This window comes from Oncorhynchus kisutch, linkage group LG6, assembly GCF_002021735.2.
Source record: "Oncorhynchus kisutch isolate 150728-3 linkage group LG6, Okis_V2, whole genome shotgun sequence".
Lineage (NCBI taxonomy): Eukaryota > Metazoa > Chordata > Actinopteri > Salmoniformes > Salmonidae > Oncorhynchus > Oncorhynchus kisutch.
In genome coordinates, this window is record NC_034179.2 from 58,677,095 (window position 1) to 58,740,337 (window position 63,243).

Sequence of the window (63,243 nt, forward strand, 5' to 3'; positions counted from 1 at the left end):
AGAGGTGGATCAGAGAATCACCAGCAGCGAGAGCGACATCATTGATCATTGATATACAGAGAAGAGAGTCGGCCCGAGAATTGTACCCTGTGGCACCCCCATAGAGACTGCCAGAGGTTCGGACAACAGGCCCTCCAATTTGACACACTGAACTCTGTCTGAGAAGTAGTTGGTGAACCAGGCGAGGCAGTCATTTGAGAAACCAAGGCTGTTGAGTCTGCCAATAAGAATGTGGTGATTTACTTAACCGAAAGCTTTGGCCAGGTCGATGAATACAGCTGCCACAGTAATGTCTCTTATCGATGGCGGTTATGATATTGTTTAGGACCTTGAGCGTGGCTGAGGTGCACCCATGACCAGCTCTTAAACCAGATTGTATAGCTAAGAAGGTAAGGTGGGTTTCAAAATGGTCGGCGATCTGTTTATTAACTTGGCTTTCGAAGATCTTAGAAAGGCAGGGTAGATATAGGTCTGTGGCAGTTTGGGTCTGGAGTGTCTCCCCCTTTGAAGAAGGGGATAACCGTGGCAGCTTTCCATCTTCGGGGATTTCAGATGATACGAAAGAGAGGTTGAACAGACTAGTAATAGGGGTTGCAAAAATTTAGGCAGATAATTTCTACCTGGTAGCAGGGACCGAGAGACTGAAAAACAGCTTCAATCTCAAGGCCATCAGACTGTTAAACAGCCACCACTAACATTGAGTGGCTGCTGCCAACATACTGACTCAACTCCAGCCACTTTAATAATGGAAATTGATTGGAATTGATGTAAAATGTATCACTAGCCACTTTAAATAATGTTTTACATACCCTACATTACTCATCTCATATGTATATGTATATACTGTACTCTATCATCTACTGCATCTTGCCATCTTTTTTTCAGAACTAGAAGCACAAGCATCTCGCTACACTCGCATTAAAATCTGCTAACCATGTGTATGTGACAAATAAAATTTGATTTGGTAGGTTCATTGATCATTTGTGTGAGATTGAGGGAAATCAATCTTAGATTGTAGGATGGCCGGGGTGTTAAGCGTGTCCCAGTTTAGGTCACTAACAGCAGTAGCTCAGAAGATAGACTGGGGGGCAATCAATTCACATTTGGTGTCCAGGGCCCAGCTGGGGCAGAAGGTGATCTATAGCAAGTAGCAACGGTGAGACTTGATTCTGAAAGGTGGGTTTTAAAAACAGTAGAAGTTCAAATTGTTTTGGGCACAGACCTCGTAAAAAACAGAACTCTGCAGGCTATCTGCAGTAAATTGCAACTCCGCCCCCTTTGGCAGTTCTATCTTGTCGGAAAATGTTATAGTTAGGATGGAAATTCAGGGATCTTGGTGGTCTTCCTAAGCCAGGATTTCAGACACGGCTAGGACATCCAGGTTGGCAGAGTGAATAAAACAAACTTAGGGAGGAGGCTTCTAATGTTAACATGAATGATACCCAAGGCTTTTACGGTTACAAGAAGTCATCAAAAAGAGAACGCCTGGGGAATGGGAGTGGAGCTAGGCGGCTGCAGGGCCTTAGTTTTAACCTCTACATCACCAGAGGAACAGAGGAAGGAGTAGGATAAGGGCACCGGCTAAAGTCTATAAGAACAGGTCGTCTAGTGTGTTCGGAACAGAGAGGAAAAGGAGCAGGTTTCTGGGCACGGCTAGAATAGATTCAAGGCATAATGTACAGACAAGGTATGTAGGATGTGATACAGTGGAGGTAAACCTAGGCATTGAGTGACGATGAGAGAGGTATTGTCTCTAGAAACATAATTAAACCAGGTGCGGTCACTGCATGTGTGGGAGGTGGAACTAAAGGGTTAGCTAAGGCATAATTGAGTAGGTGTCACGCCTTGACCATAGAGAGCCTTTGTATTCTCTCTTTTGGGTTTGGTCAGGGTGTGACTAGGGGGGGGGGGGGGGGTGTTCCTATCTAGGTTGATATTTTCTATGCTGGCCTGGTATGGTTTCAATCTGAGACAGTTGTTTATCATCGTCTCTGATTGGGGATCATATTTAGGCAGCCATTTCCCCATTGTGCTTTGTGGGATCTTGTTTGTGTAGTTGCATGTTATCACTCCATGACTTCACGTTTCGTTTGTTCGGTATTGTTTTGGTGAGTTTCATTAATTAAACATGTGGAACTCTACGCACGCTACAACAACGATCGTGACCAGTAGGGCTGGAGCTACAGTGAACTAAGATGGCTTTACAGAGCCATCTTCGACGAGAGCCCAAGCACTTCACCAGTGTTTCCCAGACCTTTGCGCATCTCCAGTCAGAACAGAACCGGCACAAACAAAAACCAAATTCCTTCTTTTTTTTCTTACTAATAATAACTTTGGACATGTGCGTGTCCTATCAAAGTGCCTCACTATAGTTTCTGTATATCGTGTTGTCCGTTTTTCCACTGGAGCACTTCATGCGTATGGAACATAATGATACTGTTTTATTCACATATTTTCAAGTTTTGTGACAAATCATGCATTACAATTCTTGCATAGATTGTAATGGACACATATGATATGTGTAAAATACTTTTTGGAAGGTTGTACTGGTTATGCTGAGCTAATGCTAAGCTAAATACGACCTGTTTGTTTGCGCCATGTTTGTTGACAACATACAATATAAATCTTTTAAGGCTAGACGTCCCACTAGCAAGACACCTGCCGACAACATCTGGTGAAATTGAGGGCGCAATTCAAATAAATAATCGGAATATTAAACATTTATGAACATACACGTATCTTATATCGGTTAAAAGCTTAAATTCTTGTAATCTCTAACTGCATTGTCAGATTTACAATAGCTTTACAGCGAGAGCATACCATGCGATTGTTTGAGGGACGGCGCCCCACAACGTATTTTTCAACCAGCACAGGCTTCATCAAATCAAATTGATTTATATAGCCTTATTACATCAGCTGATATCTCAAAGTGTTGTACAGAAACCCGGCCTAAAACCCCAAACAGCAAGCAATTATAGTTTATTTACATTTTAGGGTACCTGAGGATTGGATAGAAACAGTAGAAGCACGGTGGCTAGGAAAAACTCCCTAGAAAGGCCAAAACCTAGGAAAACCTAGAAGGAACCAGGCTATGAGGGGTGGCCAGTCCTCTTCTGGCTGTGCCGGGTGGAGATTATAACAGAACATGGCCAGATGTTCTAATGTTCATAAATGACCAGCATGGTCAAATAATAATAATCACAGTAGTTGTCGAGGGTGCAGCAAGTCAGCACCTCAGGAGTAGATGTCAGTTGGCTTTTCATTGCCGATCATTCAGAGTATTTCTACCGCTCCTGCTGTCTCTAGAGAGTTGAAAACAGCAGGTCTGGTACAGGTAGCACATCCGGTGAACAGGTCCGGGTTCCATAGCAGCAGGCAGAAACAGTTGAAACTGGAGCAGCAGCACGGCCAGGTGGACTGGGGACAGCAAGGAGTCATCATGCCAGGTAGTCCTGAGGCATGGTCCTAGGGCTCAGGTCTCCGAGAGAGAAAGAAACATAGAGAGAGATGAGAGAGCATACTTAAATTCCCACAGGACACTGGATAAGACAGGAGAAGTAAGGAGCCTATTATATTATCAAAACGTGGTTAACCTTTCTAGCGCAGGCGGAACCCCTCGACAGCATTCAGCTGACAAGCCAGCGTGCAAAATTCCAAATATTTTTTAGAAATATGTAACTTTCACACATGAAAACTTCTTATGGCTGGGGGGGGGCGGTAATTGAGAGAGCTTGGATGAATAGGTTCCCAAAGTATACGGCCTGCTCCTCAGTCTCAGTTGCTAATAAATGCATATTATAGTAGTATTGGATATAAATCACTCTGAAGTTTCTGAAACTGTTTGAATGATGTCTGTGAGTATAACAGAACTCATATGGCAGGCAAAAACCTGAGGAGAAATCAAACCAGGAAGTGAGAAATCTGAGGCTGGTATGTACTCACAGTTCCCATTGAAATCCGCTTGAGATATTAATGATGTTGCACTTCCTAGGGCTTCCACTAGATGTCAACCGTCTATAGAAATTTGAATAAGGCTTCTACTCTGTTGTGGGACTGAATGACAGCAGAATGAATCAGGTGTCTGGCAGTCAGCCATTTCTGGTCACGCGCATTGCACATGATGCGACCTGCGTTCCATGGCTCCTGAAGACACAAAGGAATACTCTGGTTGGAACTGTATTGAAGATTAATGTTAGAAACATCCTAATGATTGTGTACTTAGTTTGAAATGTTTCTTCGACTGTAATATAACTTTTTGAAATTTTTGTTCGACGTAACGCTGACCAGAACGAGTGTTGGATATGTATACCAATGTGCTAATTGGACATAAATAACGGACATTATCGAACAAATCAAGCATTTATTGTGGACCTGAGATTCCTTGGAGTGCATTCTGATGAAGATCAAGGTAAGGGAATATTTAGCATGTAATTTATGTTGACTACAACATGGCGGCCATTTTGACTTGATTGTTCTGAGCGCCGTCTCAGATTATTGCATGGTTTGCTTTTTCAGTAAAGTTTTTTTAAATCTGACACAGCGGTTGCATTAAGGACAGGTATATATCTATAATTCCATGTGTATAACTTGTATTATCATCTACATTTATGAGTATTTCAGTTGAATCGATGTGGCTATGCAAATCACTGGATGTTTTTGCAACTAGTGAATGTAACGCGCCAATGTAAACTCAGATTTTGTAATATAAATACGAAGATGCAACCTCCTTCCCTCAGTAAGAGCATTGAAGATGGGTCGTGGCTGGGTCTTCCAGCATGACAATGACCCGAAACACACAGCCAGGGCAACAAAGGAGTGGCTTCGTAAGAAGCATCTCAAGGTCCTGGAGTGGCCAAGCCAGTCTCCAGACCTGAACCCAATAGAAAATCTTTGGAGGGAGCTGAAAGTTCGTATTGCCCAGCAACAGCCTCGAAACTTGTAGGATCTGGAGAAGGTCTGGTAATGGAGGAGTGGGCCAAAATCCCTGCAGCAGTGTGTGCAAAACTGGTCAAGAACTACAGGAAACGTATGATCTCTGTAATTGCAAACAAAAGGTTTTTATACCAAATATTAAGTTCGGAAGTTTACATACACTTAGGTTACAGTCATTAAAACTTGTTTTTCAACCACTCCACAAGTTTCTTGTTAACAAACTAGTTATGGCAAGTCGGTTAGGACATCTACTTTGTGCATGACAAGTCATTTTTCCAACAATTGTTTACAGACAGATTATTTCAATTATAATTCACTGTATCACAATTCCAGAGGGTCAGAAGTTTACATACACTAAGTTGACTGTGCCTTTAACAGCTTGGAAAATTCCAGTTAATGATGTCATGGCTTTAGAAGCTTCTGATAGGCTAATTGACATCATTTGAGTCAATTGAAGGTGTACCTTTGGATGTATTTCAAGGCATACCTTCAAAACTCAGTGCATCTTTGCGTGACATCATGGGAAAATCGAAAGAAATCAGCCAAGACCTCAGAAAATAAATTGTAGACCTCCACAAGTCTGATTCATCCTTGGGAGTGATTTCCAAACGCCTGAAGGTACCACGTTCATCTGTACACACAATAGTACGCAAGTATAAACACCATGGGACCACGCAGCCATCATACCACTCAGGAAGGAGATGCGTTCTGTCTCCTAGAGATGAACGTTCTTTGGTGCGAAAAGTGCAAATCAATCCTAGAACAACAGCAATGGACCTTGAAGATTGCTGGAGGAGACAGGTACAAAAGTATCTATATCCACAGTAAAACGAGTCCTATATCGAAAAAACCTGAAAAGATCCAAAACACCATAAAAAAGCCAGTATGCAACTGCACATGGGGACAAATATTGTACTATTTGGAGAAATGTCCTCTCCTCTGATGAAACAAAAATAGAACTGTTAGGCCATAATGACCATCGTTATGTTTGGAGGGAAAAGGGGGGGCTTGCAAGCCAGAGCACCATCCCAACTGTGAAAAACAGGGGTGGCAGCATCATGTTGTGGGGGGCTTTGCTGCAAGAGAGACTGGTGCACTTCACAAAATAGTTGGCATCATGAGGACCTTACAGATAATTGTACATGTGGGGTACAGAGAGAGATGGTGTTAACATGATTTTTAAATGACTTTGTGTGTTTAAGCACATTTTTACTCCAACTTATTTAGGCTTGCCATAAGTGGTTTACTACTTGAGTCAAGACAATTTAGCGTTTATTTAATTTATTTGTAAACATTCCTAAAACCATAATTCAGTTTGACATGAAGTATTGTGTGTCGTTAAACAATCTCAATTGAATTTTAAATTCAAGCTGTAACAACAAAATGTGGATAAAGTCAAAGGGAATACTCTCTGAAGGCTCTGTATCTACTTGAGTACAGGCTCCCTTAACTCTGGATGTCGTCAGACAAGCATTGTCTGGATATCTTACAAGTGTAGAGGGACTGGAAATTTAAACCATAATTATCCCACCCTCTACAGGTGACTTAACTTGATTGCATCACCTGTAAATGTATGTCATCAATGTCAAATAATTTGCATACAGGGGAGGGGACAGGATATCTGGACAAAATGCAGACAGATGAGACAATTTACGACCAGCTCAATCAGAATGTGGATAAGACAAGGACGCATGTTTGCCCAGATATAAACAGGGCTCTTGCGTAACTGTTTCAAATACCAGTGTACGCCTGTCCACGGCAGAAATAGAAGCACTACTGTAAGTCACTTTAGGTAAAACACCTGCCAAATAGCTATTAGGATCTCAACTCTAAAAGTCTTAGCCGTTGGGTGTTTGTCACAACAAAATGCCACATCAAGTTGAAGGAGCGTGCAATTGGCATGCTGACTGCAAGAATGTCCACCAGATAATGTTAACTTCTCTACCATAAGCCACCTCCAACTTCATTTTAGAGATTTCAACTGGCCTCACTACCCCAGACTACGTGTAACCGTACCAGCCCAGGATCTCCACGTCCAGCTTCTTCACTTGCGGGATCTTCTAAGACCAGCCACCAGGACAACTGATGAAACTGTGGGTTTGCACAACTGAAGAATTTCTGCACAAAACGGTCAGAAACAATCGCAGGAAGCTCATCTGGGTGCTCGTCGTTCTCACCAGGGTCTTGACCGGACTGCAGTTCGGTGTCGTAACTGACTTCAGTGGGCAAATGTTCACCATCGATGGCCACAAGCACATTGGAAAAGTGTGCTCTTCATGGATGAATCCGTTTCAACTCTTACTGGGCAGATGGCTATATGCGGATGAGCGGTTTGCTCATGTCAACATTGGTGGGGTATGGCAAAAGCTACGGACAACGAACACAATTGCATTATCAATGGCAATTTGAAAGCACAGGGATACCGTGACGAGATCCTGAGGCCCATTGTCGTGCCGTTCATCCGCTGCCATCACCTCATGTTCCGCAAGGATCTGCACACAATTCCTAGAAGCTNCTCTACCTATCTACCTCTCTACCCCACTAAACTCTCTACATCACTCACTCTCTACATCACTCACTCTCCTACCTCTATACCCCACTCACTCTCTACCTATCTACCCCACTAACTCACAACCCCACTAACTCACTCACTCTACACCTCACTAACTCTCTACCTCACTCACTCTCTACCCCACTACCTCTCTCCCCGTCTACCCCACTCACTCTCTAACAATCTACCCCACTAACTCACTCACTCTACACCTCACTAACTCTCTACCCCACTCACTCTCTATCCCACTCACTCTCTACCGTTCTACCCTACGAACTCACTACCTATCTACCCCACTACCTCCCTACACGACTCAGTCTCTACCTCTTTACCCCACTAACTCACTACCTCTCTACCCCACTACCTCTCTACCCCACTCAGTCTCTACCTCTCTACCCCACTAACTCACTACCCCACTAACTCACTCACTCTACACCTCACTAACTCTCTACCTCACTAACTCTCTACCCCACTACCTCTCTCCCCCTCTACCCCACTAACTCTCTACCCCACTCACTCTCTACCATCTACCTCTCTACTCTCTACCTCACCTCACTCACTCTCTACCCCACTAACTCTCTACCTCTCTACCCCACCTCCAGTCTCTACCTCTCTACCGTTCTACCCTACGAACTCACTACCTCTCTACCTCTACCCCACTCACCTCTCTACAAGACTCAGTCTCTACCTCTCTACCCCACTCACTCTCTACCTCCTATCACCTCACTAACTCACTACCTCTCACCCCTTCTACCTCGTACACAACTCTACCTCACTACCCTACTAACTCTCTACCCCACTCAGTCTTTACCTCTCTACACCACTCAGTTCTCTACCCCTCTACCCAACTAACTCCATTACCCAACTACTCTCTACCTCCCTAACATCTCTAACCCTATACCTCACTAACTCTCCACCCCACTCACTCTCTACCTATCTACCCCACTAACTCTCTACCTCACTCACTCTCTACCTCTCTACCCCACTCACTCTCTACCTCTCTACCCACCTCTAACTCTCTACCTCTCTACCCCACTAACTCTCTACCTCTCTACCCCACTACCTATCTACCTCTCTACCCCACTACCTATCTACCTCTCTACCCACTAACTCTCTACCTCTCTACCCCACTACCTCACTACCCCACTCAGTCTATACCTCTCTACCTCTGTACCTCTCAACCTCTCTACCCCACTAACTCTCTACCTCTCTACCCCACTAACTCTCTACCCCACTAACTCTCTACCTCTCTACCCACTAACTCTCTACCTCTCTACCCCACTACCCCACTCAGTCTATACCTCTCTACCTCTGTACCTCTCAACCTCTCTACCTCTCTACCCCACTACCTCTCTACCCCACTACCTCTCTACCCCACTACCTCTCTACCCCACTACCTCTCTACCCCACTACCTCTCTACCCCACTACCTCTCTCCTCTCTACCCCACTACCTTTTCTACCTCACTACCTGTCTACCCCACTAACTCTCTACCCCACTCACTCTCTACCTCTCGACCCCACTAACTCACTCTCTACCTCACTCACTCTCTACTCCACTAACTCTCTACCTCTCTAGCTCTCTACATCTCTAACCCTCTAACTCTCTACCCCACTAACTCTCTACCTCTCTACCCCACTCACTCACTACCCCACTAACTCTCTACCTCTCTACTCCACTCACTCGCTCACTCACTCTCTACCCCACTAACTCTCTACCTCACTCAATCTCTACCTCTCTACCCCACTCACTCTCTACCTCTCTACCCAACTAACTCTCTACCTCTCTACCCCACTACCTCTCTAACTCACTACCTCTCTAACTCACTACCTCTCAACCCTTCTACCTCTGTACACAACTCTACCTCACTAGTGCTCTACCCTACTAACTCTCTACCTCACTAGCTCTCTACCCCACTACCTCTCTACCTCTGTACACAACTCTACCTCAATACCCCACTACCTCTCAACCTTTCTACCTATGTACACAACTCTACCTCTCTACCCTACTAACTCTCTACCCCCACTAACTCTACCCCACTCAGTCTCTACCTCTCTACACACACTCACTCTCTACCTCTATACTCTCTACCCCACTAACTAACTCACTCTCTACCTCTCTACCCCCACTCACTCTCTACCCCACTACCTCTCTACCTCACTACCTCTCCACCCCACTCACTCTCTACCCCCACTAACTCTCTACCTCTCTACCCCACTCACTCTCTACCCCACTCACTCTCTACCTATCTACCCCACTAACTCACGACCCCACTAACTCACTCACTCTACACCTCACTAACTCACTACCTCTCAACCCTTCTACCTCTGTACACAACTCTACCTCACTACCCTACTAACTCTCTACCTCACTAACTCTCTACACCACTAACTCACTCACTCACTCTCTACCTCTCTACCCCACTCACTCTCTACCTCACTACCCCCACTAACTCTCTACATCTCTACCTCTCCACCCCACTCACTCTCTACCCCACTAACTTCTCTACCTCTCTACATCACTCACTCTCTAACCCACTCACTCTCTACCGTTCTACCCTACGAACTCACTACCTCTCTACCCCACTACCTCTCTACACGACTCAGTCTCTACCTCTCTACCCCACTAACTCTCTACCCCACTAACTCTCTACCGCTCTACCCCACTAACTCTCTACCCCACTCACTCTCTACCGCTCTACCCCACTCACTCTCTACCTATCTACCCCACTAACTCACGACCCCACTAACTCACTCTACACCTCACTACCTCACTAACTCACTACCTCTCAACCCTTCTACCTCTGTACACAACTCTACCTCACTACCCTACTAACGCTCTACCTCACTAACTCTCTACCTCACTAACTCTCTACCTCACTAACTCTCTACACCACTCAGTCTCTACCTCTCTACCCCACTAACTCACTCACTCTCTACCTCCCTACATCTCTACCTCTCTACATCTCTACCTATCCACCCCACTCACTCTCTACCTATCTACCTCTCTACCCCACTAACTCTCTACATCACTCACTCTCTACCCTCTCTACCCCACTCACTCTCTACCTATCTACCCCCACTAATTCACAACCCCACTAACTCACTCACTCTACACCTCACTAACTCTCTACCTCACTCACTCCTCTACCTCACTCACTCTCTACCTCACCCACTCTCCTACCTCACTCACTCTCTACCTCACTCACTCTCTACCTCACTCACTCTCTTACCCCACTACCTCTCTCCCCGTCTACCCACTCACTCTAACAATCTACCCCACTAACTCACTCACTCTACACCTCACTAACTCTCTACCCCACTCACTCTCTATCCCACTCACTCTCTACCGTTCTACCCTACGAACTCCACTTACCCTCTCTACCCCACTACCCCCCTACACGACTCAGTCTCTACCTCTTTACCCCACTAACTCACTACCTCTCTACCCCACTCAGTCTCTACCTCTCTACCCCACTAACTCACTACCCCACTAACTCACTCACTCTACACCTCACTAACTCTCTACCTCACTAACTCTCTACCCCACTACCCTACTACCTCTCTCCCCCTCTACCCCACTAACTCTCTACCCCACTCACTCTCTACCTATCTACCTCTCTTACCTCTCTACCTCACTCACTCTCTACCCCACTCACTCTCTACCTCTCTACCCCACTCAGTCTCTACCTCTCTACCGTTCTACCCTACGAACTCACTACCTCTCTACCCCACTACCTCTCTACCCCACTAACTCTCCACCCCACTAACTCTCTACCTCTACCCCACTAACTCTCTACCTCTCTACCCACTACCTCTCTACACGACTCAGTCTCTACCTATCTACCTCACTAACTCACTACCTCTCAACCCTTCTACCTCTGTACACAACTCTACCTCACTACCCTACTAACTCTCTACCTCACTAACTCTCTACACCACTCAGTCTTTACCTCTCTACACCACTCAGTCTCTACCCCTCTACCCAACTAACTCATTACCCCACTAACTCTCTACATCTCTAACCCTCTACCTCACTAACTCTCCACCCCACTCACTCTCTACCTATCTACCCCACTAACTCTCTAACTCACTCACTCTCTACCTCTCTACCCCACTCACTCTCTACCTCTCTACCCCACTAACTCAGTACTCCACTAACTCTACACCTCACTAACCCTCTACCCCACTCACTCTCTACCCCACTCACTCTCTACCTATCTACCTCTCTACCCCACTCACTCTCTACCTATCTACCTCTCTACCCCACTCACTCTCTACCTCTCTACCCCACTCACTCTCTACCTCTCTACCTCTCTACCCCACTCACTCTCTACCCCACTCACTCTCTAATTATCTACCTCTCTACCCCACTCACTCTCTACCTCTCTACCGTTCTACCCTACGAACTCACTACCTCTCTACCCCACTACCTCTCTACACGACTCAGTCTCTACCTATTTACCCCACTAACTCACTACCTCTCTACCCCACTAACTCACTACCCCACTAACTCACTCACTCTACACCTCACTAACTCTCTACCTCACTAACTCTACCCCACTCACTCTCTACCGCTCTACCCCACTACCTCTCTCCCCCTCTACCCCACTAACTCTCTACCTCTCTACCCCACTCCGTTCTCTACCTCTCTACCGTTCTACCCTACGAACTCACTACCTCTCCACCGCACTAACTCTCCACCCCACTAACTCTCTACCTCTACCCCACTAACTCTCTACCTCTCTACCCACTAACTCTCTACCTCTACCCCACTAACTCTCTACCTCTACCCACTAACTCTCTACCCCACTAACTCTCTACCCCACTAACTCTCTACCCCACTAACTCTCTACCCCACTAACTCTCTACCCCACTAACTCTCTACCTCTCTACCCACAACTCTCTACCTCTACCCCACTAACTCTCTACCTCTCTACCCACTAACTCTCCTACCTCTCTACCCCACTAACTCTCCACCTCTCTACCCCACTAACTCTCTACCTCTCTACCCCACTAACTCTCTACCTCTAACTCTCTACCTCTCTACCCCACTAACTCTCTACCTCTCTACCCCACTAACTCTCTACCTCTCTACCCACTAACTCTCTACCTCTCTACCCCACTAACTCTCTACCTCTCTACCCACTAACTCTCTACCTCTCTACCCCACTAACTCTCTACCTCTCTACCCACATACTCTCTACCTCTCTACCCCACTAACTCTCTACCTCTCTACCCCACTAACTCTCTACCTCTCTACCCCACTAACTCTCTACCTCTCTACCCCACTAACTCTCTACCTCTCTACCCCACTAACTCTCTACCTCTCTACCCCACTAACTCTCTACCTCTCTACCCCACTAACTCTCTACCTCTCTACCCCACTAACTCTCTACCTCTCTACCCCACTAACTCTCCACCTCTCTACCCCACTAACTCTCTACCTCTCTACCCCACTAACTCTCTACCTCTCTACCCCACTAACTCTCTACCCACTAACTCTCTACCTCACTAACTCTCTACCTCTCTACCTCACTACCTTTCTACCCCACTAACTCTCTACCTCTCTACCCCACTACCTCCATACCTCTCTACCCCACTACCTCCATACCTCTCTACCCCACTACCTCCATACCTCTCTACCCCACTAACTCTCAACCCTCTCTACCCCACTACTTCTCTACCCTCTCTACCCCACTACTCATCTACCCCACAAACTCTCTACCTCTCTACCCCACTACCTCTCTCCTTCTCAGGATCTGGATCTTCTGCTGACCCAGGTGTGTGGCGTTATAGAGGCATCGCATGAAGGCGTGTGCCCTTTGCTTGGAAAAGTACACCTTCTCCACCCGTGCTCACCTGGTCGTTGGCCAGATCCTGGACAGCCTGACTGTCTGCATCACGAGCACTCTGTGACAAACAAAACACACACATGCTCTAAAAGCATGTTCTATCGCTGTTCTCGGGTACACTAGGGGTGTGTGTGTGTGTGGCACAAAGTGGTCCTGACAGGGGTTAAAGTTCTCCGTTACTGTGATGCATTTACGTCATTGTGGATAGGTTGTTTTAGAGGTCGTGTAGAGGTCATTCAGATCTGAAATAAAACAACTCTGGGGGGTGGGAGGGGGCTGGTGTCACGTTCTGACCTTAGTTTCTTTGTTTTTGTCTTTGTTTTAGTTTTAGTATGGTCAGGGCGTGAGTTGGGGTGGGCAGTCTATGTTTGTTTTTCTATGTTTTTGAGTTCGGCCTAGTATGGTTCTCAATCAGAGGCAGCTGTCAATTGTTGTCCCTGATTGAGAATCATACTTAGGTAGCCTGGGTTTCACTTTTGGTTTGCGGGTGTTTGTTTCCGTGTGAGTGTTTGGGCCACACGGCACTGTTTCGGTTTGTATATTTCACGTTTATTATTTTGTTCCATTGTTCAGTTGTGTTTTTGAATAAATCAATATGGACACTTACCACGCTGCGTTTTGGTCCGATCCTTACTCCTCTTCAGACGAAGAGGAGGAAATCCGTTACAGCTGGTTTGGAGATGATATAGCCTAATACAGACGGAAGCAGTTTTGACCTTTGTTAAGCTTTTCACATGTGAGTTCCAAATATCTATAACTGTCGCCCCAGTGTGAGTTTAATTTATGCACGTGATGTCAGAATGCACTCACAGGACAATGCTGCCCTCAAACACATCCTGCTAATTATCTATAGGCTTTACTATGTTTTATTTTGAACAGTTTTATGTTCCACCTCATCACTTCACAAAGACCACCATTTCATTGTTGCAGACAATTTATGTTCGAGGCTTTAAAAAAAAATATATATATATATATATATTTCACCTTTATTTAATAATTAACTAGGTAGGCTAGTTGAGAACAAGTTCTCATTTACAACTGAGACCTGGCCAAGATAAAGCAAAGCAGTGCGACACAAACAACAACACAGAGTTACACATGGAATAAACAAACATACAATCAATAATACAACTTTTTTTTTAAAGTCTATATACAGTTTGTGTAAATGAGGTAAGATAAGGGAGGCAATAAATAGGCCATAGTGGCGAAATAATTACAATATAGCAATTAAACACTAGAGTGATAGATGTGCAGAAGATGAGTGTGCAAGTGGAGATACTGGGGTGCGAAGGAGCAAAATAAATAAATGGATGGGATGAAGTAGTTGGAAGAGCAATTTACAGATGGGCTATGTACAGGTGCAGTGATCTGTGAGCTGCTCTGCCAGCTGGTGCTTAAAGTTAGTGAGGGAGATATGAGTCTCCAGCTTCAGAGATTTTTTCCAGTTCGTTCCAATCATTGGCAGCAGAGAACTGGGAGGAAAGGTGGCCAAAGGAAGAATTAGCTTTAGGGGTGAAATATAGCTGCTGGAGCGCGTGCTACGGGTGGGTGTCGCAATGGTGACCAGTGTGCTGAGATAAGGTGGGGCTTTACCTAGCAGACTTATAGATGACCTGGAGCCAGTGGGTTTGGCAATGAATATGAAACGAGGGCCAGCCAACGAGAGCATACAGGTCGCAGTGGTGGGTAGTATATGGGGCTTTGGTGACAAAACTGATAGACTGCATTCAATCTGCTGACTAGTGTTGGAGGCTATTTTGTGAATGACATCCCCGAAGTCAAGGATCGGTAGGATAGTCAGTTTTACGAGGGTATGTAAGGAGGCTTTGTTGCGAAATAGGAAGCCGATTCTAGATGTATTTTTGGATTGAAGATGCTTAAACAATATCATAACCGGAAGAAGAGTTTAGTCTAACCAGACACCTAGGTATTTATAGATGTCCACATATTCTAAGTCAGAACCGTCCAGAGTAGTGATGCTTGGCAGGCGGGCAGGTGTGGGCAGCGATCGGTTGAAGGGCATGCATTTAGTTTTACTTGCATTCAAGAGCAGTTGGAAGCCACAGAAGGAGAGTTATATGGCATTGAAGCTCGTCTGGAGGTTAGTTAACACAGTGTCCAAGGAGGGGCCAGAAGTATACAGAATGGTGTCATCTGCATAGAGGTGGATCAGAGAATCACCAGCAGCGAGAGCGACATCATTGATCATTGATATACAGAGAAGAGAGTCGGCCCGAGAATTGTACCCTGTGGCACCCCCATAGAGACTGCCAGAGGTTCGGACAACAGGCCCTCCAATTTGACACACTGAACTCTGTCTGAGAAGTAGTTGGTGAACCAGGCGAGGCAGTCATTTGAGAAACCAAGGCTGTTGAGTCTGCCAATAAGAATGTGGTGATTTACTTAACCGAAAGCTTTGGCCAGGTCGATGAATACAGCTGCACAGTAATGTCTCTTATCGATGGCGGTTATGATATTGTTTAGGACCTTGAGCGTGGCTGAGGTGCACCCATGACCAGCTCTTAAACCAGATTGTATAGCTAAGAAGGTAAGGTGGGTTTCAAAATGGTCGGCGATCTGTTTATTAACTTGGCTTTCGAAGATCTTAGAAAGGCAGGGTAGATATAGGTCTGTGGCAGTTTGGGTCTGGAGTGTCTCCCCCTTTGAAGAAGGGGATAACCGTGGCAGCTTTCCAATCTTCGGGGATTTCAGATGATACGAAAGAGAGGTTGAACAGACTAGTAATAGGGGTTGCAAAAATTTAGGCAGATAATTTCTACCTGGTAGCAGGGACCGAGAGACTGAAAAACAGCTTCAATCTCAAGGCCATCAGACTGTTAAACAGCCACCACTAACATTGAGTGGCTGCTGCCAACATACTGACTCAACTCCAGCCACTTTAATAATGGAAATTGATTGGAATTGATGTAAAATGTATCACTAGCCACTTTAAATAATGTTTACATACCCTACATTACTCATCTCATATGTATATGTATATACTGTACTCTATCATCTACTGCATCTTGCCATCTTTTTTTCAGAACTAGAAGCACAAGCATCTCGCTACACTCGCATTAAAATCTGCTAACCATGTGTATGTGACAAATAAAATTTGATTTGGTAGGTTCATTGATCATTTGTGTGAGATTGAGGGAATCAATCTTAGATTGTAGGATGGCCGGGGTGTTAAGCGTGTCCCAGTTTAGGTCACCTAACAGCAGTAGCTCAGAAGATAGATGGGGGGCAATCAATTCACATTTGGTGTCCAGGGCCCAGCTGGGGGCAGAAGGTGATCTATAGCAAGTAGCAACGGTGAGACTTGATTCTGGAAAGGTGGGTTTTAAACAGTAGAAGTTCAAATTGTTTGGGCACAGACCTCGATAGTAAAACAGAACTCTGCAGGCTATCTGCAGTAAATTGCAACTCCGCCCCCTTTGGCAGTTCTATCTTGTCGGAAAATGTTATAGTTAGGGATGGAAATTTCAGGGATCTTGGTGGTCTTCCTAAGCCAGGATTCAGACACGGCTAGGACATCCAGGTTGGCAGAGTGAATAAAACAAACTTAGGGAGGAGGCTTCTAATGTTAACATGAATGATACCAAGGCTTTTACGGTTACAGAAGTCATCAAAAGAGAACGCCTGGGGAATGGGAGTGGAGCTAGGGGCTGCAGGGCCTTAGTTTAACCTCTACATCACCAGAGGAACAGAGGAGGAGTAGGATAAGGGCACGGCTAAAGTCTATAAGAACAGGTCGTCTAGTGTGTTCGGAACAGAGAGTAAAAGGAGCAGGTTTCTGGGCACGGTAGAATAGATTCAAGGCATAATGTACAGACAAAGGTATGGTAGGATGTGAATACAGTGGAGGTAAACCTAGGCATTGAGTGACGATGAGAGAGGTATTGTCTCTAGAAACATAATTTAAACCAGGTGCGGTCACTGCATGTGTGGGAGGTGGAACTAAAGGGTTAGCTAAGGCATATTGAGTAGGTGTCACGCCTTGACCATAGAGAGCCTTGTTATTCTCTCTTTTGGTTTGGTCAGGGTGTGACTAGGGGGGGGGGGGGGGTGTTCCTATCTAGGTTGATATTTTCTATGCTGGCCTGGTATGGTTTCCAATCTGAGACAGTTGTTTATCATCGTCTCTGATTGGGGATCATATTTAGGCAGCCATTTCCCCATTGTGCTTTGTGGGATCTTGTTTGTGTAGTTGCATGTTATCACTCCATGACTTCACGTTTCGTTTGTTTCTGTATTGTTTTGGTGAGTTTCATTAATTAAACATGTGGAACTCTACGCACGCTACAACAACGATCGTGACAGTAGGGCTGGAGGCTACAGTGAAATAAGATGGCTTTACAGAGCCATCTTCGACGAGAGCCCAAGCACTTCCCCAGTGTTTCCCCAGACCTTTGCGCATCTCCAGTCAGAACAGAACCTGCACAAACAAAAACCAAATTTCCTTTCTTTTTTTTCTTACTAATAATAACTTTGGACATGTGCGTGTTCCTATCAAAGTGCCTCACTATAGTTTCTGTATATCGTGTTGTCGTTTCCACTGGAGCACTTCATGCGTATGGAACATAATGTATACTGTTTTATTCACATATTTTCAAGTTTTGGTGACAAATCATGCATTACAATTCTTGCATAGATTGTAATGGACACATATGATATGTGTAAAATACTTTTTGGAAGGTTGTACTGGTTATGCTGAGCTAATGCTAAGCTAAATACGACCTGTTTGTTTGCGCCATGTTTGTTGACAACATACAATATAAATCTTCTTAAGGCTAGACGTCCCACTAGCAAGACACCTGCCGACAACATCTGGTGAAATTGAGGGCGCAATTCAAATAAATAATCGGAATATTAAACATTTATGAACATACACGTATCTTATATCGGTTAAAAGCTTAAATTCTTGTTAATCTAACTGCATTGTCAGATTTACAATAAGCTTTACAGCGAGAGCATACCATGCGATTGTTTGAGGACGGCGCCCCACAACGTATTTTTCAACCAGCACAGGCTTCATCAAATCAAATTGATTTATATAGCCCTTATTACATCAGCTGATATCTCAAAGTGTTGTACAGAAACCCGGCCTAAAACCCCAAACAGCAAGCAATTATAGTTTATTTACATTTTAGGGTACCTGAGGATTGGATAGAAACAGTAGAAGCACGGTGGCTAGGAAAAACTCCCTAGAAAGGCCAAAACCTAGGAAGAAACCTAGAGAGGAACCAGGCTATGAGGGGTGGCCAGTCCTCTTCTGGCTGTGCCGGGTGGAGATTATAACAGAACATGGCCAAGATGTTCTAATGTTCATAAATGACCAGCATGGTCAAATAATAATAATCACAGTAGTTGTCGAGGGTGCAGCAAGTCAGCACCTCAGGAGTAGATGTCAGTTGGCTTTTCATTGCCGATCATTCAGAGTATTTCTACCGCTCCTGCTGTCTCTAGAGAGTTGAAAACAGCAGGTCTGGTACAGGTAGCACATCCGGTGAACAGGTCCGGGTTCCATAGCAGCAGGCAGAACAGTTGAAACTGGAGCAGCAGCACGGCCAGGTGGACTGGGGACAGCAAGGAGTCATCATGCCAGGTAGTCCTGAGGCATGGTCCTAGGGCTCAGGTTCTCCGAGAGAGAAAGAAACATAGAGAGAGATGAGAGAGCATACTTAAATTCCCACAGGACACTGGATAAGACAGGAGAAGTAAGGAGCCTATTATATTATCAAAACGTGGTTAACCTTTCTAGCGCAGGCGGAACCCCTCGACAGCATTCAGCTGACAAGCCAGCGTGCAAAATTCCAAAATATTTTTTAGAAATATGTAACTTTCACACATGAAAACTTCTTATGGCTGGGGGGGCGGTAATTGAGAAGCTTGGATGAATAAGGTTCCCAAAGTATACGGCCTGCTCCTCAGTCTCAGTTGCTAATAAATGCATATTATTAGTAGTATTGGATATAAATCACTCTGAAGTTTCTGAAACTGTTTGAATGATGTCTGTGAGTATAACAGAACTCATATGGCAGGCAAAAACCTGAGGAGAAATCAAACCAGGAAGTGAGAAATCTGAGGCTGGTATGTACTCACAGTTCCCATTGAAATCCGCTTGAGATATTAATGATGTTGCACTTCCTAGGGCTTCCACTAGATGTCAACCGTCTATAGAAATTTGAATAAGGCTTCTACTCTGTTGTGGGACTGAATGACAGCAGAATGAATCAGGTGTCTGGCAGTCAGCCATTTTCTGGTCACGCGCATTGCACATGATTGCGACCTGCGTTCCATGGCTCCTGAAGACACAAAGGAATACTCTGGTTGGAACTGTATTGAAGATTAATGTTAGAAACATCCTAATGATTGTGTACTTAGTTTGAAATGTTTCTTCGACCTGTAATATAACTTTTTGAAATTTTTGTTCGACGTAACGCTGACCAGAACGAGTGTTTGGATATGTATACCAAATGTGCTAATTGGACATAAATAACGGACATTATCGAACAAATCAAGCATTTATTGTGGACCTGAGATTCCTTGGAGTGCATTCTGATGAAGATCAAAGGTAAGGGAATATTTAGCATGTAATTTATGTTGACTACAACATGGCGGCCATTTTGACTTGATTGTTCTGAGCGCCGTCTCAGATTATTGCATGGTTTGCTTTTTCAGTAAAGTTTTTTTTAAATCTGACACAGCGGTTGCATTAAGGACAGGTATATCTATAATTCCATGTGTATAACTTGTATTATCATCTACATTTATGAGTATTTCAGTTGAATCGATGTGGCTATGCAAAATCACTGGATGTTTTTGCAACTAGTGAATGTAACGCGCCAATGTAAACTCAGATTTTGTAATATAAATACGAAAGATGCAACCTCCTTCCCTCAGTAAGAGCATTGAAGATGGGTCGTGGCTGGGTCTTCCAGCATGACAATGACCCGAAACACACAGCCAGGGCAACAAAGGAGTGGCTTCGTAAGAAGCATCTCAAGGTCCTGGAGTGGCCAAGCCAGTCTCCAGACCTGAACCCAATAGAAAATCTTTGGAGGGAGCTGAAAGTTCGTATTGCCCAGCAACAGCCTCGAAACTTGTAGGATCTGGAGAAGGTCTGGTAATGGAGGAGTGGGCCAAAATCCCTGCAGCAGTGTGTGCAAAACTGGTCAAGAACTACAGGAAACGTATGATCTCTGTAATTGCAAACAAAAGGTTTTTATACCAAATATTAAGTTCGGAAGTTTACATACACTTAGGTTACAGTCATTAAAACTTGTTTTTCAACCACTCCACAAGTTTCTTGTTAACAAACTAGTTATGGCAAGTCGGTTAGGACATCTACTTTGTGCATGACAAGTCATTTTTCCAACAATTGTTTACAGACAGATTATTTCAATTATAATTCACTGTATCACAATTCCAGAGGGTCAGAAGTTTACATACACTAAGTTGACTGTGCCTTTAAACAGCTTGGAAAATTCCAGTTAATGATGTCATGGCTTTAGAAGCTTCTGATAGGCTAATTGACATCATTTGAGTCAATTGAAGGTGTACCTTTGGATGTATTTCAAGGCATACCTTCAAAACTCAGTGCATCTTTGCGTGACATCATGGGAAAATCGAAAGAAATCAGCCAAGACCTCAGAAAATAAATTGTAGACCTCCACAAGTCTGATTCATCCTTGGGAGTGATTTCCAAACGCCTGAAGGTACCACGTTCATCTGTACAAACAATAGTACGCAAGTATAAACACCATGGGACCACGCAGCCATCATACCACTCAGGAAGGAGATGCGTTCTGTCTCCTAGAGATGAACGTTCTTTGGTGCGAAAAGTGCAAATCAATCCTAGAACAACAGCAATGGACCTTGAAGATTGCTGGAGGAGACAGGTACAAAAGTATCTATATCCACAGTAAAACGAGTCCTATATCGAAAAAACCTGAAAAGATCCAAAACCACCATAAAAAAGCCAGTATGCAACTGCACATGGGGACAAATATTGTACTATTTGGAGAAATGTCCTCTCCTCTGATGAAACAAAAATAGAACTGTTAGGCCATAATGACCATCGTTATGTTTGGAGGGAAAAGGGGGAGGCTTGCAAGCCAGAGCACCATCCCAACTGTGAAAAACAGGGGTGGCAGCATCATGTTGTGGGGGTGCTTTGCTGCAAGAGAGACTGGTGCACTTCACAAAATAGTTGGCATCATGAGGACCTTACAGATAATTGTACATGTGGGGTACAGAGACGAGATGGTGTTTAACATGATTTTTAAATGACTTTGTGTGTTTAAGCACATTTTTACTCCAACTTATTTAGGCTTGCCATAAGTGGTTTACTACTTGAGTCAAGACAATTTAGCGTTTTATTTAATTTATTTGTAAACATTCCTAAAACCATAATTTCAGTTTGACATGAAGTATTGTGTGTCGTTAAACAATCTCAATTGAATTTTAAATTCAAGCTGTAACAACAAAATGTGGATAAAGTCAAAGGGAATACTCTCTGAAGGCTCTGTATCTACTTGAGTACAGGCTCCCTTAACTCTGGATGTCGTCAGACAAGCATTGTCTGGATATCTTACAAGTGTAGAGGGACCTGGAAATTTAAACCATAATTATCCCACCCTCTACAGGTGACTTAACTTGATTGCATCACCTGTAAATGTATGTCATCAATGTCAAATAATTTGCATACAGGGGAGGGGACAGGATATCTGGACAAAATGCAGACAGATGAGACAATTTACGACCAGCTCAATCAGAATGTGGATAAGACCAAGGACGCATGTTTGCCCAGATATAAACAGGGCTCTTGCGTAACTGTTTCAAATACCAGTGTACGCCTGTCCACGGCAGAAATAGAAGCACTACTGTAAGTCACTTTAGGTAAAACACCTGCCAAATAGCTATTAGGATCTCAACTCTAAAAGTCTTAGCCGTTGGGTGTTTGTCACAACAAAATGCCACAGATCAAGTTGAAGGAGCGTGCAATTGGCATGCTGACTGCAAGAATGTCCACCAGATAATGTTAACTTCTCTACCATAAGCCACCTCCAACTTCATTTTAGAGAATTTCAACTGGCCTCACTACCCCAGACTACGTGTAACCGTACCAGCCCAGGATCTCCACGTCCAGCTTCTTCACTTGCGGGATCTTCTAAGACCAGCCACCAGGACAACTGATGAAACTGTGGGTTTGCACAACTGAAGAATTTCTGCACAAACGGTCAGAAACAATCGCAGGGAAGCTCATCTGGGTGCTCGTCGTTCTCACCAGGGTCTTGACCGGACTGCAGTTCGGTGTCGTAACTGACTTCAGTGGGCAAATGTTCACCATCGATGGCCACAAGCACATTGGAAAAGTGTGCTCTTCATGGATGAATCCGTTTCAACTCTACTGGGCAGATGGCTATATGCGGATGAGCGGTTTGCTCATGTCAACATTGTGGGGTTATGGCAAAAGCTACGGACAACGAACACAATTGCATTATCAATGGCAATTTGAAAGCACAGGGATACCGTGACGAGATCCTGAGGCCCATTGTCGTGCCGTTCATCCGCTGCCATCACCTCATGTTCCGCAAGGATCTGCACACAATTCCTAGAAGCTGAAAATGTCCCAGTTCTTCTATGGCCTGCATACTCGCCAGACGTCACCCATTGAGCAGGTTTAGGATGCTCTGAATCGATGTGTACGACAGCATGTTCCAGTTTCCGCCAATACCCAGCAACTTCGCACAGCCATTGAAGAAAAGTCGGACAACGCTGCACAATCAACTCTATACGAAAGATGTTGCGCTGCATGAGGCAAATGGTGGTCACACCAGATACTGACTGGTTTTCTGATCCACGTTTATTTTTGTGATAAACAGGAATCAAAGTCCCACGAAAAATCTGCAGATTATTTATTACTTACAGAAACATGGAACAAAACAAAAAATGTGATTTCTGTTCGTGTACATGGATTCGTTAATGTGAATAGTCACCAACCTTAAACTGCGAGTGAGAAGTTTGTTTGTGTGTGGTTTTAATGGTATAGACAAGTGGTCTGAGACACTTCTAGCATTTGCTACCTTTGAAAACAGTAAACTGGTTCGATGAGACAACTTAACAAAATAGACCAGCAAATTAACATTTGCAGTGCTTGTGACATCTTCTTTCATGCCCCCCCTCCCTCCCGCTCTCTCGCTCAAAAGAACAGTCCTCTCATCCTCCGGCCGATGCCCTGTCTGTCGTACAAGACGTTGAACTTGTTGATGAACTGGTTCATGCTGTTGCAGGTCTTGGTGATGGTACCTAGGTAAGCCATGAGGCCCACGTCATTGCATTGCTGAGGATAGAAGGAAGGAGATTCATATGCTTTCACAGTACTGTGCCAATCAACCCATCTAAGCTTAAATTAGTAAACACCCTTGAGTGATTTAATGTTGGAATTCAGCAAAAAATGTATGTTCATTATCCTTCCAACTAGGCAGACTACCACATAACTGAGTGGGGACAACTTACATCGTAGAAGTCGGTCTTGAATTTGATGGTGCTGAGAACAGGCAGTCTGTGGCACAAAGCATTGGCTTCTCTGAGGATCTCGTGGTTTAATGGCACCTCTCCTGGGTCGTACCAAATCAGAAGGGGAGAGTGTGTAACAAAAGAGAGCATGAGGGAAGAAATAAACACATAAGAAAGTTGTTTGGATATACAGTGCATTCGGAAAGTATTCAGAGTCCTTGATTCCCCCACATTTTATTACACTAGCCTTATTCTAATACGGATTAAATAAAACATTATTCAAACTACACCCAATATCCCATAATAACAAAGCAAATTTGAAGAAAAATAATATATATATTATCACATTTACATAAGTATTCAGACACTTTGCTCTAATTTGTTGAAGCACTTTTGGCAGCGATTACAGCCTCGAGTCTTCTTGGGTATCATGCTACAAGCTTGGTACACCTGTATTTGGAGAGTTTCTCCCATTCTTCTCTGCAGATCCTCTCAAGCTCTGTCAGGTTGGATGGGAAGCGTCGCTGCACAGCTATTTTCAGGTCTCTCCAGAGATGTTCGATCAGGTTCAAGTCCGGGCTTTGGCTGGGCCACACAAGGACATTCAGAGACTTGTCCCGAAGCCACTGCTGCACTGTCTTGGCTGTATGCTTAGGGTCGTTGTCTTGTTGGAAGGTGAACCTTCACCCCAGTCTGGGGTCCTTAGTGCTCTGAGGCAGGTTTTCATCAAGGATCTCTGTACTTTCCTCCGTTCATCTATGCCTCAATACTGACTAGTCTCCTAGTCCCAGCCACTGAAAAACATCAACACAGGGGATGATGCTGCCACCACCATGCTTCACCGTAGGGATGGTGCCAGGTTTCCTCCAGACGTGACGGTTGACATTCATGCCGAAGAGTTCAATCTTGGTTTCATCAGACCAGAGAATCTTGTTTCTCATCATCCGAGAGTCTTCACATTGTCTGAGAGTCCTTTAGGTGCCTTTTGGTAAACTCCAAGCAGGCTGTCATGTGCCTTTTACTGAGGAGTCGCTTCCGTATGGCCACTACCATAAAGACCTGATTGGTAGAGTACTGCAGAGATGGGAGAACCTTCCAGAAGGACATCCATTTCAACAGAGGAACTCTGGGACACTGTCAGAGTGACAATAGACTTCTTGGTCACCTCCCTGACCAAGGCCCTTCTCCCCTGATGGCTCAGTTTGGCTGGGCATCCAACTCTAGGATGATCTGTGTGGTTCCAAACTTCTTCCATTTAATAATGATGGAGGCCAATGTGTTCTTGGGGACCTCCAATGCTGCAGACATTTTTTAGTACCGTTTCCCCAGGTCTGTGCCTCAACACAATCCTGTCTTATGTAAATATGGTCTTTTTTTCTATTTAATTCATTTGCTAAAAATTCTAAACCTGTTTTCGCTTTGTCCTTATGGGGTATTCTGTGTCGATTGCTGAGGATGTTTTGTTAGAATAAGGCTGTAGGCGTCACAAAATGTGGAAAAGGGTCTGAATTAGAGGTCGACCGATTAATCGGAAAGTTCTCATAATCGGAAATCGGTATTTTTGGGCGCCGATGTGCCGAATGTTTATTTTTATATACCTTTATTTAACTAGGCAAGTCAGTTAATTAAGAACACATTCTTATTTTCAATGACGGCCTAGGAACGGTGGGTTAACTGCCTTGTTCAGGGACAGAAAGACAGATTTTTACCTTGTCAGCTCGGGGGATCCAATCTTGCAACCTTACAGTTAACGAGTCCAACGCAATTAACGACCTGCCGCCTCTCTCGTTGCGCTCCACAAGGAGCCTGCCTGTTACGCGAATGCAGTAAGCCAAGGTAAGTTGCTAGCTAGCATTAAACTTATCTTATAAAAAACAATCAATCATAATCACTAGTTAACTACACATGGTTGATGATATTACTAGATATTATCTAGCGTGTCCTGCGTTGCATATAATCTGACTGAGCATACAAGCATACAAGTATCTGACTGAGCGGTGGTAGGCAGAAGCAGGCGCGTAAACATTCATTCAAACAGCACTTTCGTGCGTTTTGCCAGCAGATCTTCGCTGTGCTTCAAGCATTGCACTGTTTATGACTATGACTTCAACTCCCGAGATGAGGTTGGTGTAACCGAAGTGAAATGGCTAGCTAGTTAGCGCACGCTAATTGCGTTTCAAACGTCACTCGCTCTGAACCTTCTAGTAGTTGTTCCCCTTGCTCTGCATGGGTAACGCTGCTTTAGGGGGGCTGTTGTCGTTGTGTTCCTGGTTCGAGCCCAAGGGAGGAGCGAGGAGAGGGACGGAAGCTATACTGTTACACTGGCAATACTAAAGTGCCAATAAGAACATCCAATAGTGAAAGGTTAATGAAATACAAATGGTATAGAGGAAAATAGTCCTATAATTCCTACAACCTAAAACTTCTTACCTGGGAATATTGAAGACTCATGTTAAAAGGAACCAGCTTTCATATGTTCTCATGTTCTGAGCAAGGAACTTAAACATTTTCTTACAAAGCACATATTGCACTTTTACTTTCTTCTCCAACAATTTGTTTTTGCATTATTTAAAACAAATTGAACATGTTTCATTATGGATTTTATTGATGTATTATATTAAGTTAAAATAGGTGTTCATTCAAGTATTGTTGTAATTGTCATTATTACAAATAAATACATAAAAAAAAAATAATATTAATCGGTATCGGCTTATTTGGTCTTCCAATAATCGGTAAGTGCGTTGAAAAAACATAATCGGTCGACCTCTAGTCTGAATAGTTTCCCAAAGGCACTGTAGATTGTTGAGAGATCAAGGGCTGGAAATGACTCCAATGTAATAAAAGCATATTGTTTCCAGACTCACTTTAACAGTCATTCTTTCGGCCTTTTCATCACACAGACAGCGGTTCTCTCACCTGCTTCCACAGCTTTGACGTATTCCAGGATGACTTTCACCCTGCTGTGGAGCATCTTAATTGCACTGTGTTGGGCTATGAGATGTTCTGCCACTGAACAGAAGAGACACATAACAGGGAGAGTGGTTGAGAGTGCATTTGTAAACCTTTGGCTGTATCAGACGTACCAGGCAGATCATTTGCTGGGGAGGCGTTTTAAAATGGTGGGCCTTGTAAAATTGGGGGTATGGGCAGCCGTTACTATAGTTACCTGTTGAATTCTCCCCTGTGCCAGTGGCTGTCATGCGAGCCACGTGGTCCACTCCGATTCGCTCCGCCTCTTCTGTGGCCAGAGTGTACCCCAGCTCAGCAAACAACATGGTCGCCTGCGATTGGGCAATAGGGGACAGCCAAGCTTACAACTGAGCCACTCGTACTAATCACAGTGATGTGTGTGGTAGGAGAGCTTGAGTTACCTCTCCGTTGATGATGTCGATGACAGACTCGTACACGTTGACAGGGAGCTGGGAGAGACAGGACATATGTTAGAATTACCATATGTACTGTATAGCCAAGGAACGGTCTTGCATAAAAAGCAAGTAACGTTCATTTAAAGGTGGAATCCGTATCAGCACCGTCCTTATTGGTTTTGTGGACAGTGGTAAAAAAAAAAAGACAGTACATATTCTGCTGTTCTATGCAATGTTTTCCGAGGGGGGAAAAAACAGCGTTTGTTGTTTGAAAAAACGTTTTTGTTGTTGTAATATCCCAAAATGGAAAGTTTCACAAGTAAGGATTCCACCTTTAAGAATGTTTTCTACATGAGAGTCTAAGCCAGTGGCGGTGGGGTTTCTAATAAGCTATATGGAATTGTTTTAAGAAAAATCATACCAAGGATCATTTTACTATTTGAATTAAGACCCCTTGAAGTATCGACATTTTGATGAAAATGTGTATTTGGCCTTCCTGCTGTTAGCCCAGACAGACGCATTGAATAACCGAACTACAACCGATATTTAGATTTTTCGGGGGGGGGGGGGGGGGGCTAATCCTATTTCTGAGAGATAATACTTGTATTTAACCCCTTATTGTCGTCACCATATACTTCCATAAATGTTTTCAACCGTTACCGGGGGGACCTTTAGACGAGTCCTGTGAGGCCTGTTGGCTGCTAGGTAAAGCTCCGCCTTATCTCAGTTCACTGGTCACGATGGCAACACCCATCCGTAGCACGCGCTCCAGCAGGTGTATCTCACTGATCATCCCTAAAGCCAGCACCTAATTTGGCCGCCTTTCGTTCCAGTTCTCTGCTGCCTGTGACTGGAACGAATTGCAAAAATCGCTGAAGTTGGAGACTTATCTCCCTCACCAACTTCAAACATCTGCTATCTGAGCAGTTAACCGATCGCTGCAGCTGTACATAGTCTATCGGTAAATAGCCCACCCATTTTTACCTACCTCATCCCCATACTGTTTTTATTTATTTACTTTTCTGCTCTTTTGCACACCAATATCTCTACCTGTACATGACCATCTGATCATTTATCACTCCAGTGTTATTAATCTGCAAAATTGTCATTATTCGCCTACCTCCTCATGCCTTTTACACACATTGTATATAGACTCCCCTTTTTTTTTCTCTCTGTGTTATTGACTTGTTAATTGTTTACTCCATGTGTAACTCTGTGTTGTCTGTTCACACTGCTATGCTTTATCTTGGCCAGGTTGCAGTTGCAAATGAGAACTTGTTCTCAACTAGCCTACCTGGTTAAATAAAGGTGAAATAAATAAATAAATAAAACTATTAGTGGGCAGCCCAAACTGTTGGAACACTACAGACACACGCTGGCAGATTGGCTGTACCGACTTCAGACGAGTCCCAAGACGCTTGTAAGGGTCATAGAGCAAAATGAAGAACATTGTGTTCCTGAGAGTCCTCTTTCATAGAGGGTCATAACAGTTTATAGGCCAAACCGTTAGGAAGCTACATATTTTGTGAGAAGCTCCATCACCTCATGTTACATTGGTGGACGCGGTGGATTGAGACACATCCAATGCAACAAAAACACTATATCCAGTGGGGTTTTGGGGGTGAGGAGTCAAGGGAGTGCAATTGAGTTTCTCCCTTGGCCTCTATTGGTTGACCTAGCTAGCTATAACTAGGCTACTCATGATGTATTGCTTATATGTATTTTTAGCTTTTGAAGCACTTTGAAAAAAAGTGTTATGAAAAAAGCACTAAAGAAGATAAATTTATTATTATTATATAAACTATTTCCAAATGAGAAACTCACATCTGTGTGTTTGGTCATTGGGTTGAGCTTGAGGAACAGAGGACTCTCAATGATCTCACACACCTGGAGAAGAGAGAAGAAAAGCCAATAAGAAAACAGCATCCTGTTGGCCAAACATCCTGTTGGCCAAACTGACATTTCAAATCACAACAATCCACTGACCAATTAGTGTAAAAGTACATTTTAGCATGCCTCTAATTACTCCCCCACGGAACATGCCCCGCCTCATGGAAAATGAAACGTAGTCCCCTTTGCTCTGCCTACCTGCTTGTGAATGTGGATGTCTGATTGGTCACAAGGACCGCCTGTGGTATACCAGCCCAGGAATTCCATGTCCTTGAAAACCTGTTTGACTGAGAGGCAGGTGAAAGAGGTCAGGTGCCATTATGAATCAAGCAGAACAGGAATGCTGATCTAGGATCAGGTCCCCTACTAAAGTAAATCTTATTAATTGTGATTTAAAAAGGCAAAACAAAATCGTAGACCAGAACTCCTAATGAGGTTTAGTTCCACTTTGTCACACCGAGGGCTTCAGGCACAAGCCTACGATGACATGTTTAGCTTCAGAGATGGAGGGGAAACCGTGACACAGCACAACATACATCCCTTTTCATATTGCACTTTCCTCACCATCAGTAATTAATGCCATCTGACCTTTTCTTTGTAAGGTAGGTTAGTGAAATCAACAAGCGTGTGTGTGATGAGACTCACATTGCTCCTCCTTGGTGTAGTAGTACTCCTTGTCAATGTGTGCTCGGTCATCTACCAACTGATGAAGCAGCTCAAAGGAGTTCATCACCTCAATGTTTCTACCCTCCTGCTTCCCGATCAGGGCGCCAATCACTGGGTGATAAAGGAAAGGATCAAATGCAACATAAAACAGCCAATTGGAACCGACACACATACAGGCTATAGCAAAGCCCATTGAAACTGTCATTAACTGGAACCCAGGGCTGTGACGGCCATGGAATTTTGGATGACAGTAATTGGACAGCCAAATGACCGCAGTCTTTGATATAACTGTTCGAATAGGAACAGCTTTTTTGACACATTTTCTCCTCTCCACCTGACTGCATGTGCTGCCATAGAAATAGAATGAATAGAACGGGCATCCCATTCAAGTCAATGCTGGCATAATGGGTGGACTGGCGGCCATTGCGAGGGTATCCATAGGAGCGAAGCAAGAACTAAAATATGTGCTGTGATTTGTTGATTCAACTCAACTGATGTTACAAAAAATACATTCCGTGGCACGAGGCACCACATGATCATTTGAATGAACATTCTACATTAAAGAAAATCACTGCATCACAATACCAGGCAGCCGTTGTGAGTGTACCTATGGAGTTTACCAGTCTAATTGGTTCCAAACCCGTTCTAGTCATTATATTTCTGTATGCTACATTGATGAGGGTATTGCATAAGCAACCAAAGCCTAGTTCGCTTGTTTCAGCAAATACGTTTCATCACGTTATTAAGAGTCAAGAAACAGTCGAAACTAACCTAAACGCAAAAAATGCCTGGTTATCCCATCTTCAGTCATCTGTTCGTTTCACACAAAAAAAGGGGTATTTAGAGGTATTTTATTCCATAAGCATCTTCAGCCATAACCCTCGGTTATATGGTAATTGTGGCAGCCCTACTGTAACCATACCCATGTAAGACGCCCTTCCCACTGCTGTGTTTGTTCTCTTGCAGTTTCTTAACTATACTGAACAAAAATATCAAATGCAAAATGTAGGGTCACGTGTTTCATGAGCTGGAATAAGAGCTCAGAAATCTTCCATACGCAAACAATGCGTACATCCCTGGTGAGCATTTCTCCTTCGCCAAGATAGTCCATCCATCTGACAGGTGTGGCATATCAAGGAGCTGATTAAAACAGCATGATCATTACACAGATGTACCTTGTGCTGGGGACAATAAAAGGCCACTAAAATATACAGTTGTGTCACATCACAATGCAGCAGATGTCCCAAATTTTGAGGGAGTGTGCAATTGGCATGCTGACTGCAGGAATGTCCATCAGAGCTGTTGCCAGAGAAGTTAATTTCTCTACCCCAAGCCCAGGACCTCCACATCCAGATAACCAACTTCAAATGGGCAAATGCCCACTGTAGAAAAGGCCCATGGAGTTGGTGGAATAATCCTTTAATTCATTGCCATTTACTCAGCTGGGCCTTTAAGTCAGGTGGAAATGTCCGACAGATCTCAACTCCATAAAAGGAGGAAATTGCCATCGCCTGATCTCGCTGCTTTCTCTTCCTTAACTCCATCTGATCCAGAAGTTCTGTGAATCCATGAATCCACTTAAGTCCACCGACTATGTTACCTCTCATCTGAGGCGATCGGGAGAGTGGGCCATCCAGTTACTGTTAATAGTTACTACTGCGGAGCGCGGCTTGGAGCTTCAAACATATTGTGTAATGTGAATTGTCAATGATCACGGCCCTACGGATCCTCATAGGCCAATTATGCAATCAATATGGTTCATGTGTATTGAAATGAATTATATGTACACATGAAGACAATTGAAAGAGTGAAATGAGAAACGTCATTGTTGCTAACTGATTGAGTTTGATAATGGGGATTGTAGATTGTATAACCATTCACTGTTTGTATTCTTTCATAATTTATGATAGTTACGAGCCTAAATGACTCGCGGATGATTACTATTGACTTCTTAATGAACTGGACTGTTGAATTCCCTAAATTATGTTAATAATGAATGATATGGTTTGATCTTTGATTATGAATTTGGTTGGATACATGTTATTTGTTTCCTTTGTGATGCAGCACAGACTACTCAGTAAATATACCACTTTATGGTTAAAGGAATTCCTGCCTCAGTCTCATCCATTCCTCTGTCACCTGACACGTGACCACATGTTCACCTTCACTGTCAGTCATCCTACCTGTCCAGCTACCCACACAGATTCCACTAATCTTTCACCCACCTTCGATGGCCACTGGCACCCTGGAGAAGTGTGCCAGTAGTCACTCATTTCAACTGTACCGTGCAGATGGCAAAAAACTCTAGACCACCTTTACGCCACACACAGATGCATATAAAGCTCTCCATAACCCTCCATTTGTCAAATCTGACCATAATTCTACCCTCCTGATTCGTGCTAACAAGTAAAAACGAAAGCAGGAAGTACCAGTAACTTGCTCAATACGGAAGTGGTCAGATGACGCAGATGCTACACTATAGGACTGTTTTGCTAGCACAGACTGGAATATGTTCCGGGATTCATCAAATGGCATTGAGGAGTATACCACCTCAGTCGTTGGCTTCATCAATAAATGCATTGACGACGTCGTCCCCACAGTGACCGTTGGTACATTTCCCAACCAGAAGATATGGATTACAGGCCACATCCGTACTGAGCTAAAGGGAAGAGCTGCCGCTTTCAAGGATCGGGACACTAATCAAACAGGTAAAGCGTCAATACAGGATTAAGATAGAATCCTACTAGACCGGCTCTGACGCTCGTCGGATGTGGCAGGGCTTGCAAACTATTACAGACTACAAAGAGAAACCCAGCTGCGAGCTGCTCAGTGACACGAGCCTACCAAACGAGCTAAATGCCTTTTTATTTCATGCTCCCTTAGAGGCAAGCAACACTGAAGCATGCATGAGAGCACCAGCTGTTCCGGATGACTGTGTGATCATTCTCTCTGTAGCCGGAGTGCGGAAGACCTTTAAACAGGTCAACATTCAAAGCCGTGGGGATAGACGGGTTACCAGGATGTATAGCCAAAGCATGTGCGGACCAACTGGCCAGTGTCTTCACTGACATTTTCAACCTCTCCCTGACAGTCTGTAATACCTATATTTCAAACAGACCACCATAGTCCATGTGTCCAAGAAAGCAAAGGTAACCTGCCTAAATGATTACCGCCCTGTAGAACTCATGTCGGTAGCCATGAAGGGCTTTGAAAGGCTGGTCATGGCTCACATCAACACCATCAACCCAGAAACCCTAGACCAACTCCAATTCGCATACAGCCCCAACAGATCCACAGATGATGCAATCTCAATCCACACTGCCCTTTCACACCTGGACAAAAGGAACACCTATGTGAGAATGCTGTTCATTGACTGCAGCTCAGCGTTCAACACCATAGTACCCTCGAAACTCATCACTAAGCTAAGGATCCTGGGACTAAACACCACTCTCTGCAACTGGATCCTGGACTTCCTGACAGGCCGCCCCTGGGTGGTAACGGTAGGCAGCAGCACCTCTGCCACGCTGATCCTCAACACTGGGGCGACTGCGTGGCCAAGCACATTTCCAAAACCATGATTAAGTTTGCTGACACCAACAGTGCTAGGCCTGATCACCGACAACGATGAGACAGCCTATATGGAGGTCAGAGACCTGGCAGTGTGGTGCCAGGACAACAACTTCTCCCTCAATGTGAGCAAGACAAAGGAGCTGATTGTGGACTACAGGAAAAGGAGGGCCGAACAGGCCCACATTAACATCAACGGGGCTGCAGTGGAGCAGGAGGAGAGTTTCAAGTTCCTTGGTGTCCACATCACCAACAAACTATCATGGTCCAAACACACCAAGACAGTTGTGAAGAGGGCAGGACAACACCTTTTCCGCTCCAGGAGAGAGAAAAGATTTGGCATTGGTCCCCAGATCCTCAAAGAGTTCTACAGCTGCACCATCGAGAGCATCCTGACCAGTTGCATCACTGCCTGGTATGGCAACTGCTCGGCATCTGACTATAAGACACTACAGAGGGTACTGCGTACGACCCAGTACATCACTAGGGCCAAGCTTCTTGACATCCAGGACCTATATACTCGGCGGTGTCAGAGGAAGCCCCCCAAAAAATTGTTAGAGACTCCAGTCACCCCCCAAAAATTGTGACTCCAGTCACTCATACTCTTCCCCCAGCTACCGCAGGGCAAGCGGTACCAGACCGCCAAATCTAGGACCAAAAGGCTCTTTAACAGCTTCTTCCCCCAAGCCATAAGACTGCTGAACAATTAATAGAATGGCTACCCGGACTATTTACATTTACATTGATCTTTGTTTTTACACTGCTGCTACTCGCTGTTTGTTATCTATGCATAGTCACTTTACAAATTACCTTGACTAACCTGTACCCCAGTACCACCTGTATATAGCCTCGTTATTGTTATGTAATTTTCTTTCATGTTACTTTTTACTTTAGTTTATTTAGTAAATATTTCCTCAACTATTTCTTGAACTGTTGTTGGTTAACAGCTTGTAAGTAAAGCATTTCATGGTAATACAGTTGTATTCGGCGCATGTGACAAATACAAATGTATTTGATTTGACAGCGATTTTTTTTTTATCGATGGCAATTTGAATGCACCAAGACACCGTGATGAGATCCGGAGGCTCATTGTCATGCCATCCATTCATCCTCCGCCACCACCTCATGTTTCGCAAGGATCTGTTACACTATTCCTGGAAGCTGAAAATGTCCCAGGTCTTCCATGGCCTGCATACTCCCCAGGCAAGTCAACCATTGAGCATGTTTGGGATGCTCTGCATTGACATGTACGACAGCGTATTACAGTTCCCTCCAATATCCAACAAGTTTGAACAGCCATTGAAGAGCAGTAGAACAAAATTCCGCAGACGACAATCAACAGCCTGATTAACTTTATGTGAAGGAGATGTGTCGCGCTGCATGAGGCAAATGGTTGTCACACCAAATACTGACTGGTTTTCTGATCCACGCCTCTACTTTATTTTTAGGAATCTGTGACCAACAGATGCATATCTGTATTCTCAGTCATGTGAAATCCATAGATTAGGGCCTAATTAACTCATTTAAATGGACTGATTTTATATGAACTGTTACTCAGTAAAAATATTTTAAATTGTGGCAAGTTCGGTTAAAATTTTTGTTCGGTGTATTTTAATTATTGTCTTAACTTTTTACAAAGTATTTAAACTTTAAGACATATACAGAGCAATATACTGAACCAATTTCAATCTCACCCCCATCCCCTTGTCCATTATTCCATTCCAAATGCAAGACAGTATAGAATTATTGGTATACTTGAAAACTGATCAGCACACATACCCTGCATGGGCCGCCCCTCCTGGGAGCGGATACGAATCCAGTGGTCTGAGATGTTGAGGATGACTAGAGGATGCAGGGCAACAGAGACACTGCCGGTGACCCCAGACGCCATAACACTGGGGCTGGCTGTGGGACAGACAAAAAAGAGAGGATGGGTTTCCTTTACTTTTGGCCATCGCAGCCAAACATGGCCTCAGCACGACCACCTGCTTTCGAGCAAACAAAGCATCTGTGTTCTTGTATTGAATATTGTTTTCTTTAGATGAATGTTACAATATCAGTGTGTCGTTGAATTGAGCTGGATTTCAACAAACATGTACCACTTGGTAATATACAGGAAAGGTACAGTGAGGACATTGATTCTACTCAGCAGAGCTTCAGTTTATCAACAATGCTATTCCAATTGACATGTTAGAAGATGTGATCATGAAGTTAGCTAATCTCCATTGCTATAGTTAACCACTAGCTCGGTGTGGGGGACCAATTACATCGCGGTAATCAAGCTAGCCTAGGATGCAAAATATTTAGCTAATTAGCTAGCAATAGACAAGCTAACGCTAGTTGTTTAAACTGCCGATGCTTAGCTAGCTAACTACTACAGACGGACCAATCAATGTGTGACAGTTGAGGTCAACTATTAACTAGCTAGTTAGCTAACAAGCCAATATTAACTGCAATCGTTTTGAAATTGCATAGATAATTAAGGCTTGGAATTCCCAGAAACCTCTACTAAAACAAGCTACTGTATGTACACTCTTAGTGAAAGGGTGATATGTAGAACTTAAAAGGGTGAACCTTTTGAAAAACCCTTAGTGGTTGCAGGTATAAAAAAAACGTGTTCTATGTATAAAAATAAAAAAACTTTGGGGTTCCATGTAGAACCCTTTCCACTGAGGGCCCTACATAGAGCCCTTTTTGGTTCTACCTGAAACTAAAATGGGTTATAGCCGAAACTAAAAAGGGTTCTATCCGGAACCAAAAGGGGTTCTACTATGGTGACGGGGGACCATGCCATCTGCACCGTACAGTTGAAATGGGGACAGCCTTAAAACCCTTGACCTTTTTTCTAAGCATGTATGAAAGAAAACTACTACAGTTGGTGCAGGTACTGCAAACTACTGCAAAAATGATAGTCAAAACATACGATATATACAAAAAAATAATATCCCGATATGTAACTATCATTTTCTACCTCATCACTAATAATAATAATAATAACACCGGTACAGTACGCACAAATACTAACGGGGACAGCCACGTTAGCTAAATGAGCTAGCTATGCTAACTAAAGTTAGCTAGCCTCGCTGAAGTAACGTTAGAGAACGCAAAGAAGAAATAATGGCAAGCTAAACACCATCGACAAAGGAGTAAAGTTATCGCCAACACAATATATATACAACCTTGTCAAATTCAAATAAATATATTGTGCTTACCGGCCCCATCCACTTCCATTCCACCACCATTGCTCGTCGCCATCTTGTCCGAATATAGAACAATGCGTTTTTTTTCTCAAACGCTAAGGGGCAGTGTTTGTTTGCTGCATTTACACAGCAGATTTGGTGATGCATGTTTTGGAAATTCTGAAGTTGTTATGCTTATTTATAAATAAATAAAATTACGCCTCTGTATATATATGCAATTCAAGGGGCTTTATTGGCATGGGAAACATGTGTTAACATTGCCAAAGCAATATCTGGTAACGTTACTCTCACATAAAAGGTGTTCATTTCGCACATAGAGTTTTTAAGAAGGTGTAGGAACGTTTTCCCTTAAGCAACCGTTTCTGCGGGGTTCATTACTTGAATGCAACGTGTACGTCGGTGTATTTTGTCCGTGTACTCGACTGTACTTTTTGTTTACAAAATGGCAGACTTCAGAACTTCGACTCTCGATTATTTCCCAGAGAACATTTTAATTGATATTTTATCATATTTAGGTGTGCGAGAGCTCATCAGAACTGGAAGGTAAAACAAGTTAGCTAGTTGACGTCTGTGTTCAACATAAATATCCAAGATAGTTAGCTAGCAAACGTTAGCTTAAAAAAACACGTATCTTTGTCATGCCATTCATGTGGTGTATTTGCAGGGTGTGTAAGAGATGGAGACGCCTTGTAAAAGACCAACGTCTATGGCGAGCTGTTGATCTAACTGCATGGAAAGGGGTAAGAATGGTGCCTAATTGCATGATGATCTTACAATTTCATGACTTGACATGAAAATATTTCCGAGGCTGCTATGTCTAAAGAAGTCAGACGTTTTGTGATATATCCATGTTTCTCAGGTCCTACATACAATGATATTTCAGCAGACTTGATTCGATTATCGTTAACCTGTTTAAGGCCTCTCACCTTCTGCAACAAAATACAATGTTGATGCTTGCATTGAAGGCCTGTGTCCTACCTGTAGACTAGCTAACTCTAAAGAATGTTCAAGTCATCACTCAAACACTGATGCATTGTTTCTTCTCCATTTCTCCCTCATTGGTTGGTTGTTGTCGTTCTACAACTGCTCTCCCTGCCCTTGGTGTCCATTTTGGGTCAGGTGACGTCGCGCATGCTGTGGGTTCTACTGCGCCAGTATCTGGGCACTGGGCTCCGATGCCTGCGGCTGCGTGGCTTGCTGCTCTCTGCTAGAGGCGGGGCATTTCTCTCAGAGTCCTGGCTTAAGGCTTTGTCCTCCACGTGCCCCCGTCTGCGCAGTCTTTCCCTGCTGCATGCAGACCTGAGAGGCTTGCGTAGTTGCCAGCTCCTGCCCACAACGCTGCAGGTCCTAGAGTTGCGTGGCTGTGAGCTGCCACAGAGCTTTTTCACCCAGACCCCACCCAGTCCTGAGAAACAAGCTGGAGCTGCATCAACTGCTTCTACTCAGCAACATGGACGCGGTCAGACTGGGAAAGTGCCTGCCTCCACATCAGGGATTGCCATTGAGACGATGGTCCTTGATAATGTGCCCTCCTTCACAGACCTGCACCTGCAGAGTCTGGCTTCTTGGTTGAAGCTTAGCCACCTAGAGCTGCGCAACGTCCTTCGGGTCACAGCGGAAGGCCTTAGGCGCAGTGCTGCCCAAGAAACAGACTCGGGCTTAAACGGGCTCTCCAGGCTCAAGTACCTGGAGATAGGGCACTTTGGACGGCCTGGCGCCCAGCTACAGATGGCCTCCCTGGGGCTGGGGGTGGGCTGGCTCGGCCTAGAGGAGCTAAGCCTTGGCGGTAAGGAGGTGGGACCAGGCCTGCTGTCCGCCAGCCGCCTGAGGGACCTGAAGCGCCTGCGCCTCAGATGCTGCAAGCTGAGAGAGATGCAGGTGCTACGGAGCTGCAGGACGCTGCGGGAGCTGCGCCGGTTGGAGTTCTGTGAGGTGTTCTTTCAGGTTTGCCCAAAGACACCAGAGAGGCAGGGTGAGGAGGGGAGGGAGGATGGCGCAGACGGTGGTGATGGGAGCAATGACAAGCTGGATGAGAATGACCCTGTGCCGAGTCTGCGCCGCTCACTTGCTGCTCTGCTGCCACAATGTACACTACTATTCACCAACTGCACTGTTACAATAACATCAGACTAGATTACATACTATGTTACACATCTGGTTCCCTTATTCTACTGTGGTAAAAATACAAGCTGTCAAAGCTATACTTAAAACCTGTTTGCAAACTCTGATGAATCACCTTTTTGTTGACATATGTAGAAAACAAATGTACCCCATTAACAAACCCAATCAAATTCTATTTTAAACTTTCATACAGCTGTGCTATTGAACATAAAAGGGACAGTGACTGGTTACACATGCAATGAACGGTCTCACAGGAAATGTAATGTTTCAATTCAACCCCTCGACCAGGGCTCTTCAGCTCTTAAAGGCACTGCATGGTCAATCCAATGTCTGCAGTGACCATATAGCATTTACTGCGATTCGGCCTCTGCATGCCTCCGGAGGCTGCCTTGAGAAGAGATTCAATGAATATATTGCAACTCTGGGGGGTTTCAGTAGGCTAGAAGTAGCCCACTAGTTTTGCTCACTGGCCCCCTGAAGTCTAGGAAAAATACTCTGTGTGATTCCCCAAAGCATTATGTTGCCTGTATTCATTAAGATATGAGAAAGTACAAATGGGAACTGTTTTAACCTTTTTCCACCAAGAAACTAACACGAATATGTTCTAAACTGACTTGCCAGTTAAATTAAATAAATAAAATTGCAAAGTAGAACATACCTCAATAGATCATGAATAAACAAATATAAGGGAAATAGGATCAAGCTCTCTCAATCTGTAAAGCACACAGCATTTATCCCAAACTTGGTCCTGCCCCCCCGGGTGCACATGTAGTTTTTCGTCCCAGCACAACACAGCTAATTGAAATAACCAACATCAAGCTTTGATCATTTGAATCAGCTGTTTTAGTGTAACTGATATGAAATGGTTAACTAGTTAGCGGGGTGCGCGCTAATAGTGTTTAAATCGGTGATGTCACTCACTCTGAAACCTTGAAGTAGTGGTTCCCCTTGCTCAGCAAGGGCTGTGGCTTTTGTGGAGCGATGGGTAACGATGCTTTGAGGGTGGCTGTTGTCGATGTGTGCAGAGGGTTCCTGGTTCGAGCCCAGGTAGGGGCGAGGAGAGGGACGGAAGCTATGCTGTTACATAATGCTGGGGCAAAAAAAATAAAAAATGCAACTGAGGGACCACGTTCGGGAAACCCTGATCTAACACAGTTATCCAGAACGTAAGACAGATCGAACACTGCAAGCACGGCAATATACACTGACTATACAAAACATTAAGAACACCTGCTCTTTCCACAACAGACTGACCAGGTGAATCCAGGTGAAAGCTATGATCCCTTATTGATGTCACTTGTTAAATCCACTTCAAATCGGTGAAGGGGAGGAGACCGGTTAAAGAAGTACTTTTAAACCGTGAGACATGGATTGTGTATGTGTGCCATTCAGACGGTGAATGGGCAAGACAAAAGGTTTAAGTGCCATTGATTGAGTATGATAGTAGGTGCCAGTGTAACCAGCCCTGTACCCGAGGATAGGGCTCTGGACACAATTCTGCCGGTTGTCTCTTTTAATGACTGAATGGATACAAATACAAGGCAAATGTTAATGTCTGGATGCCATACAAGTATATTTGCCTCTCCTCATCACGCTCTGAGAAAATGGAGTAAAAGCATCAACAAAAAAATACATTTTACAAAATGTGCATATTCATATTTTCAAAAGACTCATTTTGTTTTATAAATGTTGTACACCAATACACAAAAAATGTGCTAATAAGTGCTAAATATTTCTTAGAGAGTGTTCTATTGTACCATTATACCTGAGGCATACTAATGAAGCAACAACGCCATTTTTGACATGCCCGGGCAAGTAACAATATGACGGCTAACTAGGCACATTAAACATGAAATACAAAATCGTCACATTTCACAACATACCTGCATGGAATGGATATAAATACAAGGCAAAAGTTAATGCTGCCGTCTGGACTCCCATACAAGTATATTTGCCTCTCCTCATCGCGCTCTGAGCAAACTGAGTTGGCCCATGCCACGTGTTTGCCGAGTTGGCCCATGCCACGTGTTTGCCGAGTTGGCCCATGCCACGTGTTTGCCGAGTTGGCCCATGCCACGTGTTTGCCGAGTTGGACCATGCCACGTGTTTGCCGAGTTGGACCATGCCACGTGTTTGCCGAGTTGGACCATGCCACGTGTTTGCCGAGTTGGACCATGCCACGTGTTTGCCGAGTTGGACCATGCCACGTGTTTGCCGAGTTGGACCATGCCACGTGTTTGCCGAGTTGGACCATGCCACGTGTTTGCCGAGTTGGACCATGCCACGTGTTTGCCGAGTTGGACCATGCCACGTGTTTGCCGAGTTGGACCATGCCACGTGTTTGCCGAGTTGGACCATGCCACGTGTTTGCCGAGTTGGACCATGCCACGTGTTTGCCGAGTTGGACCATGCCACGTGTTTGCCGAGTTGGACCATGTCACGTGTTTGCCGAGTTGGACCATATTGGTTCCATTTACAGTATTAAGTGTGCCGTCCAAAGGGGGGAGGGGGGGGGAGCAAGACCCTATGATTCCCTGTTTTTGGTTCGGCTCAAGCTGTTGTATTGCCGTTTGGTACCAATTGTTCGTTTGGATAGCCATTACCCGGGGGAGAGTTGAAAGAAGAACTCCCAATGCATTTTCCTCCTTTTTTGTGACGTTATGGCTTGGCGTCTCATTTGGTGCTTTCCAGCCTAGCATTTTGTCAGTGAATAGGTACGGCCTTTCACATGTCAAAGGTGCAATCTGCAATAGTTAAAGGATACGTTTACTTTATTTGAACCATACACTTCCTCGTGCTCGTTCTTCCTCGTGCTCGTTCTACAGCGCCTGCGTTGAGCTAAAACATGAACGAAAGGGCCAACATCTAAATACGTCCTTTTAGAATCAGAAACGCTAGTATATAGTGATGCAGGCCTTTAGATGTTGTACACATGAAATTGTGTCACACTGAACTTTATCTACTATGTTATATTCCATGTTGTGCGATATGTCTGGTCTGGGATATTTTTCTGTGTATGCGCACATGCAAAAGTCTGGCTTGAGTTTCACAAAATGGAATTTAATGTTGCCAATATGTTTGCAAGTGAAATCGCAAAAAAAAAGTATATGCTCTCTTCTATAACATGCAATTTACACCCAAAATACAGATTTGGTCCCCAAAAAAAAGTGAACTTCTCCTGTGATGCTACAATGATCCTTTCAATTAATGATAATCACCCATTGATTAGTGAACATTATAAACTGGGTGGTTCGAGCCCTGAATGCTGATTGGCTGAAAGCCGTGGTAGACCTTATACCACAGCTATGATAAAACATTTTTACTCTTAGTAGAAATGCATTACCCCATTTTAACCCATACGGTTGTTTTCCCCCCATTTTCTGTAAAACTGTTTGAAATAAACAATTTATAGTTTCAAGACATGTTTAAAATGGCATGTTCAAATCTGAAAGGGGATGTAAAGAGGGCCAAGGTGCAGTTTAGTCCCCTAACAGAATCTTGATACATGAACATTATACCACAAAGCCCTGACTTAGCCCACCTGTAGGTCCCCGACACCTTCTCCATGTCAGTGTCCTCTCCCAGTCAGAAGAGGGACTCATCTTCTTTAATATAGGCTCTTTCTTGTTCCTCCTCTTGGCTTGAGTGCATGACATGGACCTAACACAGTCATTTACTCAAATACTGTGGGATTTTTTATATCGTTTTACAAACCAGGTCCTAGAGAGCCCTTGTTCCAGGGCGGTTCCTGTCTCTCTATACATATCGAATTGTACGCCTATTTGCACAAGTCCCACACCCAGAAATGAAGTGGCAGAAGAGAAGCTAAACTCTGAAAAGGGACAGACCGGTAGCTTATACTTTTATTGATGGTCTGAAAGAGTGTGTAGAATTTAGAGTGTGTAGAATTAGATTTATTTTTGAGTTCCTTGACCACTGCTGCCAGTAATTAAAATGCTATACAAATGAGAACTTTGAATGGTAGCACACCAATTTGGGATGAATTCTTTAGAGGTAAATGTTTCCCCTTCAGTGCCGGGAAACACCTCCTTTTACAAAGAAATGCTTTTATGCATCGATCTTTCTTTACTCTATACATAGACAAGCGGAAGCTTTTATTGCATATCACTTACTATGCATCACCTATTGTCTTACTGTACAGACCTGCTGTTGCACTGTTAAGATTTCCTGCTACTTACTTTCTATTAGTCATCCCAGTTTGGTTATCCAATCATGCTGGAGCCCAGGAAGTTCTGGTTGACATTATATCGATAGCCAGGGTGAGTCCCTCTTGTGCACCTGTGGCATGTGAACAAACTCTCCATTTTAGCCATTTTCCATCCTATTCTCCCTTTGCTTTAGCCACTGGGTAAAGAGAAGCTAAGAAGACGCATTACAAAACCTTTTAAGCCAACAATTTACGATGTTTGGAATGAGACTAACGTGAGGTAAAGTAAATAATGAATGAATTCGAAGACTAATTGATCAGATAAATTATCTGAAAACTTATTTTAATCACACACACCCCCCCCCCCCCCCAGGTGACTAAGTCCGACTTTAAAACCTCTCTAGGTTATGTGGGGCGTGGTGTCATGGTGTCTTTACTATCATTAAATTTAAGACTTCTAGTTTTTTATCAAAGATTCTCTGTAATTAGTATTACGCGATCAACTGATTTAATCGTGTAACTGTAATTAACTAGGAAGTCAGGGAACCAAGGAAAAATCATTTATTTATTACTGTCTAAGTAATTCACAGAAATGCATAAACAAACAAGGTAAATGTGGTTACAAGAAATGATAGGAGAATGTGCCCTAGTGGGCTAAACCGGCATGGCGGCTTGTTAGACAAAAGGTGAAGTGGGGGTCGACTAAGAAGTCACTACAGAGTGATAATTAAAACAATTTAAATGCTAATCCTTTGCACATGAACGCTCACTCATTCGAGAACAATTGCAATCAATATATATATTTACGCTCAGTGTGTCGTCTTGATCGCTGGCGAAAAGTTTGTTTCTATTGGAGAGTTTAGGCCTCTCTCTCACTCTCTCGCTGTCTTGGTTAGAGGGGATAGTTCAGAGTGACATTCATTTGTTATGGAATGGATGTTTCGGTTGTCGTTCTTCGCGTTCAATGATACCGAATTCCTAGCTGCAGACTAGTTATTAATATCAAAGACTTGTTCTTATTCTGTCGGTATCGATAGTCTAAGAGTTTAACCACGTGGTATGGTTAAAAGATTCAGCAATGGTCTACAACCTTTGTCCCCTCCTAATGGAGAAAAACATGGTCTGGTGATAATTTCTCAAAGTTGGGTTTTATTCGGGATTGCAGAAAGGGGCTGTCCCAGGATGCCTGACCCTAGGCTGGGCTCAGGGGCGGTCCTCTGGTTTAGTTAACTCCAATTCCCTTTTTGAGTTTTCCTTCATTAAACAGTCCAAAATCACATTGTAAAATTGTGTAAATAGTATCATACTCACTCATTCATCTTATACAACAATTAGATGTAAACCTCATATCTGAGGCTATTATATAAACAGCGTTATGGTAATGTGGCGACACCGTCTTCCATGAGCTTCCAAGTTGTAACAAATGGACCAGTTCGTAGCTGGATTCTTCACCGATCTTTTATACTTTCTCCGGACATGAAATTTGTTCGTACCTCAAGTTCTGTGAGGTGGAAGGAATTCCTTTGTTCTCTATGAAAATGTACTCTCTCTATACTGTGTGTCCATGAGGAGATCCTCAGGAATTTACGATGTCTCTCTGGCCACAGCAGCCTAGTCGAAGGAAGAAAGGAGGAGGAGGGGGATGGGGTTCGCCACACCCAAAGAGGCAACGTCATGACAGACGCTAGCGTCCCACCTGGCCAACATCCGGTGAAATTGCAGAGCGCCACATTCAAAAACAGAAATACTCATAATAAAAATTCATAAAACATACAAGTGCTATACATCGGCTTAAAGATATACTTCTCATTAATGCAACCGCTGTGTCAGATTTCAAAAAAGCTCTACGGAAAAAGCACACCATGCAATAATCTGAGTACAGCGCTCAGAGACCAAAACAAGCCATACAGATACCCGCCATGTTGTGGAGTCAAGAAGTCAGAAATAGCATTATAAATATTCACTTATCTTTGATGATCTTCATCGGAATGCACTCCCAGGAATCCCAGTTCCACAATAAATGTTTGTTTTGTTTGATAGTCCATAATTTATGTCCAATTACCTCCTTTTTGTTCATGCGTTTAGTTCACAAATTCACAAGGTGCGAGCACTTGGTCCAGACAAAATCAAAATAGTTCCATTACAGTTCGTAGAAACATGTCAAACGATGTATAGAATCAATCTTTAGGATGTTTTTATCATAAATCTTGAATAATGTTCCAACCGGACAATTCCTGTCTTTAGAAATTAAAAGGAACAGAGCTCGCTCTCACGGCCGCGCGCCTGACTTAGTTCATGGCATTCACTCCCCCTTCACAGTAGAAGCCTGAAACAAGGTTCTAAAGACTGTTGACATCTAGTGGAAGCCTTAGGAACTGCAATCAGACCAAATTTATACTATCTTGGATAGGCAAAGACTTGAAAACTTACACACCTCAGATTTCCCACTTCCTGGTTGGATTTTTTTTCTCAGGTTTTTGCCTGCCATATGAGTTCTGTTATACTCACAGACATCATTCAAACGGTTTTAGAAACTTCAGTGTTTTCTATCCAAATCTACTAATAAGTTGCATATCTTAGCTTCTGGGCCTGAGTAACAGTCAGTTATGTTGGGCATGCTTTTCATCCGGGAGGTGAAAATACTGCCCCCTACCCAAGAGAGGATAAGTCTGAAGTCAACTGAGGGAAGGAAGAAGTTGTAAGATCAGCAGTCAACATTTTGCAAGAATAATAAGTAATTATATGGTCATAAACATCCAATTGTAGCACAACGAACAATCAAATGTCTGTACACAAGGGCATTCTCTTTAAATGACATGTAAAATAAAAATGAATTCCCCTTGCAAGGCAGTTGCACTGCAGGAAATGTCCTATATATGTACTTCATGCTGCCAGTGTTTTAACTAGTTTATGTCTTTAACTGAAAGGACAGTAGTAAGTAACAGTATTTTTACATAAAATTATTGAGAATAATTTAATTATCTCATTAAATGTTATTAAAATAAGAATTGTATAATAACCCTGATTTATCAACCGGACAGCTGATCGTCCTCACAGTGGCAGACCACATGTGACAACACCTACACAGGATCGGTACATCCGAACATCACACCTGCGGGACAGGTACAGGATGGCAACAACAACTGCCCGAGTTACATCAGGAACGCACAATCCCGCCATCAGTGCTCAGACTGTCAACAGTAGGCTGAGAGAGGCTGGACTGAGGGCTTGTAGGCCTGTTGTAAGGCAGGTCCTCACCAGACATCACCGGCAATAATGTCACCTATGGGCACGAACCCACTGTCGCTGGACCAGACAGGACTGGCAAAAAGTGCTCTTCACTGACGAGTTGCGATTTTGTCTCACCAGGGGTGATGGTCGGATTTGCGTTTATCATTGAGGGAATGAGCGTTACACCGAGGACTGGAGCGGGATCGATTTGGAGGTGGAGGGTCCGTCATGGTCTGGGGTGGTGTGTCACGGCATCATCGGACTGAGCTTGTTGTCATTGAAGACATCCTCCTCCCTCATGTGGTACCCTTCCTGCAGGCTCATCCTGACATGACCCTCCAGCATGACAATGCCACCAGCCATACTGCATGATTTCCTACAAGACAGGAATGTCAGTGTTCTGCCATGGCCAGCAAAGAGCCCGGATCTCAATCCCATTGAGCACGTCTGGGACCTGTTGGATCGGAGGGTGAGGGCTAGGGCCAGAGTAACATCTCACAGTAAGAACTGGCAAATCTGGTGCAGTCATGAGTTACACCAGGTTACACTGCAGGACTTAATGCAGCTGGTGGCCACACCAGATACTGACTTTCTTTTGACCCCCCCTTTGTTCAGGGACACATTATTACATTTCTGTTAGTCACATGTCTGTGGAACTTGTGGTGTGGGGGCTGTGCTTTGGCAAAGTGGGTGGGGTTATATCCTTCCTTTTTGGCCCTTTCCGGGGGTGTCCTCGGATGGGGCCACAGTGTCTCCTGACCCCCCCCCCCCCCCCCCCCTCCTGTCTCAGCCTCCAGTATTTATGCTGCAGTAGTTTGTGTCGGGGGGCTAGGGTCAGTTTGTTATATCTGGAGTACTTCTCCTGTCCTGTTCGGTGTCCTGTGTGAATTAAAGTGTGCTCTCTAATTCTCTCTCTCGGAGGACCTGAGCCCTAGGACCATGCCTCAGGACTACCTGACATGCATGATGACTCCTTGCTGTCCCCAGTCCACCTGGCCGTGCTGCTGCTCCAGTTCTGCCTTATTATTATTGGACCATGCTGGTCACTCATGAACATTTGAACATCTTGGCCATGTTCTGTTATAATCTCCACCCGGCACAGCCAGAAGAGGACTGGCCACCCCCACATAGCCTGGTTCCTCTCTAGGTTTCTTCCTAGGTTTTGGCCTTTCTAGGGAGTTTTTCCTAGCCACTGTGCTTCTACACCTGCATTTGCTTGCTGTTTGGGGTTTTAGGCTGGGTTTCTGTACAGCACTTTGAGATATCACCTGATGTACGAAGGGCTATATAAATACATTTGATTTGAAGTTATGTCTCAGTTGTTGAATCTTGTTATATTCATACACATATTTACACATGTTAAGTTTGCTGAAAATAAACGCAGTTGACACTGAAAGGACGTTTCTTTTTTTGCAGAGTTTATTTATTAAATATTTTTATCTGGACACTTTCTGTATACCTGGAATTTTTCCTTATTGTAGGCAACTATCACTTTTAGTCTTTAGCACATGACCTCATGTGAATCCTTAAAGAGATGGGTGGGGCTGGTTTAAGAGGGTGTGAACAATGCTGAATGGGTGTAGACAAAGGAGAACTCTCCAGTAGGTACCAAATCATTCAAAGGCCCTTTTCTCAAAAGTGAGTTTACAAGTGTATCAACTTTCAAAGCATAATTACTTTCCTATTGTTCCTCCAAAATGCAGTGTATAATATACTATGTTGCAGCTCTGAGTCTCTACTTTTATCCAATGTAAAAAACTGAACTTCAAATGTTGCTACATCAGACCAATCCAGGTGGTGAGTCACATATTGGAATGAGAAAAGTCTAGGATGCCAAATATTCAATAACACAATAGGGGGGGGGGGGGGGGGGGGATTATTCTACATTCAATGTGTGTAAATGAGGTAAGATTAGGGAGGTAAGACCATAAATAGGCCATACTGGTGAAATAATTACAATTTAGCAATGAAACACTGGAGGTGATAGATGTGCAGAAGATGCATGTGCAAGTAGAGATACTGGAGTGCAAAGGTGGACAGTATGGGGATTAGGTAGTTGGATGGGCTATTTACAGATGGGCTATGTACAGGTGCAATGATCTGTGAGCTGCTCTGACAGCTCAAGTTAGTGAGGGAGATATGAGTATCCAGCTTCAGTGATTTTTGCAATTCGTTCCAGTCATTGGCAGCAGAGAACTGGAAGGACAGACGGCCAAAGGAGGACTTGGTTTTGGGGTTGACCAGTGAAATATACCTGCTGGAGCCCATGCTACGGGTGGGTGCTGCTATGGTGACCAGTGAGCTGAGATAAGGTGGGGCTTTACCTAGCAAAGACTTATATGACCTGGAGCCAGTGGGTTTGGCGATGAGTATGAAGCGAGGGCCAGCCAACGAGAGCGTACAGGTCGCAATGGTGGGTAGTATATGGGGCTTTGGTGCCAAAACGGATGGCACTGTGATCGACTGCATCCAATTAGCTGAGTAGAGTGTTGGAGGCTATTTTGTAAATTACATCGCCGAAATCGAGGATCGGTAGGATTGTCAGTTTTACGAGGGTGTGTTGGCAGCATGAGTGAAGGATGCTTTGTTGCGAGATAGGAAGCAGATTCTGGATTTAATTTTGGATTGGAGATGCTTAATGTGAGTCGGGAAGGAGAGTTTACAGTCTAACTAAATACCTAGGTATTTGTAGTTGTCCACATATTCTAAGTCAGAAAACGTCCAGAGTAGTGATGCTGGACGGGCGGGCGGGTGCGGGCAGCGATCGGTTGAAGAGCATGCATTTAGTTTTACTAGCAGTTGGAAGCCACAGAAGGAGAGTTATATGGCATTGAAGCTCTTCTGGAGGTTAGTTAACACGGTGTCCAAAGAAGGGCCAGATGTATACAGAATGGTGTCGTCTGCGTAGAGCTGGATCAGAGAATCACCCGCGACATCATTGATGTATACAGAGAAAAGAGTCGGCAACAGGTCTGCCAATGACATCATTGATCAACTTGGCAATTGAGAAACGTTTAGTATTTTTAAATGAACCTATGTGTGATAGAATTACATTCTCATAGCATACGTTTGTTGACAATACAATAGGTTGTCCTATGTACATTTGTTATATGACGTCACCTCAAATTCAGTGAGATTTTTTTGCAATCATCAAACTGTTATCTAGATGAGGAAGCTCCGAGTGGAAATACAACAACTGCAAATATCTGCAATTATATGATCAGATGAAACGTCAAGGTTCCTTTCTGATTCTGTTGAACGGGGCATTTTCAAAACTAATTTAAAAATCACTACTTCTTCAACATAAATGATGTATTAGCGCTACGATATATTATTAATCTATATATTATTCATATAATAAAATACATAGGCCTGAGCCTATTTCGCGCAAAAAGAAATGTACAAATACTAGTTACTCCTTTTAAATATTTTAATTTACATGCCTTTTGTAGCCATATTGATTTAGGCTACTTGTTTTTTCTTCTTCATAGAATGCAAAAATCAGCTGATTCATGGCCTGTAATAGATATGTGTTAATAGTACATCAAGTCTTGGCCTACTGATATCACTAACCTTCAATTAATATGACTCAATGTAAAAGCGGATAGTGGATAAATGCTTCAGTGACATGGCTAGAAATCGTAGGCATATATTATAATATATTAATAATAACAATACCAATATTAGTTATACTATTAAATATATTATTATTATTAGCTAACCCAGACAAGGCAACAATATTCAGACCAAATACATCTTAAGCCCTACTTCTACAAGACACACACATTTCTGGACTTCATTTCGTTTTTAATTATATCCCAAGCCAAATGCGCTATAACATGTCGATATGAATCAATCTGAAAGAGTAGTCTAAAATAGTGGTCTATATGTAAGTAATAGCATAACAATATCACTGCACGAGGACAAATTTATTTTGACATCCACTACATACGATCATTTTCCATTGCGGAAATAATTATTCCTCTTGTCACGAATTACTAAAGTGGGTGGAATCTGGCGCAGAGAGCAGGCTTCAATTATTAGACAGTTTATTCCCCAGGCGCACAAAACCACGGTCAACCCAACACACAGGGTGAATAATCCAAAGCAGGACCAAAATAGTCCGGAGAATAAAGCTCATGAACAACCTACTAAATATAAGGACGCTAATTAAACTAAAATACACACAGGTGAAACTAATAAGACAAAACCAACAGACAAACGAAAAAGGGATCGGTAGTGGCTAGTAGAACGGTGACGACGACCGCCGAGCACCGCCCGAACAGGCAGGGGAGCCAGCACACCTCTTACATCACTGGGCTGCAATATGAAGCCTATCGGCCTACAGACTATGTCAATGATACCAGACGACTGTAATATAGGCCTAGAATGAAGCAAACAATTAAAAACATATGTGTGCATTGAAATTAAATTGCCTATGCGCACTTGCTTTATAATGACGTAACATACAGGAGGATAAGCATTTAGCCTATATCATAATTTCGTTACGCAAAATCGTATTCGCGGAGCGGCAGGGTGGTTAGAGCGTTGGACTAGTAACCGAAAGATGTATTAGTACTAACCTCATTCTTATTTTTAAGAGTCAGATTGGCTACAGTTTGTATGTCTATATATTGATGTGCTTTGGTTAAGACAAAAAAAATGGTCTGGTCTACTCTCATTTCAAGGGTCGTTTTCTTTTCAGGGTTGTTTTCATGGTTTGGCTTTTGAAGTGTTAAACTTTCAAAAAACTTACCTGTGATTCAGGTGGTTGTTATCCAGTAGCGGTGCTTGGGTAAAATCACTGGGAAGCCAAGCCAATAAAAAAGTCATATTATAACCTGTTGTGGTACTTGCGTTGTTTGCTCTATAACCCATTAGTTCATACACCACCGTGATACACAATAAGGCCGTGACAACAAAAAGACAACAGTCACACAGTCGAGGAATAAATTGAACTACACATTGGTTTGTTTCAACACAAAACTCGAGAGCAACATCTGTCCGGTGAAGTCCACAAAACAAATATTGCACAACAACAGTTATATGACCTGAATCATGGTCAAGCAAGTTCGTGTTTTCAACAGTTTACTAAACAACTAGCTGCTCATTTATAACCACAGAGTTAAAGCAAGTCAGCACAAATGCAACAGGAGCACTGCCTCCATTTCAACTTAAACATTTCAACATCAAATCAACAAGGCTACATATATGCTTAGTTTAATACACTGAAAACAAACTTAAAGATACCAAATATCATGTGGCGGTCCATGGTACTGATTTCTGGATGAGTGTGCGTGCTTGCGTGCAAGTTAAAATAATAAAGTTGACTCACCCTACTTGTAGACCAGTCGAACGCCAATTCCCGCCTCATCTCTTTCATGTTGGCAGAACAGTCTATGCCTCTGTCCTACAGTACGCTTTTAGTTTTCATAGGCTAGCAAGAATTTTAGCTAGGTAGCCTAACTTCCTCACAAGGGCAAGAACGAGCTAAGTTAGCTAGCTAGTTAACATGAGCCTACTAGGTTAACGTAAACTCGTACATCGCCTTGGTCCGTACAATTGCCCTTATTTTAGCGCCCCAAAAACGTAATACTTCCAGATCAACTGTAATGTTAATACCATTGTAAAGCACAATTTCTCCCCTTCCCAACAAAATAAATGACATGACCTAAACGCTGCCCGTTTCTGCATAATTCAAGCAGGCAATGAGCCCCATCAGGTCTTTTTAAAAATGGCGGGTGGGGAAGCGAAACGAATGCGTGATAGTGAGAAAGAGAGATGTCGGGTGGGAAAATTGCTTTTTTTCACTCGATCTGTCCAACTTATCACTGTATCGCCTCTAAAATGTAAATAAAACACTATAAAGAGTTTATATAATGTGTCATTACATACCTATTTGAAGGTTTGTGTCGAATTTGAATTGGGTTTTTAGGGCGGTGCTTAAAGTGATCTTAGAAGTAAACAGCGTCTTTGAGAATGATGATCGCATGCAATGATGACGCAAAAATATGACTAGGTATCCCCCCCTTACCCCCGTTTATGCGTGCTGTACATTACGACATCACACATCAAGATGTTACGGAGGGTCAGTTCTCTCAACTTTTCTCCAATACTATAGAGCCATTCCCATGTTGATCAACGCTTGAATAGAAACCTAGTTCACACCCCCGATTTTGACGTCAACACAGTCGCTACAGTCCCATTAGTTTTCTTTGTAGCCTCGTTTGCATGTTGCACACATTTTTTGATTTTTTTATTTCACCTTTATTTAACCAGGTAGGCTAGTTGAGAACAAGTTCTCATTTGCAACTGCGACCTGGCCAAGATAAAGCATAGCAGTGTGAACAGACAACACAGAGTTACACATGGAGTAAACAATTAACAAGTCAATAACAGTAGAAAAAAAGAGAGTCTATATACATTGTGTGCAAAAGGCATGAGGAGGTAGGCGAATAGTTACAATTTTGCAGATTAACACTGGAGTGATAAATGATCAGATGGTCATGTAGAGGTAGAGATATTGGTGTGCAAAAGAGCAGAAATGTAAATAAATAAAAACAGTATGGGGATGAGGTAGGTAAAATTGGGTGGGCTATTTACCGATAGACTATGTACAGCTGCAGCGATCGGTTAGCTGCTCAGATAGCAGATGTTTGAAGTTGGTGAGGGAGATAAAAGTCTCCAACTTCAGCGATTTTTGCAATTCATTCCAGTCACAGGCAGCAGAGAACTGGAACGAAAGGCGGCCAAATGAGGTGTTGGCTTTAGGGATGATCAGGGAGATACACCTGCTGGAGCGCGTGCTACGGGTGGGTGTTGCCATCGTGACCAGTGAACTGAGATAAGGCGGAGCTTTACCTAGCATGTACTTGTAGATGACCTGGAGCCAGTGGGTCTGGCGACGAATATGTAGCGAGGGCCAGCCGACTAGAGCATACCGGTCGCAGTGGTGGGTGGTATAAGGTGCTTTAGTAACAAAACGGATGGCACTGTGATAAACTGCATCCAGTTTGCTGAGTAGAGTGTAGGAAGCTATTTTGTAGATGACATCGCCGAAGTCGAGGTTCGGTAGGATAGTCAGTTTTACTAGGGTAAGTTTGGCGGCGTGAGTGAAGGAGGCTTTGTTGCGGAATAGAAAGCTGACTCTAGATTTGATTTTAGATTGGAGATGTTTGATATGAGTCTGGAAGGAGAGTTTACAGTCTAGCCAGACACCTAGGTACTTATAGATGTCCACATATTCTAGGTCGGAACCATCCAGGGTGGTGATGCTAGTCGGGCGTGCGGGTGCAGGCAGCGAACGGTTGAAAAGCATGCATTTGATTTTACTAGCGTTTAAGAGCAGTTGGAGGCCACGGAAGGAGTGTTGTATGGCATTGAAGCTCGTTTGGAGGTTAGATAGAACAGTGTCCAAGGACGGGCCGGAAGTATACAGAATGGTGTCGTCTGCGTAGAGCTGGATCAGGGAATCGCCCGCAGCAAGATCAACATCATTGATATATACAGAGAAAAGAGTCGGCCCGGGAATTGAACCCTGTGGCACCCCCATAGAGACTGCCAGAGGACCGGACAGCATGCCCTCCGATTTGATACACTGAACTCTGTCTGTAAAGTAGTTGGTGAACCAGGCAAGGCAGTCATCAGAAAAACCGAGGCTACTGAGTCTGCCGATAAGAATATGGTAATTGACAGAGTCGAAAGCCTTGGCAAGGTCGATGAGGACGGCTGCACAGTACTGTCTTTTATTGATGGCGGTTATGATATCGTTTAGTACCTTGAGCATGGCTGAGGTGCACCCGTGACCGGCTCGGAAACCAGATTGCACAGCGGAGAAGGTGGGATTCGAGATGGTCAGTGACCTGTTTGTTGACTTGGCTTTCGAAGACCTTAGATAGGCAGGGCAGGATGGAATGGGTCTGTAATAGTTTGGGTCCAGGGTGTCTCCCCCTTTGAAGAGGGGGATGACTGCGGCAGCTTTCCAATCCTTGGGGATCTCAGACGATATGAAAGAGAGGTTGAACAGGCTGGTAATAGGGGTTGCGACAATGGCGGCGGATAGTTTCAGAAATAGAGGGTCCAGATTGTCAAGCCCAGCTGATTTGTACGGGTCCAGGTTTTGCAGCTATTTCAGAACATCTGCTATCTGGATTTGGGTAAAGGAGAACCTGGAGAGGCTTGGGCGAGTAGCTGCGGGGGGGGGCGGAGCTGTTGGCCGAGGTTGGAGTAGCCAGGAGGAAGGCATGGCCAGACGTTGAGAAATGCTTGTTGAAGTTTTCGATAATCATGGATTTATCGGTGGTGACCGTGTTACCTAGCCTCAGTGCAGTGGGCAGCTGGGAGGAGGTGCTCTTGTTCTCCATGGACTTCAGTGTCCCAGAACTTTTTGGAGTTAGAGCTACAGGATGCAAATTTCTGCCTGAAGAAGCTGGCCTTTGCTTTCCTGACTGACTGCGTGTATTGGTTCCTGACTTCCCTGAACAGTTGCATATCGCGGGGACTATTCGATGCTATTGCAGTCCGCCACAGGATGTTTTTGTGCTGGTCGAGGGCTGTCAGGTCTGGAGTGAACCAAGGGCTATCTGTTCTTAGTTCTGCATTTTTTGAACGGAGCATGCTTATCTAAAATGGTGAGGAAGTTACTTTTAAAGAATGACCAGGCATCCTCAACTGACGGGATGAGGTCAATGTCCTTCCAGGATACCCGGGCCAGGTCGATTAGAAAGGCCTGTTCACAGAAGTGTTTTAGGGAGTGTTTGACAGTGATGAGGGTTGGTCGTTTGACTGCGGATCCGTAGCGGATACAGGCAATGAGGCAGTGATCGCTGAGATCCTGGTTGAAGACAGCTGAGGTGTATTTGGAGGGCCAGTTGGTCAGGATGACGTCTATGAGGGTGCCCTTGTATACAGATTTAGGGTTGTACCTGGTGGGTTCTTTGATGATTTGTGTGAGATTGAGGGCATCTAGCTTAGATTGTAGGACTGCCGGGGTGTTAAGCATATCCCAGTTTAGGTCACCTAACAGAACAAACTCTGAAGCTAGATGGGGGGCAATCAATTCACAAATGGTGTCCAGGGCACAGCTGGGAGCTGTGGGGGGTCGGTAGCAGGCAGCAACAGTGAGAGACTTATTTTTACAATTAGTAGTAAAATTAGTAGGTCCATACCCTGTTTGGGTATGGACCTGGAAAGTATGACAAGTTCTATCTTGACGGAAATGTTATAGTTGGGTATGGAAATCTTAGAATTTTTGGTGGCCTTCCTGAGCCAGGATTCAGACACGGCAAGGACATCAGGGTTAGCAGAGTGTGCTAAAGCAGTGAGTAAAACAAGTTAGTAAGACAGGGGTATGGTGGGGTGTAGGTGTGGGTACAGCGGAGGTAAGCCCAGGCACTGGGTGATGATAAGAGAGGTTGTATCTCTGGACATGCTGGTTGTAATGGGTGAGGTCACCGCATGTGTGGGAGGTGGGACAAAGGAGGTATCAGCGGTATGAAGAGTGGAACTAGGGGCTCCATTGTAAACTTAAACAATGATAAATAACAAGAACAATGATAAATAACCTGAACAACAGTATACAAGGCATATTGACATTTGAGAGAGACGTACAGCGAGGCATACAGGAATCACAGGTGTTGATTGGGAGAGCTAGCTAAACCAGTAGGTGAGACCACAACAGCTAATCAGCTAGCACAACAATAGCAGGTAAAATGGCGTTGACTAGGCAGAGAGGGTCGGATTAACTACACAGAGAGCCTGAGTGCGGCTGGGGCCGACAGATAAAACATAAACAAACAGAATGGAGTACCGTGATTAATGGACAGTCCAGCAGGCATCAGCGGTGGATGGGACAGGGAAGCTAGACTGGCGAGTATTATCCAGGCTAAAAAAACTGGCTGGCTGTGCAGAAGGTAAAAGCCGCTAGCAGTGGCTTTTAGTGGCTAACAATGACATTGTATGGAATGGGGTGAGTTTACATTACATCTAGGCTACATATTGAACTTCATTCGTCTCAAGCCAGTGGCATCATGTATGAATTTATGGTTAGATCAGAATCACATCATAATCATTGGCGTGTACAGAGAATTCAGTCAAAACCACCAGTCCAAATCCACATCTCCATCCATAGTTTAGGAAAGGGCCAGTTTAGCAAGCTGGCTACTGCAGGACATCAACACAAACAGACCAGAAACATTTGGCTGACAATGATGACGTTTAGCTTAGGATGTGACTTGATTGGTGTGAAGCCAAATCCAAACTGGCCTCCCTTGGGGGCATTTTGCTGTGTCGGGACAGTTGAGCTCAGCTCAAAGCTGATTGGCTAATTATTATTTTTTAAATTCTCCAAGGGATGCCAAATGCCTGCTGGCATGAATCAAATGCTAAGGCAGCAACATGTCATACTCTTTTGTTCCAGACAACATCAGACACATGGGCTAAACATAGGGGCGCTGTTTCCCCTCGCTTGGATGTTTTCTCTGATGAGATTCAGCCACTTGCGAATTGATGAAAATTATGAAAACACAAAAACAAAAGATACATTATTTGTTATTTTTATTGGTCAAATATTTTGGGAAGCCTGGTTTCCCTTGGCATCCATGAATACATGCCACTGTTGGTATCTACAGTAGAGCAAACTGTAGGCCTACAGCTGTATGTGTGGATAGGGAGAAGAACATCAGCCACCAAGGTAGACTATTAGTATTAACCTCGAAGTTCAAATTATTATGAGGCAGATTGGCTACAGTTGTAGCTACAGTTGTGCGTTGGTTAAGACAAAAATAGGCAGGCCTACTCTCATTTCAAGGTGTCATTTTCTTTTCATGGTTATTGGTTTGGCTTGTGAGGGGTTAAACCCTTCAAAAGGGTATTTATTGCCAGACGCAGTGAGCATGTCATAATTTATGGTGGCCAATCACCACAAGACTTTCCTCTCCTCTTGTCCAATAGGAAATGGAGTGGGATCACTGTCAGTCACAGGTGAGAGAAAGCTTCGGCTGATGCAGGAGCTACACAGAGCAGAAGCATAGCACCGGAATAGGCTGAACGCCGTATTTCCATCGCCTTTTCAGTGGAAATGCAATGAAATACCAAACATGGAAGGACCAAAACAAAACAGTCATAGCGCTTCAGGGGGATACGATGCCGAAGAATTGCCATTGGTTAATTTCTACACTTTTTACAAGAAATAAACTTTGCTTTTGAAAATGCCATTTCACAGCAACTCCTTAATGCCTTTCTCTATCCAAGCCATTTTGAACAAAAAAAAGAGTACAGTGGACACTTGGCAGATTTCGACGACTGCTTCTCGAAGACTGCGTGTTGGAAAATATTTGGGGAAATGGATACTGGTTCGGAGGACTTTCCCGCATCGTGTAGAAGTGACGAGGGGGCTTGCATGGTCAGCGATCAGAAAAGTTACGACTCCGATTCAGGTCTCAGTGATGACAATGCCAGCAAGGCCCTGGCCGTTTGTAAGTCAGAGAAAAACAGGGATCCTGTTTCAGACGTTCTGGAAGAAAGTTTGCAGGACGAAACGGCCCATGAATGCACTTCTGTCGATAACGCACACGGTCTTAGAGACTGTGAACCTAGTGTTTCAGGTAAGTTCATGCGTTGATATTTTTAGTGAGATACCGGATAATAGTCTAGTGTTCTAAAAAATACTTTATGTGGAACATCCAAGTCCTTTTGCCTCTTGGTAGGCCGTCATTGTAAATAAGAATTTGTTCTTAACTGACTTGACTAGTTAAATAAATGTTCAATAAAGAATACCTTTACAAAAAATAGCCGTTTTGAAACTGCAGCAAAAGTGCAGTAACTGCAGTCCACCGTGGTATTTTGGACGCAGTAATTGCAGAATAACTGCAGTTATACTGCACTCAGATTTTTTTTCTCAGCAGGGATCATTTTGTGACTATAGCCTATGTGATGATAAACATGCTATTCTACTCGCAAGATGCAACGCCTTTATGCACGAGGCAGCGGGATGTTATGCCATGGCATACACACATTTTTAAAGCCTTATTGCAATGTATATATATGTCATTAACGTATTAATATGGCCGTGATAGTGTGGTTTATGAAGGTGTGAAGTTCGTTTTCAGACAGCCTTGGATACATTTTCCATCTTGTTGTGCACTATCTTCTTTCAGATTCCAACAACGTAGACGATGCCAGTCGTGATAAAAGTTCGGATCAGCCCAAACAGAGGAAAAAACGCTCAAGGGCTGCGTTCTCCCACGCGCAAGTGTTCGAACTCGAGCGGAGGTTCAATCGCCAAAGATACCTATCCGGACCGGAGAGAGCAGACCTGGCGGCTTCCCTGAAGCTGACAGAGACGCAGGTCAAAATATGGTTCCAGAATCGTAGATATAAAACAAAACGTCATCAAATGGCTGCCGACTTGATTGCCTCGGTCCCTGCAGCAAAGAAAGTGGCGGTGAAAGTGTTAGTTCGAGACGACCAGAGACAGTACAACCCCGGAGAACTACTGCGGCCTCCTCTCCTCTCTCTCCAACCGTCTTATTACTACCCCTATGCCTATTGCCTCCCTGCATGGACGCTCTCTACTTGTGCTGGGAATCAATGAGATTTGAATAGCCTACGTTGTATTTATTTGTCCCCAGAAGAAACCAGGAGAGATTAAATAAACTCGGAAATTGTTATGTCTCACATATTTGAACTGCCTAATGGTGTCTAGACTGAATATGCCCCCCATTCCATTGTTTCAGAATGTAGTCCGTGGAGTGTAAACATCCTATGTATGCTTACGAGCACTGGAGAGAGAGAGCCACAAGTGACATTTCGAATAACTCATTACTGTTTTTCTTTTCTCGCTGCGGTTTAGGGTAACGGTAAGATTTTCAGCACTTTTCGAAACAGAGATAGTGTGGACATATGTCCGACTGAAATATCGATTTGAAGCTACGTTTTACTTATGACCTTAATGTGAACTGTGGCAGAGACAGTATGTATAACAATTGAACTCTTGTTATAATGTACTTGTTTTTTTAAATTGTTCTAGAACTGATTGATTATTAAGAGAGAAATCAAACATTAAAAACATATCAGGCATATTATATTTCAAAGCTATCGTGTTTGATTCGAGCTTGAACTATATTTAGATGGATGACCTTTTTTCCTTTTTAGACTTTGAATTTAAATTAGTCGGCTACAATAAGGATATTATTGACCATGATCAGTAGGCCTAAATGAATGGTAATTGTGTCATTAACCATTATTGTTGTCATAAAATAACAAAATTCTAATGAAAATAATAACTTAATAATAATAATCATAATAGTAATAAGAAATGAAATACCTATGATGCATTGACCACATGAATGCATGTTCATCACAATAACAAATGGAGGCTTTTATTTTCATGACCTAAATTACTAAATTGGTGGTCATATATTACATCAAACAATACGTTTATAACAGAACTTGGTCCGTTTCCTTTCGTCATCCTCATAGCTTCAGGTAGGCCCGCCCACCTTATTCTGCAGCTATGTACCATTTAGGCCCAGAGCTGAGAAATTACTCTCAAATCAGTTACAAAATAACTGTTTGGTGATTATTTATTTACCACTGTATTTAAGACTTTAAACTGTTCAGGAACTATTTATTATTTTAGTTAACAGGACAATATTGCCTATTCCAAAATCAAGGACGATACCGAAATTTGAACAGAAGCTTGGATTCTATAAACATTTAAATAAATGTTGTCCAGTTGCTCATCATTAGTAGGGTAAAACTAACTTCGAATTAGATTGGGAGAGAACGATTCGGGCCAAGACCAAAAACTGCAGGGTTCAAGAGCACACTATTTGCCTTACCATTTCATCTTCCTGTGAAACGGAATCATTGATTGAATGAGTTGGAGCAATTCAATGTCAGAAAATGGAATTGTGCTGATTCATATGATTTTATTTGACTGAACAAAATGCATAGATATACAAATAAAGAACCATAAAACTTAAGTTATATAAGTATTCTTATAATTCTGAATTTATTTGAATGACTATTAGAAGGTAGCCGAGTAGTGTGTTGAATACTGATATAATGCCATCATAATCTTCCCCTATAGGTCAACATCTCGCTTATCCTCATCTCCAGAGTTTCAATGAGAGGCTTGTAGCTGCACTACTTCGCACCACACACACCTCTGTGCTTCCACCCATAATGCACAACTTCCGGACAGGTTGGCCATACTCTAATCCTCAATTGCCTCCCCGCTAACACACATGTTTAGACAGTGATTTATGTCTCCCCAATTCCTGAACTATGTAAACTGTCAGGGACCTTCAAGGTGTACGTCAACATGAAGATATCTTACACCCAGGAGTGTTTGGGAGTTAAAACCAGTGGAATGATATAGCAAAATTTCGATTCAAAGTAACACAATAAAATAACAATAAAGAGGCTATGTACATGGTGTACCGGTACAGTCAATGTGCGGGGGTACAGGTTGGTCGAGGTCATTTGTACATGTAGGTAGGCGTAAAATTCGAATATTTATTTATTCCTATTGAAAGCTCTAAATATCACAATGGGTGGACTTTTTAGACTGTAACCGTTCATTTGCCATTTCCCAAGCTGTGCTCACTTGCTCAGAGGGAGAAACAATCGATTCAATGTCTCTATAGGTCAGAACACGTGCCAAGTCACTCGCTACGCAAATGTAGGGTCTGAAACCTGACATATCTAGTCAGCTCCGCTTAGAAGAGTGGAAACTGAGAGCAGACACATACGTTGTTGTTTTTTTGCATTATAAGGCACAGGACCCTACAGCGTTCACAGAGCGCGTTGTACACCAACATGTCAGTCGAAACCGGTCCAGAATCGCTCAAAGTCTCATATGGGTGATTTAACATCTAAGAAGCTAAGGAGGAAAAGGGAGCGAAAACGTAAGCCTATGTTACGTCTGAGCACAAACCGAGCATTCGATCAACCAATGGAATTTCAGACCAAAATATGTAGCCTGCCCAACAACTGTGGCTTGTTTTTGATGCAGATAGAAAATAAGGCTACTGACTTTTAGAACCAAAACTAATTTAAATCTCGATACTATTTCGGTTAGATACTTTTTTGGGGCCGAGAAATAAACAAACAATATTAGCTAATCAATAGTATTTTTCAACATATCATCTCACAGACCTAACCAACAGAAATGGTCCCAAGCACAAAGGTAATTTTAAACCGTATTCTGAAGAATTCTTCCACAAAGTTACAAATATCTTATCAACTACTTTGCGCGTAGCCTATATCTGATACAGCCTGCAGATATGCCTACATACCAACCACATAATCATATAGCATCCCATAAAGTCACAATTCCACAGAATGGGCCTCTTGTTAGCCATCTTGCGAATTGACAAACGATAACATCCACGAAGTGATGGGACTGCACTCAATGCACGTCTATAGCCCTACAGCCTAGCCCTCACACACGGTTCAGTTTTATTTCTATGTTATTTGAAAATAAACGAAAAATATTTAATTTGTTAGATTGACGTAATTTTCGTTACACTAAGCGAAATATCCCACTGGGCACAGACGTCTGTTCAAAGTCTAGTTTTTATTTGAGTTGTCAACTAACGTGAATTCAACGTAAAGTCAACCAAAAAATGTCACCATGCCATTAGATTTAGGTAAAACGTTTGGGTGAAAAAAATACAAAATTCCTTTACATCGATGTCTTTTTGCGTTTACTTTTTTGTTGTTGAAATGACGTGGAAACAACGTTGATGAAATCATTTTTTGCCCAGTGGGATATCTCTCTAGCCAAGGCTCTATGCCCGCCTGTGGGAGGCGGGCGTGCAACGCAGGAGTTTTCCTGGAAGAGACAATCTATTTTTAGGACATGCGTAATTAGAGCGTAATTGTTTGGCTAGGTGTAAATCTGCAAATGGTTGGCGCGAATGGCCCATGTCGTGCGCATGAATCAGACACTCAGAATCTTAAAAAATATATTAAAAAATCATGACGTAGCCTACGTTTAAATTATTTGAATGTACCTAATGGTTGAAAATGATTGCTGGCTACATGTGTTAAGATTATTTTCATAAAATAAATGGGGTTGTCATGGCCCTATATCCTATCAAAATTACAGGTCTTCAGTTGTGGTCTACCAACGTGTTACTTAACATGGTGTTCGAAATTTGACCTACCATGGTACAGGCCCAGGACAACAATCTCACAACATACTCTTAGCCATCTTCATGCTTTGCGCATCTACCTACACGCATATTCCCTCCAAATCGCATGCGAGAACACAATTCTAACGGGTAGACAATGGGATGGGGTTATTGCACACCTATGTGGGTGTTTGCATTTCACCGATTGAAGTTGAAAATAAGAACTGACATGATATTTCACGGTTTATTAGATATCTTCGTGTGCAGGCATTAGACGGATATGTCATGAAATGGGATAGGCTATGCATAATAAAACTGCCCTCCCTATAAATACAGATCTGTATTTCATTTGACTAGTTCTCTTTTTGTAATCCTTAGCTGTGTTATATTGTAGAGAATTTAGCAATAAACAGCATGTTGTTGATTTCCTTATAGGCTGCTACAGGCGGAAATTCAGGATACTGCCTCCCAGACCTAAGAAGTTCATTAAGACAATAACACCTTGGCCAATCTAATAAATCTCAAAATAACTTGTATGATTGAAAATGATCTAATGAATAAACAGTAGAGTCCCTTTGTTCCAAAAGGAATACTGAAGGAAGTCATCCAACAGGTGACTCAATAAAACTCCACATACACCTACAATCATCTAGGCTTACAATCGTCTAGGCCTACAATCATCTAGGCCTACAATCATCTAGGCCTACAATCATCTAGGCCTACAATCAGCTAGGCCTACAATCATATAAACCTACAATCAGCTAGGCCTACAATCATATAAACCTACAATCAGCTAGGCCTACAATCATATAAACCTACAATCAGCTAGGCCTACAATCATATAAACCTACAATCAGCTAGGCCTACAATCATATAAACCTACAATCATCTAGGCCTACAATCATATAAACCTACAATCAGCTAACCGTTCAGGTTATGTCGATATAGGACTTGTTTTACTATGGCTATAGTTACTGTTGTACCTGTTTCCTCCAGCATCTTCACAAGGTCCCTTGCTGTTGTTCTGGGATTG

General features: G+C 43.4%; 3 protein-coding genes across 3 annotated transcripts; 2 read left to right on the plus strand and 1 right to left on the minus strand.

The window, feature by feature from the left end:
- Positions 1 to 23,242: 23,242 nt before the first annotated feature.
- Positions 23,243 to 36,682, minus strand: LOC109893043 (COP9 signalosome complex subunit 6-like). Its single transcript, XM_020486042.2, has 10 exons — positions 36,561 to 36,682; positions 35,128 to 35,253; positions 29,761 to 29,892; positions 29,314 to 29,402; positions 29,050 to 29,112; positions 27,232 to 27,279; positions 27,027 to 27,141; positions 26,777 to 26,869; positions 23,861 to 23,961; positions 23,243 to 23,684 (listed from the first exon to the last, which is right to left on the minus strand). Exons 1-10 carry the CDS (start codon positions 36,601 to 36,603, stop codon positions 23,544 to 23,546), a joined length of 951 nt encoding a protein of 316 aa, XP_020341631.1. The 5' UTR covers positions 36,604 to 36,682; the 3' UTR covers positions 23,243 to 23,543.
- A 235-nt stretch (positions 36,683 to 36,917) lies between these two features.
- On the plus strand, positions 36,918 to 39,362 carry LOC109893044 (F-box/LRR-repeat protein 12-like). The gene is made up of 3 exons (XM_020486043.2): positions 36,918 to 37,091; positions 37,213 to 37,288; positions 37,668 to 39,362. The coding sequence occupies exons 1-3, from the start codon at positions 36,931 to 36,933 to the stop codon at positions 38,679 to 38,681; spliced, it is 1,251 nt and encodes a 416-aa protein (XP_020341632.1). The 5' UTR covers positions 36,918 to 36,930; the 3' UTR covers positions 38,682 to 39,362.
- Positions 39,363 to 56,986: 17,624 nt separating this feature from the next.
- Positions 56,987 to 59,143, plus strand: LOC109892194 (homeobox protein Nkx-3.2-like). The gene is made up of 2 exons (XM_020484630.2): positions 56,987 to 57,671; positions 58,224 to 59,143. The coding sequence occupies exons 1-2, from the start codon at positions 57,410 to 57,412 to the stop codon at positions 58,658 to 58,660; spliced, it is 699 nt and encodes a 232-aa protein (XP_020340219.2). The 5' UTR covers positions 56,987 to 57,409; the 3' UTR covers positions 58,661 to 59,143.
- The last annotated feature ends 4,100 nt before the right edge of the window (positions 59,144 to 63,243 follow it).

Excerpts from the sequence above, each read along its gene's own strand:
- LOC109893044 (XM_020486043.2), top strand. The coding sequence starts at position 36,931 with ATGCAACGTGTACGTCGGTGTATTTTGTCCGTGTACTCGACTGTACTT. Across the intron at positions 37,092-37,212 it reads GAGCTCATCAGAACTGGAAG|GGTGTGTAAGAGATGGAGAC; the intron begins GTAAAACAAGTT and ends GTGTATTTGCAG. Across the intron at positions 37,289-37,667 it reads ATCTAACTGCATGGAAAGGG|GTGACGTCGCGCATGCTGTG; the intron begins GTAAGAATGGTG and ends ATTTTGGGTCAG.
- LOC109893043 (XM_020486042.2), bottom strand. The coding sequence starts at position 36,603 with ATGGCGACGAGCAATGGTGGTGGAATGGAAGTGGATGGGGCCG. Across the intron at positions 29,893-35,127 it reads GGAGGGGCGGCCCATGCAGG|TGATTGGCGCCCTGATCGGG; the intron begins GTATGTGTGCTG and ends TTTATCACCCAG. Across the intron at positions 23,962-26,776 it reads CGTCAAAGCTGTGGAAGCAG|GAGAGGTGCCATTAAACCAC; the intron begins GTGAGAGAACCG and ends GGTACGACCCAG.
- LOC109892194 (XM_020484630.2), top strand. The coding sequence starts at position 57,410 with ATGGATACTGGTTCGGAGGACTTTCCCGCATCGTGTAGAAGTGACGAG. Across the intron at positions 57,672-58,223 it reads CTGTGAACCTAGTGTTTCAG|ATTCCAACAACGTAGACGAT; the intron begins GTAAGTTCATGC and ends ATCTTCTTTCAG.